The sequence below is a fragment of the Halichoerus grypus genome, chromosome 9 (assembly GCF_964656455.1).
Source record: "Halichoerus grypus chromosome 9, mHalGry1.hap1.1, whole genome shotgun sequence".
In the NCBI taxonomy this organism is placed as follows: Eukaryota; Metazoa; Chordata; class Mammalia; order Carnivora; family Phocidae; genus Halichoerus; species Halichoerus grypus.
Window position 1 is genome coordinate 1,181,372 of NC_135720.1, and position 72,089 is coordinate 1,253,460.

At 46.5% G+C, this 72,089-nt stretch overlaps 1 long non-coding RNA gene across 3 annotated transcripts; it reads right to left on the reverse strand.

Moving 5' to 3' along the window:
• Window positions 1-16,569: 16,569 nt before the first annotated feature.
• On the reverse strand, window positions 16,570-33,468 carry LOC118543372 (uncharacterized). 3 transcript variants are annotated; one of them, XR_013440873.1, is made up of 4 exons: window positions 33,275-33,468; window positions 33,067-33,149; window positions 17,965-18,087; window positions 16,570-16,847 (listed from the first exon to the last, which is right to left on the reverse strand). It is a non-coding gene; the product is annotated as an uncharacterized LOC118543372 (long non-coding RNA). The 3 variants fall into 3 exon arrangements; XR_013440871.1 differs by having other exon boundaries at window positions 16,570-16,882; XR_013440872.1 differs by lacking the exons at window positions 16,570-16,847; window positions 17,965-18,087 and adding an exon at window positions 32,595-32,743.
• Window positions 33,469-72,089: the final 38,621 nt, after the last annotated feature.

Sequence of the window (72,089 nt, forward strand, 5' to 3'; positions counted from 1 at the left end):
CACACTATAAATCTCCATTAATAATTTCTATGAGCAGTCCATTAGTAAAAAGATTTTATAGACTTTCTTCTTTTTAAGTTATGTCTTTTAAATTTTTCTATTTTTTAATGCTTTATCATTTTTTTTGCTATGTAAAACTTTTTATTAGTCAACTCTAAAAAGATAAATTGGTCAGCAAGCATTTAAGTGCCTATTTTATATCTTTTTTAAAATTTTTTCATTATGTTATGTTAGTCACCATACAGTACATCGTTAGTTTTTGATGTATTGTTTCATGATTCATTGTTTTCGTATAACACCCAGTGCTCCATGCAGTACATGCCCTCCTTAATACCCACCACCGGGCTAACCCATTCCCCCACCCACCCCCAAAACCCTCAGTTTGATTCCCGAGGTCCATAGTCTCTCATGGTTCTTCTCCCCCTCCGATTTCTCCCCCTTCATTTTCCCCTTCCTTCACCTAATGTTCTTCATACTATTCCTAATGTTCCACAAATAAGTGAAACCATATGATAATTGACTCTCTCTGCTTGACTTATTTCACTTAGCATAGTCTCCTCCAGTCCCATCCATATTGATGTAAAAGTTGGGTATTCATCCTTTCTGATGGCTGAGTAATAGCCCATTGTATACATGGACCACATCTTCTTTATCCATTCATCTGTTGAAGGGCATCTCAGCTCTTTCCACAGTTTGGCTATTGCGGACATTGCTGCTACGAACATTGGGGTGCATATGGCCCTTCTTTTCACCACATCTGTGTCTTTGGGGTAAATACCCAGTAGTGCAATTGCTGGGTCATAGGGTACCTCTATTTTTAATTTTTTGAGGCACCTCCACACTGTTTTCCAAAGTGGCTGTACCAACTTGCATTCCCACCACCAGTGTAAGAGGGTTCCCCTTTCTCCACAACCTCTCCAACATTTGTTGTTTCTTTCCCTGTCCATTTTGGCCATTCTAACTGGTGTAAGGTGGTATCTCAATGTGGTTTTGATTTGAATTTTCCTGATGGGTAATGATGATGAGCATTTTTTTCATGTGTCTGTTAGCCATTTGTTTGTCTTTTTCGGAGAAGTGTCTGTTCATGTCTTCTGTCCATTTGTTGACTGGATTTTTTGTTTTTTGGGTGTTGCGTTTGAGAAGTTCTTTATAGATCTCGGATACCAGCCCTTTGTAGTGTCATTTGCAAATATCCTCTCCCATTCTGTTGACTGTCCCATTTTGTTGACTGTTTCCTTTGCTGTGCAGAAGATTTTTATCTTGATGAAGTCCCAAAAGTTCATTTTCACTTTTGTTTCCTTTGCCTTTGGAGATGTGTCTTTTTTTTTTTTTTTTAAAGATTTTATTTATTTATTTGACAGACTGAGACACAGTGAGAGAGGGAACACAGCAGGGGGAGTGGGAGAGGAAGAAACAGGCTTCCCACTGAGCAGGGAGCCCAATGCGGGGCTCAATCCCAGGACCCTGAGACCGTGACCTGAGCCGAAGGCAGACGCTTAACGACTGAGCCACCCAGGCGCCCCAGGAGACGTGTCTTGAAAGAAGTTGCTGTGGCCAATGTTGAAGAGGTTACTGCCTATGGTCTCCTCTGGGATTTTGATGGATTCCTGTCTCACATTGAGGTCTTTCATCCATTTAGAGTTTATCTTTCTGTTTGGTGTTAGAGAATGGTCGAGTTTCATTCTTCTGTGTATAGCTGTCCAATTTTCCCAGCACCATTTATACTTACGTGGAAAGAAATTGGAAAAGACACAAAAAGATGGAAAAACATTCCATGCTCATGGATCAGAAGAATAAACATTGTTAAAATGTCTATGCTGCCCAGAGCAATCTATACCTTCAATGCCATCCTGATCAAAATACCAATGGCATTTTTCAAAGTGCTGGAACAAACAATCCTAAAATTTGTATGGAACCAGAAAAAACCCCGCATAGCCAGAGGAATGTTGAAAAAGAAAAGCAAAGCTGGCGGCATCACAATTCCGGACTTCCAGCTCTATTACAAAGCTGTCATCATCAAGACAGTATGGTGTTGGCACAAAAACAGACACACAGATCAATGGAACAGAACAGAGAGCCCAGAAATGGACCCTCAACTCTATGGTCAACTAATCCTTGACAAAGCAGGAAAGAATGTCCAATGGAAAAAAGGCAGTCTCTCCATTAATAATTTTTTTTGTGTGTCTTTTTCTAAAAGAGTAACATGGACGTCACAGAGAATGAGTGTATCTGAAAGTCGGTGTTAGTTGCCTGGAATAATTAATTGATAATTCAGAGAACTCTATCTTCTGGGATCAGTCCACGAACTCATATGTAATAAATACTTGAAAGGGATGAAGACCTTCATTTCAACAAAGTTTCACTTGGCGAGATCCTCCATGGAGACAGGAGACCGCCGCCTCACTCAGCTAGGAGAGCAGGGTGGGCAAGTGCAGGTTTCAGGGGTCACTCAGCTTGTACTAACTTTCTATTTTGTCCCTTTCTTGTGCTGGGAAAACTATTCCCATTTTCCCCCGGGGTGATTTTTTTCTTTTCTTTTTTTTTTTTTGTCCCAAGAAGTTGATGCAACCAAATATGAAGGCTGAGTTACAGCTAGCCGTGGTCTATTCTTGTCTTAATTTAACGGTGTGTCTATGTTAAAGCGCCTGCTAGATTACCGTGCACAGCCGAAGTTCCTCTTAAGTTTCATTAGCACTTTGGGGAGGGATTAGGGAAGAGACAATGTCAGGGCCTGAATGTCTGTCCCCCCAGATTCGTATGTTGAAGTTCTAATCCCCTGCACTGGGATATTTGGAGGTGGGGCCTTGGGGAAGTCATTCGGGTCAGATGAGGACATGAGGGGCAGCCTGCAGGGTCGAGCAGTGCCTTACAAGAAGAGAATGTGAGGGCGTGGGAGAAGGTGGTCATCTGCACCCAGGAAATAGCCTCGTCGGACGCTGGGTCTGCTCTGGCCTGGGGCTCTGACCCCAGCCTCCAGACCGTGGGAGACGGACGTCTGCTATCTCAGGCCCCGACTGTTACAGCAACGGACGGACCAAGACAGACAGCTAGACTCTAGATCAGCCTCATTTAAGATGACTCATCATCATTTCTAATGTGCAAAGTAATTTGCACTCATTTTAAAATTTGAAAAACTTACAGAAAAAAATCGAAATCACCAACATGTCATCACATTGATGTGTGTGTGTGTGTTACACTTACATCACACTGGATACATAGTTCTATATAGTTTTTAAGTAAAGTATGTCATGAATATTTACCATTTAATTAATTTTTATTCAAAACGTAATTTATAAGCCTTTATATGTGGACACATAATGATTCAATTACATCCTTCTTATTCTTGGACATTGTCTTACTTCTACCCATTCTAACCCCATTATTTACCTAACTATAAGCATCATTATATTTAAAATGTGAATATCTCTTGGACGTTTGTATTATTTATAATTTTAATATTTTTATTTTATAGTATTGCACATGCTCAATGCATATATGTGCAGTTTTAAAGTAAGAGTATCCATGTACACACTATACAACCTAAGATAGAGCCCATTCTCAGGACTCAGGAGACTCTGTCTTCATCTTCCCAAATGTGTCCTCTTTGCTCCAATCTCTTTGCCACCCAGGTTAAAGCTATGCTAAATTTCACACTCTTTCCTCTTTTTAAATGGTTTTGCTACATATATGCTTCCTAAATAACTCACCGGTTAGCTTGCTTGGATTTTGACCAACAAATGAATGAAGACACTGTACGTATTCTTCTAGAACTTTCTCACTCATTTGGCTTTTGAGAACCCACGAAGATGTTAAGTACACCTACCGTCTAGAAACTTGCACACATGTTTACTATCCCACTTTATGACTCCCCTTGTTGACATACCATCTGTTCTTGGGCATCTGGAATATTCCCTCTGTCTGCCCTTGTCGACCCCGCCGCCTAGCACAGTCTTGATAGCGACTTCCTGAGGACAAAACAAGAGCGCTTCTCAGGCCTTGGAAATTTTTTTTCAAGGTGAAGTTTGACCCATTGGTGGGTCATCAGATCAATGTAACTGATGGTGAAAATATCCTTTTATTGAAGAAATGGAATTCAACGGAAAAGAAGGGGAGGGAAGAAAGAAGGGGAGGGGACAGAGGGAAGGAGGAAAGAATACCAGACAGCACACAAAGGGAAAACACTGTTCTCGTGAACTTGGTGTGGGATCTCTGTGTTCTGATTTATGATATTAAATGGATTTCTGTGCCTTGTGATAACAAACGGCTGAAAGCTGCAGCCTGAGAGCGTGGGCTCTGGAGCGAGGTCGCAGCATCTCCAAAGGTCATGCAAGTGCTTGGCTTTGTCGAAACACACGTGGGGTCGCTGCCTGATTGTCAGATTTCATGGGTAAGGGTGGGGTGAGAGCTCGCTCTGTCTGAATCCTCAGCTGCTATTTCAAAACCATAACAACCGAGCACTCTACAGCAGTAACTATTTTTCACTGCCTTCCCGTAACCCGTATGGGCGGGCCCCCCTCTCCAGGTCTGTTTCCCCGCCTGCCGTAAGCAAAGCCTGCCACCTCAGGGTCCCTACAGCCTCTGTCTCAGTGTCGTGAATGTAAAGTACTTTCAGAAGACCTAAGGGATGGGTAGAATGTGAGCGACTGGAGGGAAGGCACTGTTGTCTCGTAGTGAATCCACAACTGTGGGGACAGCCCCGAGACACAGTAGGACTGCAGGTCACCTGAGTGCTTCTCACCCAGTAAATGTCTGCTGTGTAAATGTAAGGTTTTCCCCCGGCAGTGGGGATGAGCCAGGCAAGCCCATGCTTACCCTTGGTCTGACTTGCTGTTGAAGGCTTACAAAACGTGCCGGTTCTCGGTACCGAACACTTACTGAATGCAGCGTGCGTCGCCAAGCACAAGCACCTTGCAGTTTCTCATTACCATTTGAACTATTGGGGGACATATAAAATACAGGTTTTCCACCAACTGCCAGATTGTTTTGGATTTCACAGTGAACACTTGGCTCAGATGTAGAAGAGTGGGTAAATTTAGAAACACATTTACAAATGCGCTTTTCAGAAGAGTCTTTACTCGGGGAGCAGGGGAATGCTAGCCGACCCGCTCACGCATCTGCAGGATCGAACTGCTGCTCCTACATGGGAGTGCGCAGAGGTGTCCTCGCGTCAGTCACCCCTCCAGGGCCCTGGGCCTGCGATGACAAGTTTGCGGCTGGCTCTCAATGATGAGCAGTACCTTGTAACGCACACTCATCCCAAATGATCCCCTCAAGGACACTCGAAAAGTACAGAACCATCCAGCCCTTCTCACAGCAAGCTCAGGCAGCTTATTTGACAATGCGCAGTATTTGTCTCAAGCCCATGCTCGCTGCGCGCTCTCTTGTGTCATCGTGAAGGCATCACTGAGCTGACTCAAGAGAACATTCCACCCATGAGGGTCAGAGCCTTGTGGAGAGCTCAACCCTTCCGGAAGATATGAGGGTGGCGATATTCCATTCCCCAGGGCTAGTGTTCATCCAGATGGCAAGTTTTCCTCAAAGTAATCCAAAACGACACATCCAATTCCCTATCCCAACTCTCAAGTTTTTCCAGGGAAAAATGTGGTTTTGCCCTACTTTTAGCAAGTTAAAGTTTTAGTGCTCTTGCTTTGCTAGTACATCTGAAAACATATGGACATTTTTGGCAAAAAAGAAAAATAAGAGAAAAAGCCACTTCTGATTCATTTGGCTAAAGCACGAATTTTTCCGAATACAGTAAAAGCTCTTTTATGAAATACTTTCTTCTACCATAGATTCCATTCGACCACAAAGCAAGCCTTTTCTCTGGATGCACAAAGTTTCTGCTCACCTTGTCCTGGGATCTGTTCCTCTGACAGGAGGTGTCCATCTCCCATTGCCTAGAAGAAACCTCTGACCTTTCCCAAGAAGGGCCCTGCCCTCTCCTCCCCGGGGGGACAGATGCACAGGAGTGGGGGTGTTCAGGATGGATCAGGAAAGACGTCTGCCGCCCGAAGGGCTATTCAGGAGAGCCTGAGGGGCAGCAAGTGTGTCGGAAGGAGGTGTGAGCTTCCAACCCAAAGTGTCCTGTGTCGAATTGGACGGTGTTTATGGGGAACTGTAACTAGGGGACACCTATGAAAGAATAGGGTGACAGTTGGTGTGTGGCAAACAAGGCCGTTCCCGTTTTGTGTCTGCTGAAACTGGGCAGGCCCCCACGGGATCCAGGGAGAAGCGTGTGGTCTCTAGAAAAATCGTTTGAATCAAAATGCTAAAGCATATCAAAGGTGAAGCAAGTTAATCCTACAAGGACTGTGTGGAGACCCGGAGCTGCAAACACCAGCCTCTCGGCCGTGAAGACCTGCTGAGGTCTCCACACCCAACTGGTCCTGGTCTGTGGACACCTCTGTGTCTGGCTAAGTCAACCCATTTCTCCAGTCTCCCTGAGCCTCAGTTACAGAGACAGTCCCTCTGTGTTCTCACCGACGGAGCCGAGAAATAAAGAGCTCAAGTCACTTTGGGTTAAAAACGGGGAGACAGACAGACAGATGCTCCAAAGAGGAGTGGCTCCTTAGGACCAAGCATTGGCTGTAAACTGGAGACCTGTAGGCATTTCCTCTGGCGGGTCAGAAGCGGGGCGATTAGCGTCAGGATGTGTGGCTCCGGGCCAAGCTCACGGACCCACCCCACAGCACAGAGACTGTCCCCAGTGGGCACAAGAGGTGTCGTGGCTGCGCCTTAGGGACACGCGGAGCCAGAACAGTGCGGCCGGCCTCTCTGTGCACTCTGCCTCCTCAGGTGGCCTGTCCCCCCTCTGTCCCTCCTCAGGTGGCCTGTCCCCCCTCCGTCCCTCCTCAGGTGGCCTGTCCCCCCTCTGTCCCTCCTCAGGTGACCTGTCCTCCCTCCGTCCCTCCTCAGGTGGCCTGTCCTCCCTCCATCACTCCTCAGGTGGCCTGTCCCCCCTCTGTCCCTCCTCAGGTGGCCTGTCGCCCCTCCGTCCCTCCTCAGGTGGCCTGTCCTCCCTCCATCACTCCTCAGGTGGCCTGTCCCCCCTCCGTCCCTCCTCAGGTGGCCTGTCCCCGCTCCGTCCCTCCTCGGGTGGCCTTCTGGGGCAGGGGCCTGGCCAGCCACTACTCTGGGATCTTCTCCTCTCCTCCCGGTTCAGCCTGAGGAGTCTTCACTGCCCTCCCCTCTCCAGCCCAGGCCAGGCCGTGGAAGCCTGACCTTGGGGGAGAGGTGGCAGAGCAGGTGAGCTTCCTGGACAGACCTTCTGAGTCAGGCTCACCTCCCCCAGGGCTCCAGCAGTGACCCTCCAGGAATACACAGCAGGCCGTGGGGCTCAGACCTGCCCCGGAAGGTAGAGCTTCTCCACCTCAATTCCATCAGCTGACAAAGATGAATGCCAGAGCTCCAGTCCCTGGACGCCTCCCCCCTCACCACAGAGCCACCCTCCGGGCTGCAGGTGTCCTCACCTCCCGGGCATCACCGGCCACACTGCGTGCTGCAGCCATCACAGTGGCCGCCAGTCAGGGAGCAGGCCCTCAGCTCTGGGTCCCACTCGCAGCCGGCCTCCGTGGGGGACCAGCCAGCCAGCCGCCCGGGTCCTCTGACTTCCGCGCAGACCTGGGGTGGGACCCGCGGCATAGGGTCCTCTGGGTGCCCCGCAGACAGCCTCCAGCCAGAGCGCATATTGCAAGCAGCCACGGCAAGGTGAGGAGGACCAGGATGGACAGATGGAGCCCCAGGGGCGAGGGGACGTCAAGGTATCAGGTGTGGGGACAGCTCAGTGCTGGCCATTGGAACACAGCAGAGAGTGGGCCGTGGCCAAGGAGGGCCCAGCTAGCTCAGGGGGAAGGAGATCAGGCCAGGTGGTTTCACTGGCAAATTCTACAACACACTTAGGGAAGAACACCACCTTTCCACAAATCCTTCCAGAAACCTGAGAGGATGCAGGACTCCCCAGTTTATCCCGTGAGGCCAGTGTTGATCTGCCCCCAAAACCACTACAAGGAAAGAACTTACAGACCGACATTCCTCATCCAAACACACGCAAAAGATCTGAATTTCAACAAAGTATAAAAAAACACAATCATGATAAAGTAAGGGTTAGTCCAGGAATACAAGTTTGTTTTAACACCTATCAATACAATTCACCTTAGAAATAAAGAGAATAGAACAAATGGAATAAAATAAATAATCTCAATAGATGCAGAGAAAGCATTTGAAGGTATCTAACATTTATTCTAATGAACACTCTCAGCAAACTAAGGAGAAAAGCACGTCCTCCCCTTGTGGAGGGACACGTCCGTAGAACCCACAGCTGACATAATCCCTAATGACAAAAGGCTGAGCGCCATCCCCGAGGTTCAGAACAGCATCGAGGACAATTCCTTTCTTGACTGTACCAAACGTCCCAGCAGCTGCTCAGGTAGGAAGAGAGGTGAATGGCATCCAGACTGGAAAGGAAAAAGTAAAATTGTCTATTTACAAATAAGGTGATTATTTCTGCAGATATCCTATGGCATTCACAGAAATGCACTTATGATACATGAATATTAAAAAGGTGAAGGACATAAAATCAATACATAAAAAATTATGTGTTAGCGATGGACAGCCAGAAACTGAAATCAAACACACAGTGTACTTTATAACAACATTGCAGGGATAAAATACCCAGGGATACATCTGTGAACAGATGTGCAAGATCTGTATGCTTGCGGAGGGAATTAAAGTCAAATAAATGAAAAGCCCTGGCACATTAATGATACTGAAGATGCAATATTGTTAAATTCTTCCCAAATTAATCTATAGAGTCAAGTCAATGCAATTTCATTCAAAATCCTGGAAGGTTTTTTTTTTTTTTTTTTGATAGAAATTGAAAATTTATTTTAAACTTTATTTGGAAATGCAAAGTATCTAAATTAGCCACATAGCTTTAAAGAAGGCCAACATAAATGGAAGATTTACCCTGCTTAATTTCAAGGCTTGCTATAAAGATCTGGTAAACAAAACAGTGTGATGTTGTCACAGGGTAAATATAATACGCACATTCCAGGAATAGCTCCCATATATGCTGTCTACGGATTTTTTAAGAAAGATGCAAAGATAAGGTAGTGAAGGAAAAAAGAGCCTTGCAACTAATATGACTGGAACAATTCCTCTTCTGGAACAATTTCTCTTCTGCAAAAATTAAATTGTATCCATGTCTCACACTATGCCAAAAAAAAAAAAAAATACCTCAAAATAGATTGTAGCCATAATGTAAAATACAAAGTTATAAAAGTTCTAGTAAAAGTCATTGGAGAAAATCTTTGTGACCTTGAGTTAGGTAAAGCTATCTAAAATCTGAGAGAAAGCGCAGGATCCGTAAAAGACAAGAGTTCAGTTCGGTAAGTCGGACGTAATCAAAATGAAGGACGTGCTTGTCAAGACAGGACTCTGAGTGACAACAGACACCACAGACCGGGGCAGAACTTGCAGGTCCCACCTCTGAGCAAAGGCTTGTACGTTCAATAAATAAGGACTCCCAGTCATTAATAAGAAATCAAACAACCAAATACAAAATGGACAAAAGAATTGAACAGATGTGTCACCAGAGAAGATCAATGGGTGGGAAGCAAGCACGCGAGAGACGATCGAGGTGGTCAGCCTCAGGGGCGTGGGGCTCACAGCTGCCAGGAGGAGTCCTGCGGGTCTGCCGCCCGGCTGCCCCACAAAGACCGCCCGCGCCAGGTGTTGGGGAGGCCAGGTGGACGGACGCTGCCTCCAAGTCCGCCTGCCCCGGGAGAGGGTCTTCAGCACGACAAGCCGGCCCTGCCGGAACACCGAGAATGGGGCAAGAGACACCACTCTCCACGGAGCCACGATTTACAGAGAGGGGCACTCTGCGGTGTCCCTCCATTTGAGGAGCGGGACTGCTCCTGTTAAGTAAGGAAAGCGCCATCCCTCGTTTTCAAACTAACTGCTCAGCTACGTGCCCGAACGCATCGCATTGCAACAGTCGAGTGTGAGGAACTTCGCTAAGTCGTGGGCTTCAGAAGCCTTGGAACGGCTGGCTTCAGGGGGTGGAGAGACGAAAGAGCTTCTCCATTAAGCACTACACGAGAGGCTGGAGTTCGCATTAGCAGCTTGCTATGCCAACACGAGATTTAATTATGACTGTGGGTCCTCCGCATGAGATGGAAACCATATGTGCTTATGGTTTCTGGTCGAAGTTGCAGGTAAGAAATTTAAAATCTCCTTTTCTTAAGTTGCCTCTCTCTCCGAGAGAAGAAGCCCGGGGAGGGACTTCAAGTGTCCTACATGGAGGGTCCACAGCAAGCCAGGCCTAGCCTAGGAATTCACCATACTAATTAGTCATCATAACAAGCCTGCAAGTCCTCAACTGCTGCCTCTATTTCATAAATGAGGAATCTGAGGGTCAGAGACCTCAAGCCACTTGCCCAAGATTCAAGAGTGAATCTGAAGATTAAACCAATATTTTCTGATGTGCGTCAGAACATTCTCCACACTCCTGTGGTTCTATATTTAGACTGCGTGAAAGAGGTCTGGGAAATGCATTAACCCATTTGGAGGCGAATTTGGTGCCTTCTCATTTGTTCTAGAGGGTCAGGAAACAACCACAAGACGTGGAATTTCAGGGTGGGGGGAGCTCCAGGAAACACATAGCCTCAACTTAATCTCTTCATCCCCACTTTAATCTCCCTACTGGTATTTCTATAAACTTTGTGTCCCCAGTAAAACTGTAAATCTTATGACATGCATGGATTTAAACATTTTGTCTCCTAAAGTAAAATCTGGTTCCCATGTGTATACTTAATGAATATTATCCTGTATCCTCTTCAAGATGCTCTGCGGCCAGAATTTATGTCCTTTTATGTATGATCAGGAATTGATTGTCCTAATAAGTGTCTTCTTTTTTTCACCATGAAATGAAGGATAAATTAGTGGCTCTCCATCCCATGTTACTTCTCTGTTAGGCATTTTCACTTCCAGCACTTGGGCTTTTCAAAGAGATTTTATTTATGGACAGATTCTTTTCAAATGTTGTGTATTATTCTTTCTGATAATAGTAACTTGAAACTTTTCTTAAAAAAGTATTTCAAAGGTTTCATGATTTCAGTCAGAAACATGCTTAGGGCAAATACAAAGTTTGGGAAGATTTTTTAAAAAATCAGTCCAATAAAGACAAATGAACTATGTATAATACGGGGTATAAACGGGGGTGAACCTTGAGAACACGATGCTAAGTGAGAGAAGCCAAATACAAAGACCATGGATTATAAGATGACATTTGTATGAAATGTTCAGAGTAGACAGATCTGCAGAGACACAAAGTAGATTAGTGGTTGTAGGGGCTAAAGGGGAGAACTCTGGCGGGGAGTGGAGTGAGTGGTCATGAGCACTGGCTCGTTAAGAATAAAAATGTTCCAAAGTTACATTGCGGTTGTGGTTGTACAACACTGAGGGGATGCAAAAAACATTGACTTGGATGGCGTATGCATTATATCTCAATACCGCCATTAAAATATTGATGTGTGTGCTATATGTATTGTATTTCAATACTGCTATTAGATACTCAGTTACCAAAAAAGACATTACTCCATGTAATTTCAATATTTTTGGATCTACTGAAAGTTCCTGAATGAGATCTAACAAGCAAGGTCTATTCAATACATTTCCACTGAATTTGATTTTTACATAAATTTGAGTTAAATCTCTGAATTCTTTTCAATTTTTTCAGGTCTTCCAAAGGTATGAATTCTAGTTCTTCAAGTTATCGTGTGCCCTTGAGCAAGTTATATAAACTTTCAAGCCTTGTATTCTTCATTTGCAAAAGAAAGTTAGTACCTCTACCACCTCCCCCATCACACACATATGCTGACGCACACACACTCACAAGACCAACACATGGACCTTTCGGGGAAAGGCTTTTCAGAAAGACAGAAAAGAGAAATATACTGTTATTGCACATAACACACAGTGAATGTGAGACATGGACACACATGTATGCTATGAGAAGTAATCAATAAAAGAAAAGAATAAAAAATGTATAATGTAGCTTCTTAAGAATCTCTGGGTCTTCAGGTTTCTCCAGGGATGGTCAGAGCACCCAGAACTCCACATCCCTCACTCTCTATAGAGATGGGATCTTAGAAGAAGCAAAATAATAATGGAAGGAATAAAAATAAAAAGAGATCCAACCCATGCCATGAAGATCACCTGAATTAATGGTTTTGTGAGAATTAGGTGTTGATTATCAGCTCCACATAAGATGACAAGTTGTTGATCAAGCAAAGCTGAGTTTATCAGATTTACTGCAATAAGGAGAAATACCTCTTGGCAGAGTCTTAGTCTGCGGTGTCAGAAGTAGAAAGACAGTATGAATTTAAGTGATTGGGGTTGGACAGTTTGAGGTGTGATACTTTAGGGTTGGTGACACAGTGAAGCAAGACTTTTGAGGGGTCTTCATGTGAACACTGCTATTTGACAAATGAATGCCTTGTCACGCCAGCGATATATTGTCCTGACAAGGAGACTTTTGTTATGAGCAAATTGTTTCTCTTGATAAATTGGTTTACAGGGATTTCTGAAAACAATCACTAATGTTACATCTAAAATATCGCTGCATGGTTGAGCACAGTTACCTTGGAAACCTACAGATTCATTAGCAGACACCAAAAGAGTCTGGATAGCAACCAAAGGAAGTGAGAATAAACCTGAGTTGTTTAGATTGTATGAATCAACTAAACTATGAGAATGTTTAAACTGGAAAGTAGACTCCTAACAAGAAGTGACTGGGGATGAAAAAGGCATATTACCAGTAAGAACGTTGCAGGCATCATAGTTGAGAGGTAACTAGGGACTGTGAACAATACAGGACCTTACGGAAGCAAAAAGGAATGAAAACCCACACAAAAACAGAGATTAAAAGCATGCAGATTATAACTGGACAATCCCTAGATCTGCGTTTTGGAAAAATATTTGATGGGTCTTGGTTGGAAACTATTTACTTCTTGCAAATTTATTCTTTATCTGAAGGTCTTGGGGGTAAGTTGTCTTCTCCCAAAAATCATCTGATCCAACCTTTGTTGTAAAATTTCCTGTTGGGAGGGTGGCCCAGATGATTCAGGACCAAACCCTGTGGCTTTTCATCTGGGAGACAAACACCAGGGGTGTAGGCTCTGGAGTCTAATTGCTCTGCTCACGGTCGTTGGCAACTGACAGAGTTGTTTCCAGCTTGGGTTCAAGTCCTGTTCTTTTCTTTTCCCTTGTTCAAAAAGACAAGATCTCCAAGTTCTAGTTAGTAGAAGCTTCTTGGGAGCATATGGAGGAAAGGCAGACTGTGTCCACTGGCTAGGAGACTGAGTATAACACACAGGAACTGTTTGAAGGATCTTGCTTTGTCTGCCTGAAGGAAGGTCGAGTTGAAAATTGGGAGGAGAAACCCTACATAATAGGGAAACCTGGACAAGCTGCTACGGTGGGGGCTTATGGCTGCTGGAGGGTCATGGGCCTGAGCGCGCTCTGACAAGGAGACTGAAGAACACCAAACGCTCAGGTGGTGTGAACTCTGCAGTGCCAGTGGGCGTCTCTACCCCAGGAGGGTGGTCCGTCTGCGTGGAAGGTCACCTTCAGAGCTTTGTAAGGACAATCCAGCAACGGTGGGGAGACTGGTTTGCTCTGCACGTAGCGAACCAACATGATCACATTTGCTCATGCTTTTTCCTTCTCTACTGCTCAGTCCACAGATCTCTGACAAGCCAAAGTTCCAATCAGTTCCAAGAAAAATCAAACGCTGACCAGGACATGGTCAAAACTCGTAATCCAAATCTGCGCAACCCGGGAAGGAGCCCTGAGGCCCGGCCCCTGTGCGTTTCCCATTTTCTCAGTTTTGCTACTAATCTACTCTCGACCGATACCCAGCCTGCAGGACTGCACTCAGCAAGTTCAGTAAAACGTCGTCACCCGCGCTGCCTGAGTGGCCCATCGATCCAGGTCATAGGTAATTCCGAGATCCTCGGGCGCCCCCAAGCGGCCGACCTGGCAGCCCCTCAGGTTGTCCTGACCTAATTTGCCACCAGATTCTTCCCACCGTCTCTTCCAGAGTTCTGGAGCCAACGTTCTGAGCTGTGTTATCATTTGTAATACAGTTAGATCAGTCTGTCAGAGTCTGCTTTCCATCTTGGCTCCCTGCAAATCCTCACTGAGTTTTTTTAACTTCACATGCAATAAATTTTACTCTTGCATTTCTACGGCATTTGACAAATGGGTCATCATAGAGCCACCACCCAGCACCACAGGGACGGGTATGCTGCTGCTCCAAGCACTTCCCTGCTCGGCCGGTCTGTACTTAACTCCTTCCCAAGCCCCGAGAAACCACTGATCTCCTTTCCATCCCTGTATTCTTTGCCTCTTCCAGAATGGCATATAAATGGAAAAATACAATATGTAGTCCTGGGGTCTGGCTTCTTTCACTCACCGAAACGGAGTTGAGACTCAGCCAGGCTCCTTGTGAATCCTTTTCAGTGCGTTGTTCTACTGTGCGAATAGACCACAGTTTGTTTACCCACTCTCTGCTAGAGGACAGCTTGGCTGTTTCCAAGTTGATAGAAAGGTTTACAAACCGCTTTTGGTGGGAATGTAAGTTTTCCATGCACTTAGGTGAAGATGTAGCTCAGGGATTTCGGGGCCGTGTGGTAAGTGTATGTTTATCATCACAGGGAACAGCGAGCTGTCGTCCAAGGTGGCCCTTCTATTTCTGCGTCCCTCCAGCACAGAGCGAGAGCTCCTACAGCTCCACATGCCCACCAGCATTGGGCCTGTCGCTTTGAAAAAAAGTAATTTTAGCAATACTGATTGTTGAGAGAGCGAGAGGAGGGAGGGGGGAGAGAGAGAGGGAGGGAGAGAGGGAGAGAGGGGGAGAGAGAGAGGGAGGGAGAGAGGGAGGGAGGGGGAGAGAGAGAGGAAGGTAGGAAGGGAGAGACAGGGAGGGAGAGAGAGAAGGAGGGAGAGAGGGAGAGAGTTCTGGATACAAGTCCTTTATTAGATATCTAATTGGCAAATAGTTTTTCCAAGTCTGAGGCTTATCCTTTCATGATATTTGCAGTGTCTTTTGCAGAGCAAAAGTTTTTTACATTTCTGATTAAGTCAAATTTAGCAAAATTTTCTTCTATGGATCATACTTTTGGTATGACATCTACAAACTCACCAGAACCAAGGCCACGCAGATTTCCTTTGGTGCTTTGTTTTGGAAATTTTGTAATTTTTATTTTACATTTAGGTCTATCATTCATTAGGAATTATTGTTTGTATTTTGGACAAAATATGGGTCAAATTTTTTTTTTTTTTTTTTTTTTGCATATGAATGTTTAAGTGCTCCAACAGCATTAATCGAAAGACCACCCTTCTCAGCGGAGAATGCTTTGTGTCTGTGCTGGAAGTCACTCCCGCTGTGGGGGTGCACCCCTGCCTGGGCTCTCCCGCTGCAGGCCCCCGCCCGGCACTGCGACGATGCTGCGTTCATCACTGCGGCTGGCCTATAGCGAGTCCCCACGCTGGGTCCTACAGCGCCGCTCCTTCGCCTGCTGTCGTTCAGAATTCTTCGGTTCCTGTGGTTCCTTCGCCTTGCTGATTGAGCCTTAGATTCCGTTTGTTGTCTCCAGAACAGATCTGCTGAAATTTGAGTGAGATTGTACTGACACAGCTGGGGGGAACCGGGAAAATTGACATCTTTGAAATACTTGAGTCTTCTAATCCGTGATACAAGGCATTTCTCCATTTACTGAGATCCTTTTTATTTCTTTCATCAATGTTCTGTGGTTTCCAGCATAGAGGCCTATTTTGTTGTATTCATATCCACGTACTCCGTTTGTTTTGGTGCTATTGTAAATGGTATTTTTAAAATTCAATTTCTAAATGTTCATTGTTGTCCATGGAAATATGCTTAATTGTCCTATAACTTTTAACATTACTGATTTTAGATGGTTCCTATATTCCAACACACACACTTAATAATCTAAATTTCCCTCCAAGCACTGTGTTGGCTGCATCCTGCAAGTTTTCAAATGTATTTTTATTTAGCTTAAAATATTTTTAATTTATTGTGAGATTTCTCTTTTGACCCATGGGTTATTTAGAAGTGTGCTCTTGCGTTTCCATATCTTCAGGGATTTTCCGAATATAATTTTGTTTTTTATTTCCAGTCAGTTTTGTTATATTTGAGAATATATTTGTGTGTTTTCTATTATTTTACCAGCTTTAGGATTGGATTCATGGCCCAGAATATCACTTACCTTGGTGAATTTTTCAACTTGAGAAAAATGTATTTTCTTGCTATCAGGTGGAGTCATCTATAAACATCAATATGGTCAAGCTGGTTAACAGTATTTATAGAAAAACCATAGGAGAAAAGATTAATGAGCTTCTGTTTGGTAAAATTTTCCTAAAGAGGACATAAAAACATAAATCATGGATGAAACCATCAAAATTATGAACTTTTACCCTTCAAGACATCATTTAAAATTATAGCACAGATGGAGAAAAAAATATTTGCAAAACAAATATCTGACAAAAAGCTTTTATTCTGAATATATAAATAGCTTACAACGAAATGGTGACAAACAATCCAGTGCAAATATGGGCCAGGGTTTTAAAGGACATCTCGGTAACAGGGAGACCACAACTGGCGGAGGGCGGGGGAGGCAAACGTCCGCAGAGGTCGTCCCTGGAAACGCAGGTTAAAGCCACTGAGCCAGGCCTCTGCTCGGCCGCTGGAGGGCCTGGGATTCCACCATGAGGCCACATGGAACGCGGGCGAGGATGGAGACCCCCCGGGCGCCTCTGCGCTCCTGGTGGGAGCAGAAAGCCACTTTGGAAAGCGGTTCTGCAAATTCATAAAATACGAAACTTAACACCTACCGTATGACCCCGTCATTGCACTCCTGGAATACTTACATCTGAAACACAAGCTTTGGGTACGTTTGTGTGCAGCTTGCCAGGCCGGAAATGACCCCACGGTCCCGGAGCAGGTGCTGAGGGCGGAGCTCTGGCTGAGAGCCCCCCCCCCCGCGCCCAGGGGCCCCAGGACCCAACGCTCCCTGTGGACAGAGGAAGCCAGGCCGTGGGGAAGAGTGTGCGCGCCCCGTCCCCATCTGCATGACATTCTAGAACATGCAGACTCGTCCACAGCAGCAGAGATGCGGCAGATGGCTGCCCGGAGCAGGGGTGCTGGGGGCGGGGGGGGGGGGGCGGACTCCAGGAACACAGGAGACTTCGGGTGGACGGGTCGGACCGCTCAGCTCCCAAGCAGTGACCAAATTCAACGAGGAGACGCAGAGAAGAATTCGGTTATGGGGGCTACCTAAGTGCTCGGAGGTAAACCACACTGTTTGGTCTGGCAATGCCAGTGCCCCGTCCAGCTCCTGGGCGCCGGGGCTTGGGGAGTGGGCAGGAGCATGCCCACCAGCACCAACACTGAGAGTCCCTGAAAGGAAGGCCCCCAGCAAGGGGTCATGGAGCGCTGCGTCCTGCAACAGCTGCGATTGCCCAGCCGCAGAGGGGCCGCCCCCCCTTGCTGACCCATGCCCAGGTCAGCCTGGCCTCGCTGCCCAGGGACCGCCCTGAGCTGAACGAGCAATGGCTTTACGTTCAAAACCTCCCTGTGGCTTGGCTTGAGTTTTGACATGACTTCAGGAGTGCAAAGTCTAGCTGATAGTTTTTGCACAACTTAAACATTTCATCATCGGGGAGATGTGTTTTTCAGGAGCAACATTTCTTCCAGGAGCCAAAGAAGTCCCTGGAATAAAATGACACTGGTCTCCCCCGCCAGGCCTCTAATCCCCCCTGCACCTGGGCCACCTCGCCCTAGCAGCAGGGTCGACCTAGCAGGGGGACGGGGCAGGCACCCCCGCCTCCTGTGGGCCTGACACAGTGCCCGTCCCCAGAGCCGTCCCTCACCTACTGTACCTCAGAGCCCGCGTCAAGCCTGTGTGAGGTCCTCATGCACGGGAACAGAGGTCCTTAACTGCGCTCCAGTTGCTGTGCGTCCGAGCTGTAAAGACGTATGTTCTCCTACACAGTGCAGTTCCCCTAGAATCGGCAACAGAAGGCAACTAACATAATTGCACCTCACCCTTCTAGACCATTACTGAGTAACAGAAGTACAGTGGAAATTAGAAAATATTTGTAATTGAAAAATGATCAAAACACGGCCCATCACAGCTTGTGGATGCAGCTGAGCAGTGCTTGGAGGAATCGGAACACCAGGAAGTGCATATATCACAGAAGCAGAGCGGTTGCTAAGAGAAGACCTCAGCTTCCAGTCCCAGAAGTTAGAAAAAGAACAGCAAGTGAACGCACAGATACGAGGAGGGGAATTATGAACTAAGACGAGGAATAAAACTTTCCTTATGAGCAGATAGGAGTTTCCAATGTCAACTTTTATCTAATTAAAGAGCAACCGAGCTGTGTTGACTCCAGTAGGTCAGTGTTCCTGGCACTGGTCAAGCTCTGAACACCAGGTGCACGGGCTACCTGGGGAGTTAGACCGACGTAGTAATAATTCCGCATGAGCACAGGAGAGTAACACTTTCAGGGATACGACAGTTTTCAGAAGGCTGACAATAAAACAAGTCACGTGTGAGCCACCCCACATTCCAAGGAGGTTTGTGACGAAGGGTCGGGGAGCAGGTGCAGGGCCTGGCTCTACCTGCGAGCCGGGCACCCAGCTGCACGCACGTGTGATGCCTCCACTCCAGAACTTCAGACTCCTTCCTACCTTCAAAAGCCAATGCACGGTCATGTGATCTCCCTGTTAGCACCCGCTCGCCCCACCCCCACGCTGCCCCTGGCCCAGGAAGGGAAAGGTAAAAACTGATGGGAAGATGTAGACGCGCAGAGGCAGACAGGTGAGGTGCGTAGCAGTCCGCGGTCAGTGGTTAGGGCCCAGGGTGCAGTGCAGGCTTGCTCCTGCAGCCACGGCCCTATGTACCGGGTTCAGAAGAGGTCGGGAAGCCACGGGCTCCTGAGCACCTCTGGGCCGCTGGGAGACCCTGGGCTTGGGCCCTACCGCAGAGCTGCTCGGTGTTTGGGGAGGGGCGCACCCACATGGGGAGCAGCTTATACAAATGCACGCGGAACAGAAGTACGAGGCACAGGGGCTCATTCTTCACACCTGACATCCTAAGACGCGCACATCCATTGTTTTTCTTTGGACACCATTACTCATTAGGTAACAGTCTCAGATTCACCTGCCATACACTTTCGGGACCACTGTGTCCTTAGCAGGTGCTCTGGCAGGTGCCAGGCCTGGCGCGGCGGTGTGGGGCTGGGGCAGCCCCTGCCCCCTCCCGGGATCCGGGGCCTGCAGGCCGGTGGCAGGTGTGAGGCTCCCCTCGCACTTGGAGCCCACCGCAGGGCCGACCAGCGCGGCGCAGGAGCGTCCAGCCTGCTTCCCGGGGGGCCGAGGCCGTCCTCCCCCAGCTCTGGGGCCGGCCACGGCAGGAAGCCAGGCTAACCCAGCTCCGCGGCGGTTGTGAAAGGCAAAGCCTCGGTTTTAGAATGTTTTTCAACATAAAGTCATGGGAATGGAAGTTCATGCACCAAAACAAAGTTATGTAAGAGGAATAATAAATTAAAGATGTCCAGTGGCAGCTGCAGGAGGAAAACAGGCCCACGCAGACACCCCGGCCCCTCCCCCGGCGCGGGGGCCACAGGCGGCTGAGGACCTGGGAGCGCGCCTGCCGCCTGGACCTCGCAATCACCACTGGAGCGTTTGGACAAGAGTTTAGAGAAGCAGAGAGAATGAACTGTTTTAGCTCATTTTCTTCATAATTGGCTCAGCAAACAAAAGAAAAACACTGCAAGCGTCCGCGGCCCAGGCCGTGGTGATGACTTGGCCGTGGTGATGAGGACAATGGTAACACTCACATTGCTCGGCTCTCGTGACTCGGGGAGGTCGCAGCAGCAGAGCGCGCAGGGACCAACTCCAAAGAATGTGTGTTCAACTTCATCCCCTCCCGCGCTCCGGTAGATGAAACTTAGAGCTGCTTTGAAGGGATGACACACTTTAGTTGTATGTTTCATGAAATTTTAAAGGAGTAAGTTTTTCCAGTCCCTGCACCTTCCCCTCCCCCCCTAAGCTGGGGGCTACTTGACTCTGGGCAATTTGCTCTCAAGCCTCTGTTTACTCATTTCTAAAGGGAAATAAAAATAGTGCCTACCTCACAGGAATGGTATGCATATTTATAGAAATGATGCATTAAAACCATCTGGGTCTGGTGCTTTCTAGTCAGAAGGTCTTATAGACTTAGCTTTCTTGCAGGTTACTGAAGTGCCGAGCATGGTTGGCTTCTTCAGTCACTCACTTTTGAGTTGTAGTTTTAGTGGAATAAGCCAGGATACAGGGAGTCAAGAGTGTTGTGGTGGGAAGTCGATATTGCAATTTTAAATACAATGATTAAAACTTGGGCGTGAAGGGGTCCTTGATGGTTGTGCTTGGAAAGCCCAGGGTGGTCCATGCAGATGCTGTCTGGTCCAGGCAGAGAGGGAGCAGATGCGAGGTATTGAGGTAAGAGCATGCTGGAGTTAAGTAGGAAAGAGGACTACCTGGCCAGAGCAGAGAGAACAATGGACAAAGTAGGGAACAAGGGGCCCCAGCAAACTAACTAAATAACTAACTAACAATGATGGCATATTCAAAGCAGGAATATGAAGATGTGGTCAGATTCGGGGTAAATCACTCTGTGCCAAGGTTTGAAGGGGAAGGCACAGTTACTGAGCCCAACGAGACCCACAGCTCCTGGTGAGTCACTGGGCATCAGTAGGAACAGGTCCTGCCAATCCCTGATCGAGAGAAAGAGAGAAAGGACAGTATCCCACCTTTGCTCTTCTCCCCATCCCAATTTCCTGCTGGTATCACCCATTTTAATGAAGCCAGAGGGAAAGGGACCCTGTAGATACAGGTCATAAATGTCAGCCTGCTGGGCACAAAATAGGGGGGCAAGGAGTGGGGAGTTGAAAGAGATGGACAAGCAGAAAATATCCAGCATTAGGGACAAGAGAGGTTATGAGCGGGTGAGAGTACTCAAAGTCTCGAAGACACAGTGGATTGACCTCCAGAGAAGGGGAAGTCAGAGGAACCCACGTCAGGGGGAGTGAGTATGTCTGACTTAACAGCAAGGTCATTCTGGCTATTGTGTCAACAAGGTCAGAGGATGAAGCAGGGAGAATATGCAGGGCCATCACACTAATTAAATGGGAGACAATTATGAGATGTTCAGGATAGCTTCTAGTAGGTTGTCAGCACTGAAAATTCAGAGACGTGGTCAGATTCTTAAAATGCTCCAATGGCAGCACAGCTGGATTTGCTGATGGCCTGGGTCTGTGTGATGAGGGAGAGAGGGGCCAGACGATGGCTCTGTGAGTATGACCTGAGCACCTGGAAGGCAGACGTGCTCACTCACAAATGCGAGATGTCCACAGGAGGGGTTGGCTTGGTTTTCAGAGAAAATCACAGTTTAGGTTTGGACATGTTAAGTTGGAACTATTTCTATGCCCAAGCAGAGGTTTCAGTGAGGAATTTCCACACAATCCTGGAGTTCAAGGAAAAGGTTGGGCCTTGAGATATGAATTCTGGAATAATCAGTGAGTTGGAAACTATCTCATGGGACCTCTCCCCCCTCACCAAGAGACAGAGCTGGGAGTGCAGGTGGATTTGTATGTAAGAGTGTATGCCTAGTGTACAGTTAGCATCATATAAGTGGTTGATTTTGTTCTTATTCTTAATTCTTTCCCTTCATTCTTCTGATTTAGGATTTGTTCACTCTATTCCTTTACTGACTTTTACCTTGACTTTGTATAAGACCATAGCTTCAACTATAGCTTAGACAGAACTTCTGATCTGGACAAGATGGTATAGACTTGTTTCTTCCTGCTCTTGCCATGAAGTACAATTGGAAACCCTGGAAGTCATGCAGGAAGTGGCCAGAGGACTTTGAGATATGACTAGAGAAAGGGGGGTGGCTTGTTACCCCAGGACTGGAGGAAGAGCACAGCAGAGGGCATCTTATATACCCACACTGATCTGAAGAATTTCCAGACCCCAAGCCTAACACCAGAACAAAGCCAAGTTAGGCTGATTCTTCCCCTGATTCTGACAGCATCCACTCCTCTGACATGCCAGTGAGCATGGCTCTGCCAATGGCAAGGGGGGATAGACTCAGAACCTACCAACAGCCAGAGGCACCCTTCCTCCTCACTGCCTGAAGTTCCCCTTTTCTACCAAGAATACAGGGCAGTCTTGTGACACTGGCAAGAGAGGCCCACCATACCAAGTGGCTCAGTCTTGGCTGAGCCTCCAGGGCCTAAGGCTCTCCCCCCTCACCAAGAGACAGAGGGGATCCAAGGGACACCAGGACAGGGGTCCTGCCACAACAAGCACTCAGCTAGAAAAGTACCTTTGTCCCAATGGGTCTGAGAATTCTCACCCTCTCTGACATGCAAGTGGCAAACATCATCATTCCAGGAGCCAGGACAACTCAGCATGAATATGAAGGCAATCAATGGATGCTGAGACCAAGATGAGTCAGATTTTGGAGTCATCTGACAAAGATTTTAAAGCATCTGTCATTTTAAAAAAATGCTTCAGCAAACTATTACAAATTCTCTTAAAACAAATGAAAAAAGAGAAAATGTCAGCAATGGGGGTTTTTAGGCCTTCAGTCTTGATGTCTGTTACTAAGCTGCATCTATAAACTTCATATGTATCAAGGTCTATAATTCTCTGAACTCTTTGGCAGCAGGATCCTCCCCTTTCTATTTTTAATATAAAATGTTGCATAGAATTTTAGGACATAAGAAAGATAAGGCTGGTGTTCTTTTTGGTTGAAGAGGATGAACAGACCCCCTTTGGTCCATCTTTCTTGAACTCTACCTGGACACCTGCATAGTCGCTTCTCTGGTACACAAAATTCTGCATATAATGAGACATGATCTCAACTTGTTTTTATATTACATAGTGCCAAATTAGTAAAAATTCCAAAAAGATATTTTAAAGTGAGGTAGTCAGAAGCAGCAGGGTTGGTTCTATGATTTAATATTGAGTTAGTGACTGGCTTATTGTAAAAGGAACTCATATATGATAGACATTCTGCATAAATAAATAATTGTAGCTGGACATAAAGAAAAGACAAGACAAAGTTGTCTCAGCAAAGCATAGAAGTTATACAACAGATCCAGATGGAAATTATAGACTGACAAAACATGACAGAAATCTAAAAATCGCTGGATGGGCAATAGTTGAGTGGGAATGACAGAGGATCGATTCAGGGATCTCAGGACAGAGAAATAGGATTCACCGAGTCTGAACGAGAAAAAAAGAGACTGAACAAAAAGTGAATATATGAGTAGTCTAGGGACCTAGGGGACATTAACGGAAGATCCAGTGCTTGCATCATTAGCGTCCCAGAGGAGGAAGAAAGCAGGGCTGAAGGAGTACCCAAGAAATACTGACATCCCAAATTTGGCAAAACAAAACAAAACAAAAAACCCCCCACAAACTTACAGATTCAAGAGACTGAAAAACTCTAAACAGGATAAACCCAAAGAAATCCACACCAAAACAAATAATTAAAATTCTGAAAACTAAAGAAAATATCTTAAAAGCAGCCAGAGAGAAACAACACATTGCTTATAGGAAAACACCAATTCAAATGACTGGATTTCTCCTCTGAAACAGTGGAGGGCAGAGGGAAATAGTATAATATCCTCTCCTTTCCTCTCCTTTTCTTTTTCTTTCTTTCTTTCTTTCTTTCTTTCTTTCTTTCTTTCTTTCTTTCTTTCTTTCTTTCTTTCTTTCTTTCTTTCTTTCTTTCTCTTTCTTTCTTTCTTTCTTTCTTTCTTTCTTTCTTTCTTTCTTTCTTTCTTTTCTTTCTTTCTTTCTTCTCTTTCTTTCTTTCTCTTTCTTTCTTCTTTTCTTTCTTATTTTTAGCACACTTTTAAGTGATGAAGGAAAAGAACTGTTAACTGCAAATTCTATATCTGAAAAAAAAATAACTGAGAAATTACATGGAAATAACATTTAGAGGAAGGAAAAGTGAAAAGAATTTATCACTAGCAAGTCTATGCATCTGTGCTTAAATTCTGGCTACAGGAAAGTATTACATTATAAAGAAAATAATAGAAGAAAACAGGATGGAAGAAGGAGCAACAGAAAGATCAGGGATATAGGCATAGACATCTATATTAAACTCATTTTCTCATGAATTCTTTAAGTTATATTTGATAATTATAACACAAATTATAACTCCATCTGATAAACAAGACAATGATATTTAAAAGCAGGGAAGGGAAAGTCACATAAGTAAAAGTGAAGTTTTGACATTTACTCAAAGTGGTAGAGTATTGGTACCAGTGGAGTGTGATAAGCCATCTGCACATATTGTAACGTCCAGAGCAGCCACTATGAAAAGTGTACAAAGAGATTCACTCAAAAATACTATAAATAAATTAAAATGGAATGCAAAATAATGTTCAGGTAACACAAAGAAGGAAGAAAAACATTAATAGGAATAAGAAACAATAAAAAAAAAAACAATAGAAAGAAGCCAAAGCATAAAATGACAGCGATGAGTTGAAATAATTACATTAAATACAAATGGTCTAAATACACCAATAAAGACAAAGACTGGCAGAGTGGATAAAGAAATCACCCAACTATATGCACTTTATAAGAAATTCACTTCAATTTCAACATAGCTTGATAGTAGAAAGATAGAAAAAGATATCCATGGAACCATCAATTTAAAAAAGCAGAGTGGCTATATTAATCATCTGAAAAAGGAGGCTTTAGAGCAAAGAAAATTACTATAAAGAAAGAGGAATATTACATAAATGATCAAGAAATCAACTCACAGGAAGTCATAATGATCCAAAATATGTATGCATCAAACAACAGAGTCTCAAAATACACAAATCCACAATTATAAGACAAATAAGTACAGCATGATGATCTAATGTACAGCATGGTGACTATAGTTAATAACTGTACACTTGAAATTTGCTAAAAGAACAGATTTTAAGCATTCTCACCACAAAAAGAAAAAGGTAACTATGTGAGGTGGTGGATGTGTTAATTAACCTGATTGTGGAAATCATTTCACAGGGTAGATGTATATCAAATCATCACATTTTACACTTCAAATATATAAAATTTTATTTGTCAATTATACTTCATTAAAGCTAGAAAAACAGATTAAAGAAAACAAAAACAACAACTGATAGAGCTGAAAGGAGAAACGTGCAGGTCCATAATTACAGTTGGGGATTCCAACATCCCCTCTATGCAACACAACTAATAGAAAAATGGCTAGGATATATAGATCTGAACAATATAATTAATCAACAATATCTGACTGACATGTATAGAACACACCACCCAACAACTATATAATTTTTTTTATAAATACCATGAAATATTCATCAGGATAGACTATATTCTGGGCCATCAAAGAAGCTTCAAGAAATTGAAAATAATTGAAATCAAGTAGAGCATGTTCTCTGGTATAATGGAAGCAAGCTAGAAACAATAACTAAAAGTTGACAGGAAAATCTCTAAATACAAGAAAATTAAACAACAGCCTTCTAAATATCCCATGGGTCTAAAAGGAAGTCTCAAAAAAAAAAACCTTAAAAATAATTAAAAAAAATAAAATAAAAAGTTAAGTCAATCAATCAATCTGAATGGAAATGAATATGCAACATGTAAAAGTATGTGGCATACAGCTGAAGTAATGCTGAGAGGAAAATGTATACCACAAATTGTTTCTATTAGAAAATAGTAAAAAGTGGGATGCCTGGTGGCTCAGTCATTAAGCGTCTACCTTTGGCTCAGGTCATGATCCCGGGGTCCTGGGATCGAACCCCACATCGGGCTCCCTGCTCTGAGGGAAGCCTGCTTCTCCCTCTCCCGCTCCCCCTGCTTGTGTTCCCTCTCTCGCTGTGTTTCTCTCTGTCAAATAAATAAATAACAAATCTTTAAAAAAAAGAAGGTCTCAAATCAATAATCTAAGTTCCTACTTAAATAAACTAGGGGGAAAAAACAAAATAAATCAAAAGCAAGTGGGTGAAAGGAAATAAGAAGGAACAGAGATCAATGAAGTTGAAAAGAGAAATTCAATAGAAAATCAGTGAAACCAAAAGCTGGTTCTTTGAAAAATCGATGAAATTTATTGTGTAGTATGACTTATGAAAAGAGAGAAGACACCAATTAGCAACATGAGGAATAAAATAAAATCCATCATTGCAGATCTTATAGCTATTAAAAGGAAAATAAGGGAATGTAACAAATAATTTATGCTCATAAATTCTACAACCTGGAAGACATGAACCAATTCCTTGAAAATCACAAAATACAAAATCTCAACAAAGATGAAATACATCATTTGAATAGTACTATAACCATTAAAGCCTTTTAATTTGTAACTAAGAAGCTCTCCAAAAAGAAAAATCTCCAGGTTGATTTCACTGGAGTTCTACCAAACAATAGAGAAGAGTTAACACCAATTGTACACAACCTCTTTCAGAAAATAAAAGAGGGAGGGATACTTCCCCACATGTTTAAAAGGCCAGACTTATCTTAATACCAAAACCAGAAGACAGTACAAAAAAGAATACTGGAGCTGAAGGCTTCACAAGAGGAATCCTGAAGCTTAACAGCAGAATGTTTTAACATCTCTTAGTCTTCCCAATTTATATGCAGTTGTTTCTGTGTACTTTAGTTTTTTATTTATTTTATTTTATTGTCTCTAACCCCAAGGAACATTATTATTATTATTATTATTATTATTATTATGTTTACCATATGTTTGCTAACATTTCCCCCCATAAATTATCATTCTTTTTTCTCTTTATTCCTTTTTTTCATTCACTGATTATTTTTCCTTCTTGAAGTATGTCATTTAGCACTATCTTTAACAGTATTCTACTCAGAGGTGACTTTGTATTGATCTTTATATTGCCCTTGTTCTTGAATCTAATTTTGGCAGGCACACCATTCTCAGTTGACATTTCTTTTCTTTTGGAACTTTGAAAATTTTATTCTTCTGTCTTCTAATTTTCCTTGTTTCTACTTAGAAGTTTTCTGATAGTCTAGTTATTATTTCATTTAAGATGCCCTCTTGTCTCTCTAGCCACATTTAAGATCTTCTCTTTGTGTTTGGTGCTCTGAAAATTCACTGGAATAGAGGTAATGGGCTTTTTTGTTGTTGTCACGCTTGGTATATATTCAGCTATTAACTCTACCAAAATATTGTTTCTTTTTTAAAGATTTATTTATTTGTTTATTTATTTGAGAGAGAGAGACAGACAGACAGACAGAGATAGCAACAGAGATCAAGAGTGAGTGGGGAGGAAAGGGAGAAGTAGGCTCCCTGCTGAGCAGGAAGCCCAACTCGGGGCTCAATCCCAGGACCGTGGGATCATGACCTGAGCCGAAGGCAGAGGCTTAACCGACTGACCTACCCAGGCGCCCCCAAAATATTGTTTCTATTCCAATTTTTTAATTCTTTTTCCTTGCCTTCAGTTTAGACATACATTAGAATTCTTCAGTCAATTTTTCATATCTTTTAAACTTTCTTTCACACTTATCATCTCACTCTAGCTCCAGCTACTTCTTGTGTGATTTCTTCAGAACAGTCTTCCATTTTACTAATCTCTCATCATTCTTTTTAACTAATCAGGGAGTTTTTAATTATAGTGATTATATTTTTCATGTCTGAAAGTTTTATATTTTAAATTATGTCTCCTTATTTTTTATAGTCTTTTCTCCTTGGTCTCAGTGTTGTTCTGGTTTCTGTGACTCTCTTTCATGGTGGTAATTTTTTCTAGTAGTTTTGGTAAGTTTTAATTGTGAGCTCATACGTGTAGTTCAACTTAATAATACATAAGGACACCAAATGCTCTCCTTTAAGATTTTATTTATTTATCCGAGAGAGAGAGATCACAAGCAAGGGGCAGGGGTAGAGGGAGAAGCAGACTCCTCACTGAGCAGGGAGCCCAATGTGGGACTCGATCCCAGAACCCTGGGATCATGACCTGAGCCAAAGGAAGACGTTTAACTGACTAAGCCACCCAGGTGCCCTGAAATGCTCTCCTTTAAAGAAGATTTGCATTTACTCTTGTTAGGATCCAGGGAGCACTGTTGGTTTAGGAACACTCTTGGAGGTTTAAATTTTAATGTAGAATTTATCCTTTAGAGCCAACCCATGAGATCACGGTGGACAAACCCCAGCTTCATATATGTGGCTGCTGGTAACTGATACTTCAGGACCAACTTTACATACTTAACATTTTTCTTAGTACTGATGTTTAGTTTCCAAGAACTAAGTACCATGACTATGACAGCATGCTTTAAAAAATGGCAGCCATTCTTCCTTGAAAAAGCCAGGAGACTAGAAGACTAGTGAAGTGAGCTCTGTTCTATCTTCTGTGTTCTGGGGTTCTGGGGCACCATGGTGACAGCTTTAGGGTCTTGAGGGGAGAACTGGGTGTTTGTTCTACATGGAGTCAATTATAAATTTGTATGTGATCGATATTGTCTTATCTCTTTTGTTAGTGAGAAATAGTTAATAAGTGGCCTTTGTTAAAACATAACACATTTTCTGGGAATAAAAATTCATTTTTGGAATCCCCGACAAGTTCTGAAGAGCATTATAAAGAGCACATGAAGCATGCCATTTCAAGTCTTCATGCTAATGATGTTTGCACGCCTGGATTCTAAGTAATGACACATGTCGTCTGTGTCCACTTGCAGTTTGAAAAAACTTACTGTAAGCTAAGAAGATTATTAAAAGATGTAGAAAACCAGATGGTTTCATTTATACAATTTTACATGAAAATAAACCAAGAATAGATTATTTTTTGTCATTTGGATATTTGCTTGTGCCTCTCCCCTATTTTTCCTAATAATAATTTTATGATTCATGAGTCAGTGTTAATGGCAGGTTTTGTGCCTGGGTCTTGCCAAAGCAAAAGAACCTTGCGTACCTAACAGCAAGGAATCTGGTTCACCAGTCTCCCTTTCACATAAGCATGAACCTCTGTACTTACTTCCTATCCCCCTCCTCTTTGGCAGGGACGAATGTGGATATTGATTACAGATTGGGCTACATTCCCACTGACCCAGGAACTCTGGAACAAGCCTCTGGTGCTTGCATATGCAGTGTAACGGTAGTTCTAATTGGGCATCATTTGGGATTCAGACACAACTGACCACATCTAGAAAAGCAATGGGGTGAGCCTCTTGAAGAGAGTGTGAGTACCTCCTGGGAGAGAAATGAACCAAAGGAAGTGAAACCAGGCATGATAACTGAGTCCCAGTGAGCAGGTCTAGGTAGCGGGGCAGGTGATCCCCAGGTGCGAAAGCTCTGTCCTGATGTGTTTCCCTTTGTCCAGCCCACTTGCACTCACACTGGCCTTTGTGAGGGCTATATGAGTGAAGACGGAGACAGCTGGGACAGAGATTGCTTGCAAATATTAGAGCTGTGCCTTGAACATACCTCTTAAATCTAGCCCCTTGGCCTTCTACCTAGAAACCCAATCACTGCAACAGTTATCAACCCAAAGCAAAAGGGGCACCTGCATCCTTTTTAGCAAGACAGCATGCTGTGCAGAGAAGACCCCAGATGCCTTCCTGTAGTGTAAAGAAAGCCATTTCTGCTCCCAGTCAAGGCTTAGTGTGTGGTGGGAGAAGTGTGATCTGGTGGCTTAGACAGGGGTCAGCAAACTTTCTGTAAAGGGCCAAGAATTTGTATTGTAGGCTTTGCAAGCCATATGGTTTTGGTTGCAACTACTCAACTCTGCTGCTGTAGCTGGAAAGCAGCCATAGACAGACCGTAAGGAAAGGGGTGTGGTCGTAGCACAACAAAACCCAGACCGCAGTGAGCCAACCCCTAGCCTCCAGGACGGGTTGTGGAGCTACCCATCCCCGCACTGTCACTGGTGGGCAGGCTTCTGTCTGTGAAGTGTGCTCCGTCACTGACCATGTCTCAGGGTCCTCGTGAGGTTTGAATGCGGGGCAGGATGGGGTGGTGGTTAATGTCACTCCCTAGGTCTGAGATCGTAAGCAGGCACTGTAACTTCTCACTATCCCTTTTCCTTGACTGTATAATTGAGATCATGAAGATAACAGCTCTCACTATCTCAGGATTTGTTGTGGGGAAAATGAGCTGAAGTGTCTAATGCCATGCCTGGTACAGAGGTATTATGATTCCTGTCATGAAAGACGGTGCTGGAGAGGACACATGTGAGTGTTAGTTTAGGGAAACAAGCAGAGTGGGGTGGGGAGGTGGATGGTTTAGGACCCGTCAGGGGCTTTGAGAGCCCTGCCAGCCCAGGTGAAAGGCAGTGTGTCCTGCTCCACAGGAGGCTGCTTCGCTCGGCACTCGCAAGTCTCTCTGACGCCACGTGCCTGTGAGACTTCAGTCAAGAGAGACAACCTCTCCTGCCAGCAGCCATGTGCCCCCACAGCAAGACGAGCTGGCCCCATGGCATAGCTGGTGGGTTCTTGCTGAGCCGAGGTGCCGGGTGGAGACCACAGGCAGAAAGTCAGGGATATACGGCCAGTAGGAGCCGAAGCAGGATGGAGTCGGCAAAAACCACTATGTGCCTTGAGCAGTACTTGGGCCAACAGAAGGCACCCACCGCTTTCACACCAAATGCCAGCAGAATATGAGGCAAATGAGAGGAAAAGGCTACTGCTTGAGAAGCAGAGGGCACAAGTGGGGGTGCGTCCACCTGCCTCCATCACAGGGGGTGCATACCTTGGAGCATCTGCGGGAGCCACTCATGGTGGCAGGAGGAAGGAGGGAAGGCAAGTGTCTAGGTGGTTCCCCGGAGAGACTAACCTATTGGATTATACTTTAAGCTGGACAGAAGGACAAGACTGTTATCCTTTGCTAATCCCAACTTTCTAACCCAAGGCTTATGAGGAAGATGGAATCAGTCTTGAGCCTAGTAAAGGGGATACATATCCTCAGTTTATTCAATCTGATTAAACTTTGTGTTTCTTCTTCACCACTTACACTAACACTTACACTAACATAAGTTTAGGGTACAAATGGCAAGGCTTTGGGACTTTCCTGAGAGTAACTAACACAGAACAGAGAAGAAGGTGTTTCCATTAGGACTTGGCAACAAAGCTGCCTTAGGCTGTAGATCTCCAGGGCTTCTGAGCTCCAGCATGTAGGGGTAAACCTGTAGTGTAGACACAATCTTGCCCTGAAACATGGTCAGAAGTTATGGTGGCATTGTGTGGTTTTATGATGGTTGGTCCAAACTGTTTCTAACCTCCTATGAAACAGGCATCTTTGCAAGATTCCTTAACTCCAGTAAAATTTGTGTTTTGATTGTTAACATGACCCTATCTCCATTCACAGGTTAGCAAGGCATTGTATGTTATTCTGATGCTATAATTTCATAATTATACACTTGGTGTGTGACACGGTCCCTCTCCTTCCCTCTTCAGTGGTTCCTGAAGGGACTATGTGTGATGTAGAGGGTTCCTTGACCATTGGTGGAAACCATGATTAGTGTGTATTATCCATTGTTGGTCAGAGGGACTGATGGTGTTCTATAGGAAACCTCACAGCATTCATGCCACCACCCAAGCGGGATATGCTCAGAGCCTCAACTCTAAACATAAAGTGAATCTTCTCCTCAGAGGGGGTTTAAATTGCCATCTCCATAACCACAAATACATGAGAAATCTGCAAAGAGAACTCAAAAGTCAAAAGGACCCAGCTACTAAGCCAAAGAAAAGAAAACTGAAACAAGACAGAGCCACCATCTTGAAGAGCAAACTATAAAGAAGGACAGACTGCCACTCAAGTAATCTGATTAACAAGCTAGTATATAAACACCATACTTGGAATAAATATGTGAACAGTAGCCAAGAACTTTCTGTAATTTCTACTAAGAACCCAGGCTGAAATGATCAAAACCATGAGTGCCCCGTAGCTGCCGTTATAGTTACTGAAGAACCCACGTTCACCAGACACATTAATGCCTCACTTAAATATGCACAGTATAGATGGTCATACAGTACGTTCACAGTGCTGGATGCAGTTCTCATTAAATAATCTAGAATCAGTCAAATCCTGAGTTACAGAAACCTTCTACAGATTTTTCTTGAGAAACTGGACTGAGCGGATTATACCTGGATATGAGAAATACATGTTTAATGGGAAATGTTTAAATGCAATAATACAAAGGTAAGTAGGACTCCCTCCATTGTTTATTTTACTGGGGTCGATCTATGTCAGGGAATGCATCCAAGATCACCAGTGTGAGTAATGGAAGAATAGACAACACATGTGTGCTTAGCAGGCTGTCTCTTGATGGCGTGAATGTTTATTTTCAAAGGAAATTTCTCATGGCTTTCCTTATGCTCCAGGAGGAGCAGAGCCATGTCTCCCTTCCTCACAGAACTCCATACCCTGCTCCTGCTGGAGAGGACGTAGCAGGTTCTCAGTAAATGTTTGCTGATCAAACAACAGGAAAGACGAGCTGCTTCATAAAAATGGGTCACAAGTTAGGCTTTGTAATTTTAAATCTGTACAAGTTAACTTTTAATGGAAATTTTGGGGCCTCCCTGAAAGAAATTGGCAAACCTTGAATCCACAAAGATTTTGGTCCAAGTCAGTAACACCATGAGCCCCGAGCTTGGGTGTCCATGAAGGGCAGTGCTCCTCTGGGGGGAAGGGCAGACACAGAGGAGACAATGATGGACACATGCTGAGGGTCCTTCAACAGACTTCACACCCGCAGCACTGAGCACGCAGTCCTCAGATCGTCGCTCGTGCAGGTCCCTGCTCCAGACGAGGGGGAGTCCCCAGCCCGGCGCCCTTGTCCTCGGCCCTCGGGCCCCAGACCCTGGAGCCCGCGGAGTGACCGGCTCCCTGCTGATGGCTGGGCCTCTACCTCTTCTGTTCTAACCGTCACATTTATGGGAATTCAGATTAAAAGGAAAATTGCAAGCAGAAAAAGAGGTTAGAAAACCTTCACAGGGTTTACCGATTTTACTCTGGGCTTTATCACAGGCGGGCTCCGTGCCAGATCATGTCAGCTCTTGGAAGACCATCCGAACTCTTTACAAACTGCAAACAGAAGAGGGGAACAACGCACACTTTGTTCAGGTCATTTTGAATTTGCTTCAAGTGAACGCAGCATCCTGCTTCTTGGTACGGAACACACGCCAAACTTGTAACTTGCCAGAGCTCACCAGAGAAAAATGGGACTCTTGTCTCTCGGCCCCCTGGCATCTGGGCGTAGATTTATGATGATCTCCGGGTTTCTCCTTGCTCCTTCTGCTGGTGTTGAGAGCGTGAGTGATGAGCGCTGGTGATGTGGGGGTGATGAACACATCAGGGAGGAGGGTCCCTGCCAGCGCCCCAGCACGCATGTGCTACCCGGCATGGCCCGGGGCCGTGGAAGTGACCTCCAGGACACTCACCAGAATTGGCACAAAGCCCAGCTCGGTTCTCAGCAGCCTGGCAACCAGTTGTGGACTCGCCCTTCCCCCCAACCAACGAGATAGTACTGAGTCATAGGATTACAAGATACGCTGAAAGTTCCAAGCAATTATATCAGAACTCCATAACAGAATGGATTATAAAATAATCCAACTCAAAACACAGAAGATTTCTTTTTTTAATACAGAAGATTGAAATTCTATTTTACTTAGTGGTTGTAAAGGATCTCCCTGATTGGCTTTCTTTTATGAAACATTTATTTCATGGTAGAAAGAATACTAGCTCACAAATCAGATGAACCTGATTCAGTGTATTGGGAACTTAGTTTAATACTTGTGAGATAATAGGAAAAAATATATATATATATACATAGGTCTCTGACCATCAGTTCCTGGCACAGAGCTCCTAAAATCCTTGTGAGTTCCTAAGGGATAAGAGAACTGGGAACACCTCCTGTTCTGACGAGGTGACTCTTGGGGGGCAGGGGCTCCTGGATGAGGCATGGTCACCAGAAAGAGCCACCTCAGTTAGAAGCTTGGAGTTTTGAGCCCCACCCCCAACCTCCAGAGAGGGGAGGGGCTGGAAATGGAGTTAAGGATTGATCACCTGTGTAAAGAAGCCTCCATAAAATCCCAAAAATACAGGATTCAGGAGCTTCAAGGTTGGTGAACACATCCACCGTCCACACCGGGAGGGCGACCCTCCCAAACCTCACCGTATGTGCCTTTCCATCTGGTGCTCGTCTGTGTCCTTTATCACATCCTTTAACAGACTCGTCAACGGGGGCACCTGGGTGGCTCAGTCGGTGAAGTGTCCGACTCTTGGTTTCGGCTCAGGTCGTGATCTCAGGGTCCTGAGGCCAAGCCCCACACTGGGCTCCCAGCTCAGCACGTTCGGCGGGAGTCTGCTTGGGATTCTCTCTCCCTCTGCCTCTGCCCCTCCCGCTCGTGCTTGCTTTCTCATTCTCTCAAATAAATAAATAGATCTTCATAAAAACAGACTGGTAAACTGGTGAATAAGCGTTTCCCTGAGGTCTGCAGGTCGCTCTAGCAAATCCGTCAAACCCGAACGGGGGGTGTGGGTCCCTCCGGTCTGCGGCCGGGTTGCACAGAACCTGGGGGACCCGCAGACCCACTGCTGTGGTCGGCGTGTGAAGGGGACGCCGTCTCCTGGGCCTCGGCCCCTCGCCTGTGGGGGCTCCAGGCAGACAGCGTCAGAACTGGGTGCAACCGTAGGGCACCCGGCTGGCGTGCCGCAGGCTGCCCGGTGTGGGGGGGACACCGCACGCATGGGGTGACCCGAAGGGCCAGAGGCGAGGTGTTCCGTGTGAAGGCAAAGGACACTCACACAGGAGCGAGAATGGATGTTGTTTTCCTGACACAGGTGGGAAGATTAAGATTTTTTCAATATAGGACCCAATTCCAGTTTCCCCATGTGTGCAAGGAAATAAGAAAGCTTACACACTTCTCATGTTCTGAACAGAAATTCCATTTAACGAGAACACAGAATCCAGAAAAAACTTAAATCAGAGCCCCAAATGGCATCAGAATTACCTGGGTTGCTTGAGAAAATGCAGATTCCCGAGTTTCCTTACAAGTCTTAGTTTTTAAAGAGGAAACTAATGTAAGTAATTTTTTCAAATAAATACATTTATAAAGAAATGTTGATTCTCCTTACCCTTCAATAAAAGTCTCAACGATGTTAGGGTACCGTTGTTTCTTAAATAAGTCACTGAACTGTAGCCTACACTGTTGAGATTTGGTGGACTAAGTCCCTTCAGTGATTTTAGCAAACCCGAGGAAGGCAAAGTTCTCCTTGATCGCCTCCGGCATTTAACTTGGCGCCGTGTCTGTCCAGAGCCCGGAGAGCATGCCCACGGGCTGACGGGGAGCTGGCATTCTGCATGCCCGCCTGGCCCGAGGGGAACGCGCTGGACCCCACAGGCAGGAGGCAGGTAGCTGTGGTCCCATAATCCAGCTGGGTTAACGCCGAAGCCCCTGTCCCTCCGGAGAACCCAGGCCCGCTCTCCCAGCCACGACTGAGACTCACCTCTTCCTGAGGATGAGAAGGTGAGAAATGGAAGTGACCCCCACCTGCAACTTAGAAGTTTGCTTCTAAATTTACACAGCAGTTCTCAGGATTCTGGAGATGAGATTTCCAGGTAGAAATCATGTCTTTTTCCAAACTTCTGAGTCCCAGGAAAATCACTCTATTTCTTATTTCTCTTACAGGACCATCCTGATTGCAATCTTTTCACATCTTTTAAGATGTCTGGAACACTATGTCATTGTTAGTATTAGTTACATCAAATAGAGGAAGTTTTCAATCAGTGTGTCAAAGCATGGATCAAGATTTACATATGTAAATGTAAACTTCATAAATACTCTGAGAAAAATGGAAGAACACAGATCTAGAAAAATAAAGGTAGATAATTTGAGAAATATGCACTTCAAGTGCAGGGATCTGGGCATGTGACTCCTGTGTGAGCCTTTGCACACACATGGGGCCAGGCGTCACACGGACACGGTGCACAAAGGGCTGGCCCGGACCACTGACCGCTGAAAGTAAAGAAAATAAAATTGGGCACTGGCCCTGTTTCCTTTACCTGTTAATTACAATTTATAATTTGCTTTGGTTTTGAAATGTTTTCCTGTGCCTTTGAGTTTCTACCAGCATGTTTGTCATGCAGGATCTCACACTCCTCATGAATCTGGCTTCATCTGGATCATTTCTTTCCTTCTATATTCCGTAGACTTTGCATTTGATAAATATTCATTGAACACTTACTATGTTTGGTTATTGCTTTAGGTATTAAACACAAAAATAAACTAGACATAAACCCTGCCCTCAAGAAATTTCCAGCTGAGACATATAAAAAAAAGTGCTATATGAGGGTTTTAGAGGGGAGGAGGTAACAGGGTGATGGGTACTAAGGAGGGCATGTGTGGTGATGAGCACTGGGTGTTATACGCAACTAATGAATCACTGAGCACTACATCAAAAACTAATGATGTACGATATGTTGGCTAACTGAACATAATAAAAAAATTGCAAAACGCAATTAAAAAAAAGTGCTATATGATGGAAGAGCAAAACAGAACAGCAGTTACTCCAGATGTTACTCCAGAAGGTGCGGGAGGGGGCATTGCTGTAGAGATGGGTCCTGATGAGGGTTGACATTGATGTGGAAAGAACAGCATGAACTCGTGGGGACAGACAGGGCGAGGGAATGCACGCGGTTGGCAGTGTGGGATGGTGTTGTGGGTCACAGGTAAGGACTGGGGGGCCAGCCTAAGGGGTTAAATATCACTCTGCATTTGGCGAGCCAGCCGTGATGGACCCCAGGCAAGCACATAGCAGATTTTATTTGTATTTTTAAAAAGTCAATTAAGCATGTAGGGGAATAGGTCTGCAGTGGTTAATTTTATGTGTCCACTTATCTGGGCAAAACCAGAGAATATGTGAATAATGGTGTACTCGTTCATGCAATGATATACAAAAATAAAAATAAATAAGTAATCTCTGTACACTCGATGTGAATTAATCTCACAAGTGTTTAATATAAAAGCAAGTTATAAAAGCATATACTGTAAGATTCTGCTTATATGTATATTTTTAAAGCATGTAAGTCAATACCAAATACTGCGTAAGACTCCGTACATGTGTAGTGAAATAGGAATGAATGTTTGGGAAGGATTGTCGGTTCGTGCGATGCTCACTTCTGCGGCGGGGAAGGAGGCCTTGCTCTGATGGTGTTGCTGATATTTTATTTCTTCCACTGGCAGCGAAGTACATGAGTATCCATTATCTTATTATTTATACATTCTTCAGGATATTCCATCACACCTGTGAAATAAATACTGTTAGTCACGGGGGCAGGAGGCGCCGCTATGGCGGACACACTAATAAACGAGGAATACATAGAAACGGGTGATATTGGGGCGCCTGGGTGGCTCAGATGGTTAAGTGTCTGCCTTCAGCTCAGGTCATGATCCCAGGGTCCTGGGATCGAGTCCCGCATCGGGCTCCCCGCTCCGCGGGAAGCCTGCTTCTCCCTCTCCCACTCCCTCTGCTTGTGTTCTCTCTTTCGCTGTGTCTCTCTCTGTCAAATAAATAAATAAAATCTTTAAAAAAAAAAAAAAAAAAGAAACGGGTGATATGATCTTAAAGGAAAAAAAATGGGCTACTGTTTTTAATGTATGCATGAATGTAACACTATTTCAAAGTATGTATTGGAAACATTTTCAAAAGAAATACCACAAAACTAAAAGAATATTGAGGGTTTTTTTTGTTTGTTTTGAATTTTAAAGACAGGCAGACGGCTACATGCAGCGCCTCGTTTGGACGTGTCTGGAGTCTTGGAAGCCTGACCTCCTCCTACAGATGGAGCTTGAGGGCTCGTTCGGAGGTTCTAGCAGCTGAGCGCAGTCACTCATTACCCTTGACTGAAGAACAGTCCTCCTCTATGGAGAAGGTCGTCCACGTTGACCGCGTGCACAGCTTCCGGAGGGACCCACAGAGATCGGGGAGGGAGGAGGGGGGACGCCAGCCTAGCGTCAGATCAGCCAAGTGAACCCTGTGACTTGTGACAGACCTCGCAGCCAGATCGCCCTCATATCCAACAGTCTTTATTCTTTTTTATTCTTTTTAAAGATTTATTTATTTATTTTAGAGCAGGGGAGGGGCAGAGGGAAAAGGAGAGAGAGTCTCAAGCAGACGCCAGACTCAGTGCGGAGCCGGACCCAGGGCTCGATCTCACGACCCTGAAATCAGGACCTGAGATGAAACCAAGAGTCGAATGCTTAACTGACTGCGCCACCAGGCGCCCCAACAGTGTTTTTAATATAGCACAATAATGGTCCTTTGTATTTTCATTTTGTTACCTTTTTATAACTGCATTTCTTAAATATAGTATGCTACTAGGTTTTCACAATTTGTTTACTGGCACAAGATGAGAAATAGCCAATAAAATAGTTGAACTAAGTAACTTTAAAAACATCAATTACGTGTGAAACATAGGCAGCCCCTTTTCCTGGGAGATACCAAGGAGAACTCAGCCCTAAGGAGATTTCACCCTGTCATCTCGTCCTGAAGAAGCCGGGAACGTGCTGTTCTCTTGGGCCCTTATTTCTTTGCTCCATAAAACCCACTGCCTGGGTTTGTCTGTGCCTCGTATTCGTTTGTCCGCTCTCTTTCTTGGGTGCCGGCCGCGGGGCTTGGCACACGGTAGGTGCTCACAGTTCTCTAACTGAACAAGTATCACCCGCTATAGCACTGATCCGAAGGAGAGAGGGCTGGGACTTGCGCAACTGAGCAGAAAAGGCCAGAATGCACTCTGCGGGGGACCCCGTGGCTCCCCCCTTGCACACTCTATAAGCACAGAACCATGTCGGCCCCCCCAGCAGGGATTCGTGACCCCCCCTGCAGCCTCCAAAGAGGGGTGCTTGCTTCCTTGCAACCCATGAAAAGCCCAGCAGATCCCAAGTTCCTAAAGAAATATTAATTATGTTTGTAAACAAATACAATTTAAAAATTGCATTTGGTCTTGCAGAACGTCCTCAGCAGCACAAAGCGAGGCTCACAAGCAGCACGTCTTGTGCCTCATGGAGCTTAGGAACCCACGGAACAGTTGGTTAACTCGGATCCACAAGACAAACAGAGCAGCTTCTACTCGAGCGAGTGTGTGGGTTAGCGCTCACCGACCCCACGTAAGAGCCACGTTCGGCTGCCTGCATCTCAGCCGAGCTGTGGTGGGGTCCCACGCGTGGCACGTCCACGGGAGGCAGGTCCAGGGACAGAGAGGAGAGGGCACGGCCCAGGGTGGGGGTGGCGCCGCGGAAATGGCTACAGGGCCCCTTTTCCGGTGGCAAAACCACCCTAACTTGGACTCTGGTGACAGTTTCCCACTGCTGTGGATATAGTAAAAGCTAATTGCATACACGTTTGGTTAGCCGCCGTATGGTACATAATTCGTCCCTGATGCCGCGCTCAGTGGTTCATTACTTAAGTACAACACCCAGTGCTGGATTTTATGGAGTTTAAATTATATCTCATTAAAACTGTGACAAAAATTGAAAACACAGAATTGCCATGATTTTGACTAATACTGATATGTGTCCTTATTATAGATGCTTAAAAAAGAAGAACCCACTTTGGAAGGTGTTTCAGTCTGAATGAGAACTAAGACCTCCGGACCCTGTAACATAAAATGGTTAACCAGGCAGGGGCGCCCAGAAAGTGACAGAAACATGAAACTTCTTTGCCTAAATAAACATTTTCTCCTTTAAATAGTGAAAATCTGTACCTGTCCTCCTTGTGCATTGTTCATTGGGAAAATGTAGTATTACTTACGGCGGAAGAGATTCACAAGTATTCGTATGTATTCATATATATATATATATATACACACACACATAAATATAAAATAGCTGAATACACATGTGTGCATATACACATATACACACAGTATATGTGTGTATAAGTACATTTTGAATTGTTTAAATAAATTTAAAAATCACATCTCTGGTTTATTTAAATGCTGAGTCTCTGCTAAATAGCTTCTTTAGAAATTTCAAAGTATTCTTTTAACATTATTTTTTACAGATTCCTTATTAATATCTGTCAATTCACTTAGCATCTGCAGGTATCGTGGCTTCTGCGGCTGAAGCCTTCTGCATTCTTCGGGCACTAAGTCGAAGTACTTCTCTCTACCTGCACGTAATGGAGAACAGAAACGCTCTGGTGGCTGGAACTCCACCCAGGTCACTAAAGCAGAAACGCCTGGGATAAGAAGAGGCAGAATGCTGGATCTGGCGATTCTGTCTGCATCTGCATGGTACCGTGGGGCCCGAGGCCTTGGTGTTTATGACATTCTGTGTGCCTTGGGTAGTGGGGTATTCCCACCACTGGACTCTAGTGTATGGAAGACACGCCGACAATGTATCAATACCACCAGAACGCTGAGCTGTCTCTCGAGGTTTCAGGAAAATTTCAGGCCTGGACTTGCAGAATCCTTACCTCCTGTAGGAAAATGTGCACCGATGAGGGAAGGCATGATGGGACTGCTAGAGGTCACACGCTCACCTCGGCTCTCCCTGAGGACCCTTGTCTGGGAAATCATTCAGGGTGAAACATATTTTTCAGCCAAAAGGCATCAGTGCTCTGCTGTGCTAAGATGGTGTTCCTTTCCAAGCTATCCCACTGGCTCTCTAAGCAAGAAAGGGCTTAGTAGTCAAAAGCTCGGTTTGGAACAGTTTTTGCTGTTTCCAATCTTGGCAGAACCCACGAGTCTGTCTCGACAGATGCATGGTAAGCATCTAAGAATCTGGCCGACAAAAAGAAGGAAAGAAACATACAATGTGAAGAAAGATACTACAGGGCAAACTCATCTGTGGCTGGCGGGGTGATGCCCACATGCCAAGCAGTTTCCCTCCTCCAGGATCCTCTCTCTCCTCCCTTTCCCGTGGAAGTGGCCTGCAAGCTTCCCAAGGCTGTCTTCCCAAAGTTGAAGGCTTTAGGAAAACTTGGAAGTTTTGGATGAGGTTTAAAGGAAGGGAAATGGAGTTTGAAAATTAGGTATTTGAAAAGAGTCTTGGAAATGCATGGGGTAGGAAGGGTCCCTGGTCCATAATGCTCCCCTGTGAGGGCGAGGGGGGGTCTAGGGACTGGACAGCAGACAGACCGTCCTTGGCTTCCTGGCATGAAGTGAAGGGACATGAAGCAGGAATATGAGGTGTGTTTGGGAAAACAGTAGCAACAGTCACCTTCCCCAAAGAATTCTGGGTCCCAGCCTGCTGTTGCCGTAAGCAGCAGGCAGAGGGTGATCTCGGCAGAGGTCTGCTTGGGAGGACAGCACTGGCCCCGCTGAGGAGTTCAGACTCTCTTCCACCAACTTGCAGCTCTGTGGCCTCAGGCAAGTTAGGAAACGCTCTGTTCCCAAGCATCCTCATTCATAAAACCGTACTTCTCACTGAATTTACCATGAGGATGAATGAGTTAATATTGACAAAGCACTTGAAACAGTGCCCAAAACATGTATAGGTTATATAAATATTTGTTAAATAACCTACTGGCACATGCAAGACTCCTAAATGAGATAATGCCTGGGGGTGTGGATCGCAAGAATAATTGGTTTGATTTGCCAGTTTTTTGGAACTGGAGCTTAGACGCAAAGTGGCATTTTAGATAATAAGGGCAGTGATATTTCCTGCATGCCTCAACACGCAGACTGAGATTTACATACATGCAATACCACTGTATATGAGACTGGCTTTCAAAATTTTTGATCTTTAAATTATGCCCAGTTTTTCAATCATGGGGTGTGTGTCTGTGTATGAATGTTACTTGTGTGCATTGTATGTGTGTGCATGCAATCTCTGTGTGTTGGTATGTGTGCATGTGCATGCATGTGCATGTGTGTGAGTGCACATGGTACGTGTATGCATGCAATCTCTGTGTGTTGGTGTGTATGCATGTGTATACATGTTCATGTGTGTGTGAGTGCAGGTTTGGTACATGTGTGCCTGTAACCCGTGTGTGTGCTTGGTGTGTGTGTGAGTACGCATGGTATGTGTGTGCATGCTATCCACGTGTACGATCGGTGTGTGTGTGTGTGGAAGAGAGTGTGTGCACGTGAGATGTGCTCCAACCCCCCAGGGACAGGGACGTTGTGCTCTCTGATAAACTAAAATGCCCACTTACACTAATCCGGTCAGAATGAATTCGCGGGTGAACGTGTGGGTAATTACCCTTACCCCAGCACGTGAAGAGTTTCGTTACTTTCCATGTCTGCGTGCGCTGAGAGCAGTGAGCTGGCTGGCCTGTCGCGGCTCCCTCCCCGCCGGCGGGCCACCTGGCGGGTCCTGCCCTCGCTGCAGTGCCGCAGAGGGACGTCGGCCGCGGCAGGTGGGGGGCCCGAGGGAGGGCCCCCAGGCCGAGCTCCTGGACGCAGGGCTGGCTGTGCAGTCACGGCTGTCCGGTGGTCATTGCGGGCAACAGCAGCTCCCGCCGTGGTCTCGCCCTCGTGTGGCGCAGGTGCGTCCGTGCAGCTATAGTTACGGCACCCTTTGCACACAGGTGTGAAGTCTGATCCCATCAGTGGAGTTAACCGGCGATCTTCACCCACAAACCGCGGAAGACCCTCCTTTGAGCCCATCACCCGGTCTGGAAACTTGGAAAGTGGTGGACGAGGGACACGAGGGACACATGCCGGCAGGACGACACCGGGCGCGAGTCTCAGCCCCAGTGGAGGGCGGGCCGGCCGCAGGTAGGCGCACAGGTGCGGACACGGGTGTGGACAGGGGTGCGGGCACCGCGGAGCCGACCCCGACGGCCGGCAGGTGCAGGGCTGCGCGCTCCGCTCTCAGAAGCAGGCGCGCCTTCGAGGCCGGCTTCTCAGGCCCAGCAGCCCCTCGCTCGGGCCGCCGGGTCTCCGAGGCCCTCCCACACCGCAGCTAGGCCGGGCAGCCACAGCACGGCAGCCAAGGTGGCGGCACACAGCTCACCGAGCCTTGGGCACCACTCGGACTCTGGGTGTGTGGCAACCAAAGGGAAGTGAGGCACGTGATGGCCAGTCCGCGGGAAGGGGGTGGGGTCCTGTGAACCGGGTGAGCTGCAGGCAGACTAGCCAGGAGGACGCACCCCGGAGCAAGGACAGAGTGGCGAGGGGAGGACCTCCCTGTCCGTCCACTAGCCCGTTGACACCCTGCGGGAGGCGCAGGGCCCACTGAACCCGGGGAGGCTCAGAGATGAGGAGGCGCGGGCACCGCGTCCCCAGGGCCCCATCGCAGACACAGGAAGGCCAAGTGGCATGGAACACACGTCACCCTGTGGTTATCTGCACTGTGAGACAGAGCTGCGTCAATAAACACGTGTTTTCCAAGCGTGGGAAGTGGCGGTGAGGCTGAAGCTGGGCTCCCTGACAGGCGCACGCATGTGTCGACGGCAATGGGGTGGTGCCTGCTCCCTGCGTGTCCGTGGCCGGGGGTGCAGCTGCCGGGGAGGGAGGACGGGCAGGGGGCTGGGAGGACTGGGAGGGCCGAGGCCTGGGAGTCAGGTGGCCGGCTGCTGAAGGACCGAGCCAACAGGGTGAGCCCCAGGCAGGGCTTTCTAGTTGCTAGAGGCCATGTTAGTAAAGCAAGAAGAAACAGACCACATCCACTCTAACACTATGTCTTATTTAACCTAATACATCCCAAAGCCCATTATCCCAGCAGGTAATGAATATGGAAATAATGAAACATCGTACATTCTCTAGTTTTTCATACTAAATCTTCACAGTCAGTGTGTATTCTACACTTTTAGCCCGTGTCCATTTGGACTAACCTCGCCTGGAGTGCTCATGGCTTCCGTGGGGACATTGATGACCTCGGTTTCCAGTGACTCAAATTCCAAAGCTGTCCTTAACCAATTTAGTGCCTGGAGTCAATAATAAGAGAAGAGTAAGAAATCACATGAACTGAAGTGATAACAATGATAATTTACCTTAAACTATATTTCAATTTTCAAATGTTTTCACAAGTATGATCTCATTTAATTTCTTCATCTATAAATGTAAATGGTAGTTCTAATAATTTAGCTTTTTATAAACCTTAATCTGCGGCTTTTGTTGTCTTACAAGCACAAAGGAAACCCTTCCTAAGTTTTCCCCTACTCAGAGTCCCACCAGACTCCAAAGTACTGAATTCATACAGAGCAGATTCTCTGACCACAGTGAAACAAGCCAGAAATCACTACCAAAAGGATGGCTAGAAACATTCATATATTTGGAAATTAAACATTTTAGTTCCAAATAACACATATGTTTAAGAAAAAAAACCCCATCAAATCACCATGAAATTTGAAGCTAGTATAAAATGAGTGACAGAGGGATGTCTGGGTGCCTCAGTTGGTTAAGCGACTGCCTTCGGCTCAGGTCACGATCCTGGAGTCCCAGGATCGAGTCCCACATCGGGCTCCCTGCTCAGCAAGGAGTCTGCTTCTCCCTCTGACCCTCCTCCCTCTCAGGCTCTCTCTCTCTCAAATAAATAAATAAAATCTTTTTAAAAAAATGAGTGACAGAAAATAATCCACATGAAAAATAAAATCCCACTAAAGGCATACTTAAAGTCTCATTTACAGCCTTGAATGTATATATTAGAAAAAAGAAAATCAAGAAAAAAATCAAGAATTAAAATAACTCTTTCAAGAAGTTAGCACCAGCCAAAAAAGAAAAACAAACAAAAAAAAAATGCCAGACTAGATATATGTAAGAACTTCTATTCATCAAGACACCCATTAAAAGAGAGAAAAGGTAAAACAGAGAAAGGAAGGATATTCATTGAATAAACAAAGAACTCTTATCCAGACTAGATTAAGATCATCTACATATCCACACAACAAAAGCAATCAATGCTAAGGAAAATCATGTAAGAGACCTAAGTTTCCAAATATGGATATCCAAGTGGCCAGTGAACATATGACAAGATGCTCCATCTCAGTCATGGCCAAGGGATGCAAACCGATGAAGCGGCCGATGCAATCCTGCGGCCGCTAGAATGGCTGAATCTGAGACTGTCCCTCCTGGGCGTTTACAAGAAAGCACACGGGTAGAGCCGCCCTCACACATTGTTGGGGGATGTAAATCAGCGCAGCCACCTTGGAAATAGTTTGAGATCCTCTCTGCAGGTGACAACATGCAGACTGCTGCCCCGGCAGGCCCACCCCCAGGGTGAGATTCATGTCGTGAGCACTGAGGCTGACAAAAGGGGATTCGCAGCAGAGTTGCTGATATTGACCCCATGCAGTGAGCAGCCCCCATTTTCTCCACAAGAGATTCTGGGGAACAGAATAATACCCAGCAACAAAGCTAAAGGGACCCAGGTCCAAGGACTAACAGGTGCATCTCACAGAGAGAACACAGAGAATACGCTGCATGATCGTGTTTCAAAAAGGTCAACAGCAGGCAACACTATCATATTTAGGGACATAAGCTTATGTGTTGAACTTTTTCAGAAAAGCAAATAAGTGATTAGCATTACAGACAGGAAAGTAGTGAACCCTGTGAGCAAGGAAAGATCATGATTTGGAGCAGACAAGAGGGTCTTCCGATACCCTCGTCACTCCGGGTATTGACCTGATAGTTGTTACATAGACGATAAGTAACTGAATAGCATATTTTTGCTTTATGTCTTTTTTTTTTTTGATATTTCAACTATACTAAGAATGTTTTTTTAAAATAAAGTGAGCCATATTAATAATCACAGCTAAATTAAAAGATGAGAGGGACACTCACATGACCCTGGGCTAGAGGGGCTCTCAGAGCAGGGCATTGAAGCCCCGTTGGCTGCCCCCTCAGAGCTCAGGCTGGATTCCTAAGTAGGCTGAGAATTGCACACGTGTGAAGGACTGAGGCCAGACTCATTGCTCATGGCTACGGGAAAGCTTTCTGCCATATATATTTTTTTTAATATTGTGGGAAGGAGATCTGTTTTCCGCTGGGCCCTTCTGCCTGGAGCTAACGGCGAGAGGACTTGGTGCCTCTGGTCTGGCCGCCGTTTCCAGCCGTTGGGGTGAGGCCACGGAAACACAGTTCTGCCGGCCAGAACTGTGCCGCCACTGGGCGGCTGAAAGGACCCGGATCACCAGCCTTCAGTCTTCAGGAGTAAATTTAAAGAATGCCTCTTGATTTAAAAAAGATCGTTTTCATGAAGTCTCTAAAAATTTTACTTTTTAATTTTTAAAAACTTTTTCCAGAAAATTTTCACACTTGAGAGTTTCCTTAGTGTGACAGCGAAAATTGGTCTGTACTTGTGTAACTTTTTTCAAATAAGCCAGTAGTCAAAAGAGGTTAATAAAACTTCTTACACCCATGTTAACTGTGTTCGACCAAAAACCTAGATGGCTCTGCTGGAAACAGAACCACTGGATCATTAAAGTTAACACTTCACAAAAGTGCTGGGATCGATGTAATTTAAACTCAGATAGAAGGCGATAGAGTCACAGGGTCAAGTTCAAGATGCCTGATCCTGAAGTTGGGGTTTCAGCTTCCACTCCAAGCTTCCCCGCCCACGGGTTCGAGTCACATCTGAACCGCACTTCAACACATTTCTGTGGTTTAATTTCCTTTGGTTTTCTTTATAATCCTGTTTTGAAAAAGCGGATGAACTGATCTGAACTTGCTTTTTTTGAACAGTTTAAAGAGGGGACCTAAAATTTTCCAGCTACATTCGAAAGTTAAAAAAAATATGCTTCCAAGTTAGAAAAAATATGCTTTATAACTTCTTTTTTTTAACGTCAGCATTTTGGAGTCTCATTTGTCTTGGTTTAAATTTAGGCTAGAAAGAAAATAGTCCTGCTAATTTGGGAATGACTTCCTGAAGAAGCTTTTGGAAATACAGGTCACCAGGTTAGTTCACCCCGTACCACAGAACAAAGGGGGACCTACCTGCCCCAGCAAACAGCATAGACCCCACCCTGTGCTTGAAGTGAGCCTGCCTGTCCCTTCCGGTTCTGCTGTGGGGCAGCACAGAGGGTGAGGGAAAGAAGTGGGCATGCCAGGTGAGTCTGTTGAATTTTCCTTCTCTCCCCTCAACCAACACCATCAAACTCAGTGATGCGTGAAGAAACCAGACAGGACCCTGACTGATGGGCACCCTGCCTCCGGCTGCCGGAACGAATGTCTCCAGCTTGGTAGTTTGGCCTAAGAGAACATTGTGCCGGCAACTAGACAAATCAACCAGCAAAAAAAGAAAAGCAGGAGAAGGTCATGTGTCGTTTCAGCCATAGTTCTTATAATTAGGTAAAATGTAGAGTCTCCAAAAAGAAAAAAAATAAATCTCGTATACCCGCAATATTGTGATAAATGATTCTTATCATAATGTTACATAAGATATGCCAATAGATAGTTAGATATAAAATCGTTATTCTTTTAATTCTTTTAAAAACTACCAATTAAAATTGATAGTATTAATTCAATGTGACAAGTGATGTTTAGATAAAACCAGCTGGTTGAACTGGGCCTGTGGCACTGACCTGTCCCGTGCAGGTTTTTTGGGGTGGCATGCATGGGCTCCTCCTATTCAGCCACTCTTCCCAGTTGGAACCTTAGGTCCACCTGCATTTGCACCGTGCGCATGACATCACGTAGCTGTCACAGTACGGAACGCATCTGCACTTCACAGAAGATCTCCATCTTCGTCTCATTTGCTGAGTTACTACTCAAGTAATATTGCTGACAATTTGTTCACAAATACAAGAAACGATGCAAACTGAGCAATGATGCCGTGGCATTAAGTGGATATGAGTGGTCATATAAGTGTTTTAGAATTTTTTAGACTAATTTTAGTAAATAATCTTGGAAGTAAACTTAAAAATTCTTGTAGAATATGTGATCATCCCTGACCCAATATTCTTGGATCTCGGCTTGACAAATGTTGACTTTATCGAGGAATCAGCATGTAGATGGCATGGCTCCACCTTCAGCCTTTAGGATGAGCTGAGCTGTGCTCCATGAACCAGCAGACCATGGCGGGCTACTTGGGATGCAGATAGATTTGCCAGACAAAATACAGGACACCCAGTTATATGTTACTTGTAGGTGAATAATACACCTTTTGTTACTCTAAGCATGTCCCAAATCTTGCATGAGACATACTTCTACTAAAAAGTTATCCATTGTTTATCGATATTCAAGTTGAACTGGATACCCAGTTTTGTATGTTTGTGTTTGCCTATCTGCTTGCTAAATCTGGCAGACCTAGATGCAGAGTATCTCCAGGTTCAAAGTGGGAAACATCCGGTGGGTCATGTGACCAACAGTTTAACTTAAATGGAAAAATCCCCTAAGCCTTGGACATCAGTGTACCTCTTCCCCTGTCTCGTGCCAAAGCAGTTTTGAAGAGTAAATTCTTCAACACTACATGGGTCTCGTTTAATGTATGCTGAAGCACACAGAAAAATAAGGGGCCATTGCTGGGCGTTGCCTAGTTGGTCCACAATTAATGTTTCCCACTCCTATGGGCGTAAAATAAATGCCCCAACTGGGAAGTCCTTTGGAAGAGGTGGGAGTCGGGTGGTGGTTTTCTGAGAAGACCCATGACCACGCCTCTGCCACCCTGTCCACGGCAAGTGGCTGATGCATACCAACGGTGGGCCCTGCAGCGGAGAAAAGCCTTTGCAGAAGCTGTGCAAAGACAGGACTCCTCGTGTGAGCAACCTCACGTTTAGTCGTGCGAAATTGTCACCACAGAGCCAGGGAGAACTACCCCGCCATTCTTGCCGATTAAGTAACAGAGAGCAGCCTGCGTGAAGAGCAACAGGTAAGGAGCCTGGAGCTGCTTGCAGACCCACATGCCCCTGAGCCCAGCCTCACGATCCTTCCTGGCAGGGGGCTGCACCTGTCCAATATGTAAATTTAAAAATCTGCTTTATCACATTAGATTTTTTTTAATAATTATGATTTTCTCATTCCATTGTCACATTTATTTCTTAATATACTCAACAGTAAAAGTTTCTGCATTAAATAAATTTATCTGTAAGAGTGAGGCATCATTTTAACAGCACACAATCCCTGCTGCTGATCCGTGGTGAGCACAAGGGGTCATTAACGTTGGGCCTGATTTTGGAATGAAGCACACATGTGTGTCTGGAAACACTATATAACTGTTCCAAACTGGTGTCTTTATTTTTGAGGTTGAGAAATGATCCTTGGCTCTTTAGTAACTGAAAGCAAAGGCCTGCTTTGTCATGAAACGATAGAATAGGCAAGAGGCTTTTTCCAGCTGCCGGCCTGACAGGCAGGGTTCGCCGGGAGGAAGCATGGCAGATTAGGCCGTCCCCAGGACTGGGTCTGCCCAGGGCGGCCACAGCCTTCCCTGAGCTGATGAAGTCTAAGCCACAGGACGTGAAGAAATCCCTCCGTTCTGAAAAATAATGTCAAAGATGATTTATAAGGATAAAAATGTATTCAAACAGTGACTTAGAAAAAATAGGCAAATAGGCATCTGTTTGTCTATTCAGAACCATCTACTGAATACCTGTTGGGACCTGGCTTTTGGGGGACTGTGAACATTTTCTCATGGATTTGACACCTCTGCTGTTGATGTGGGGTATGTCCCGAATGAACTAGAAGGGCAATGAGATTTCTTATAACCATAAGCTCCATGAAGAGGAGCAAAATCGGGTGAGGGGATCTTGAATGACTCAGTAGCCACTGTCTGTGCGGTCAGAGAAGACCCTCCTGCAAAGCTGACATGGGGTGGGCAAGCAGGCAGAGAGGAGCCCCAGGTGAGGTGCCGGAAGGGTCTCGGAGTGTCTGAGAAACAGCAAGGGGCCCCATAAGAAAGAAAGTGGTAAAGGACACAAGCGCTCCGGGGTGTTGGTTTCGACACTGGGGCCCTAGTGAGCTGAAGGACAGGCAGAGGCCCACAGGGAGGGGAGAAAGTCCCCGAAAGGCATTCCTAAGCCAGAATGGGAGGAAAGGGGTGCAAACACCTATCTACTGACTGGGTGAGGCCGGCCACGCCTCTGTCAGGTAACTAAGGGGAGAACGTGGCTCCTGTGTGGCCCTCGCAGCCCGTTTGCCAACGTCCCTGTCCTGCGTAGTCTGAGCGCCGACACAGCTGAGTGCTCGTGTGTGGCAGGCCCACCGTGCTTCTCCATCTCCTCGGGGGCCCGCTCTCTGTCCACCACCCTCAGCGTCTCCCTTGGCATGTCCCGCTCTTGGAGGGTGGGCATCGTGCAGGGAGGCTCAGTGCACGTGCCCTGGAAGCAGACCACCAGTTCCAGTCGTGACTCCCAACCTCGCCAGCCATGTGATCCTGGACAAGGCCCATCCCTTCTGTAAGAGAGGAGCCAAGAGCCAGGAACTCTGGATTTCTGAGCTGTCCTGAGGGTAAGTGAGATGTTGAACTTCCTCGTGCTTATTGGTGGTTGTCCAGACATTGGCCAGTGAAGAAGGCGAGGGCTGTGGCTCACAGAGGTCAAGCAGAATATCCTGTGCTCCAGGGTCCCCAGTCACCGTGGTTACTGTTGGCTGGACCGACCGCACAGGGATGAAGGGGCACTGAGCTCCGGTGCGTCCCAGCCTCCTCCCTACAGCACACCAACTCCAGTGTGAGCGACTCCAGGTTTAAAAGTCAGCCGATGGAGTAAACTGCTCTAAAACGTAAGCACAGTGGAAACAGAATGTGGATCCGAGTCTCCTGCTAACTCTCTGCTCTTCCTCCGTGTGTGAGACTCTTTCTTAGACCCTTAACTAGAGAATCACAGCTCTGTAACAGTTACAATCTGTGCCCTCCGCTATCAAGACCAAGCTGATAGCTTTCTGGTTTTTGGAGAAAGATTGTTTCCCTGTGTGAGGTCATTTTGGTTTCCTCAAGAAAAGACTTTGTGTGAAGCTGTTTCTTTGCCTAACTTGAGCCTGCTCTGAAAGCCCTTCCTGCGCCCGCCTTCTCCCCAGTGTGGTCCTTAGACCCTCCTGGAGGCCAGTCCCTGGACTCCCACAGGAGCCACGCTGCAGGCTGTCCCCAGCTCACTGCCTTCAGATCTCCGTATTCAGTGTTCTTTCATTTCTGCTAATGATTGCACATAAATATTAACCCTGCAAAGCACGTGTATGTTTGTGTGTGTGTATATATATACACATATATATATGAATATATAATGAATATATATGCATATATATTTTATGCACATATACCTCTGTAAGTTGGTGAGGGACAATACAATTAGTCACATTTCTCACCAGCCCAGGAAAGGACTTACTCATGGTCCAGGCTCATGACATGCTTTCTGAAGCATGATTTCACCGTATTTTAAGCGGTAGACTGTGCTAGATAATCCTTATTGACAAGTTGCATTTTTTGAACCTCTAAGTTCTTGAGGAGCCTTTCTCAACCAGGGTTCCACAAGAGAAGCAAGCCCTGCTGAAAATGATTTGTGACTGTGTTCTTCATTCTCCTGAGTCCGGCACTATTCCAGAGACAGAGAAGTTACTTCATTAAATACAAGTGAAGCTTCAGGGCCTCAGGGCCTCACCCTCGGGCAGGACTGGTGGAGAAGGGCTGCTTTACCTCGTACCACCAGGCTGGGAACCTGGGGATATTGACTGAAGTTCCTCGGCAGCAGGGTGGACCCCGGGGGGATCTGCTGCTGAGGGGCACCTATGTGGCGTTTCAAAGGCTGACCAGACGACACCTGTCTTCCTTCCTCCCAAGCTCCTGACCGGTGGACACGAACATCAATGTCAGCCCCACTTCCTGCTGCCACAGGCCTTCCAGTGGTTTTGCAGAGTCTTGTTCTTGTTTGAAGCCCCGTCTGTTGGAAATGTAATCTGTAGTGAACCTTGAGTAAGACCTGCCCCAGAAGCACGTCTAGGCCAGCCCGTCCGGGGACTTCATTCCAGCTGTGCATGGAAATGACACGCTCAGCCATTCGTCCCACAGAGCAGATTTATAGCTTCTTATGAAAAAAGAATAAAATATTTCTTATTTCTCCAAAGAGCTTCCAGAATTGGACCTCAATTGAAAGAAAGTAGTTTTGTTTCACTTATTTTCACTCCCGACAAGTTCTGTGTCTCAGGGCAGGTAGCCTGTGGCCCCTCTTTTCTCTTTCGTGTTCAGGCAGGTGCTCAGGCCTGGAGGGCAAACCAGCCCAGCCCATCCTTGCCCTGAAGACAGATGCTCTTTGCTGCTTCCCTAGGAGCAGAGATTGGGCTTTGCACCTGGAGAGAGCGGCCGTCCTACTGGTCGCCCTGGAAATCACGGGCACCAGTCCCCGAGAGCACGTGGCCTCCTCTCCCGTCTGTGCCCACGATGTCTGGGGACACACTGTGCGGAGCCACTTCTCTGGTGCCCGCTTTCCCCTCCGGGGGTGTGGAGGGGCCAAAGGCCCTGTATTCCCATTTCTCGCTGTCTCTGATTTCTTGCCCTTGATCTCGGGGTGAGACCTTGCAGACGGGAGTGCCAGGGTGGAAATCTGCTTTCCCACGTAGAGAAGAAGTGTGAGCACTCCGGACCCCAACGCCGTGGACTATGAGAACGGTGAGGGGGAGGTCTCATGCCGGCAGGACTGGGGTTCCCGCGAGGCCCTGGCCACCGTGGTGTTTCATCTAGCGGCACAACACCCGTCCATCCTTCTCACTTCGTGTCCTGCCTGCCTTGGGCCCCTGGCACCCTGCGTGGGGCTTCTGGCTTAGAGCACAGCAAGAGCACGTGACGACTGCCCGCCTGAATGTCGGGCCCCCTTCTACGTTGGCAGGTTTTGTGTCTTATCCACTTGGGCACGGAGGAGATGCCCAGGGAATGCTTGTGATGGCGCCGCTGAGTAAATTATCACCCTTGCTTGCGCACCACAGAGCAAACAATGAGCATCTTCACGCACCTGGAGCGTCTCTTCATAACCACAAATCCCCCTGGAATAGACGTTCTCCACATTTGACCCTTTTGAGAGGCAGGTCTGAGGGAAAGCCACTGAGCCTGGAGAGCAAAACAATTTTGATTCCATAGACAGGGAATTTGCAGAAGATACGTGATCGATGTCAACTGGTGAGGTGCAGTTGAGGAGGCTTTCGACTCAGGAAAAGCTGCGGTCCCAGGAGATGTTCTGGGATGCCTCGCCGTGTTCCACCGTGCAGGGAGGCTGGGGGCTGACCTCCCTGCGCATGGGCCAGACCGAGAGCAGCCCCCATTCTACACCCCGGACACCAGACAGTACCGTGCATGGAGCTGTGCTCAGCGGGAATGTCTCCAATATTCGAACCGTCCCTGAGAGCTCTGCCCTGATGCCATCAGACATGTGGAAACGGGAGCAGTCTCAGCGGGAAGGACGTTAGTTAGCGCGCAAGCCTCCAGTTCTGGGCGGATCCTCTCCCAGTGAAGGTGGGGGGACGCTCCGTGGCGTGCCCTCTGTCCCAAGTCGGAAGAAGCAGAATTATTGTCAGGCCCAGGTTTGTCTTCCAGCAGGTGCTAGAAGGCGAGGAAGAGGTTGGATGACCAGAAGTGGGGGAGGAGGACGAAGAGCTGATTTTCAACCCAGCTGGTGAGTGAGTGTCTGGGGTCTTCCGCTGTGCAGCCCAGTCTAGGGTTCTTAGGATCCCGCTGGCTTTAGGAAGAAACGAGACAGAGACATCCGTGTAGAAGAGGGAGATCTCAGCAGAAGGAGGCCCAAGGATGTCCAAGAAGCAGACTGGAGAGATGAGCTGCCCAGGAATCCGTCGATGATGGAAAGGACAGACGTGGGAGAACCCAGCTTGTGCTGATCACCGTGGAGAAACCGAGGCAAGCCAGGGGCTTCCTGGACAGGCCGTGCTGTGCCCTGAGGGGCCCTGGGTGGTCCACAGAAAGCCTCAGCCTCACATCGAAGACTGCAGACAGGAGGCCAGAAGTGAGCTCACATATAGAGCCGCGCGTACAAGGAGCCGAGCTCATCCTCACGCCGAGGAATCGGTGGCGTTGTTGGCGGCTCGAAGCCTTTGCCCAGCGGAGAGAGAAACAGGACACTGTGTGAGTGTGGTCACCTGTGCACCAGAGGCGGAGGCTGCTCCCCGCAGCTCTGACCGGGCGGACCTGAGCCACTGCTCGCCTCCCGGGGCCGGCGCTACGGTCGGCTGGGCTCCTGACGCCAGGAAGCTAGACTCACGGGATGTGAAGACTTAGGCCACAGCCACTCTGCGTCAGAGAACATCCATCCATAAAGACAGAGTGAGGGTGGGCATTTCTGAGACGTGAGCAAACTAGCAAGGGGGAGACGAGAGGGACCAGGACAAGGGGTGTGGTGTCTGTGTGTCTGTCTGTGTGTGTCTGTGTGTCTGTCTATATGTCTGTGTGTCTGTGTGTCTGTGTGTCTGTGTCCATGTGTCCGTGTGTCTGTGTGTCTGTGTCTCTGTGTCCATCTGTCTGTGTGTCCATGTGTCTGTGTGTCTGTGTCTGTGTGTCCGTGTGTCCATGTGTCCGTGTGTCTGTGTCCGTCTGTCTGTCTGTGTGTCCGTGTGTCTGTGTGTCTGTGTCTGTGTGTCCGTGTGTCCATGTGTCCGTGTGTCTGTGTCCGTCTGTCTGTCTGTGTGTCTGTGTGTCTGTGTGTCTGTGTCCGTGTGTCCGTGTGTCCATGTGTCCGTGTGTCCGTGTGTCCGTGTGTCTGTGTGTCTGTGTGTCTGTGTGTCCGTCTGTCTGTGTCCGTCTGTCTGTGTCTGTGTGTCTGTGTGTCCGTCTGTGTGAGGGTCTGCACCTCTGTGAGGGACAGGAAGAGCAGGTGCGACGCACCGCGACGCAGAGAGCTCAGCAGAGAGCCCTCTCCTGTCCTCGAGGAGCACGCACCACCCTGTGAGTCACACGGTCGGAACAGGGATTATCCACGTCTTTATTTGACAACAAAACAAAGGCAGGGGTCTTTTGAGTTATGTTTTATGTGGAAATTCAGAATTCCACTTTCAGGATCAGGCTTAGAGAATAGTTGATTTGCAGCCTTGTGACCACCAACTGCTGTGGGATCCTGGACGGGACCCTGGGATGGACAGCGGACATCGGGGGAAACCGAGGCCGTCTGCATAGTAACATCAGTGTTGGTTCACTAACTGTCGCCAAGGCTCTGCTCTGAGGAGAGATGGCAACAGGAGAAACGAGTGCGGGGGCGTCTGGGGCTCCCTGCTGGTTTTCTCAGTTTCTCTGTAAATCTAAAAGGAAATAAAGTTCTACAACTTAGAGCTGCGGAAACGGCCCGGCTTGCAGGCATTTCAGACATGCTGAAGGTCCCAGGGCAGCTGTCGGGGGTCCGAGGCGGGAAGGGCGCAGGCCCATCCTGCTGGCGGCTGGAGGTTCGGGCTCAGAACTGCCCCGACGCCAAGGAAACCACACTGGGCATTTCCTCATATTGTAAATGCATTGATGTGTAATGACAGAGCTTTGTAAATACCAGAGCATGACCCACTTGCCCCGTAAGAAAACCATCTTTACAATTAGGCCGCAGCGGAGCGAGATGGACGTGTGGAGGCTGTGTGCGTGCTGGGAGGTGACGCCGGGGCTCGCGGACCCAGTGCTGCCCCGAGGCCCCAGGGCTGACGGGCCGCAGCTCCCAGCCTGATTCAGACAACCGTGCGCAAGTGTGGCTGACCAGGTGCACGTAGGGGAAAGACAACAGACGCTAGTGAGGGCCCAAAGCAGTGTCACGTCACTTACGACCCTCTCTTTCTGGCGGTCGCACCGGTGCGGGGGGACGCGAGCCAGTGATGGCTGTGGGAGCAGGGGCAGCGGCCACCGTGCTCCCTCCGGATGTTTCTCTCGGAGGTGCAGTGGCTTCTTCTGCCACAAGCACTGTCCCCACCGAGTGCCTGGGAGGGAACGGGTTCCGCGAAGCAGGTCGGTGCCCCGCGCCCCCGCCAGGAGCCTCTCTGCGGTGCCCGCACACGGCTCGGGGCCGCTCCACCCCGCCCCACCGGAGCCCAGCACGGAGCTCTGGACACCTGACGTGCCAGGGACTGTGGAGGGCATACAACGCCATGTGATATGTAAACCACGTCTATAATATACAGTATGTCTGTTTTTGTTATGATGGGGTCTATGTAAAATCTCTTCTTACTGAGGATTTTCTCGGCACATTTCCTAAGCATTATGGAGCAGTAGGTGGGAAGAAACATGACGGTTTGTTTGTTTGTTTTTTGTCCCTTCTGAACATCAGAAAAAAATAGTTGCAAAGCCCATTTACAGTCATGTAAGAAGGGTCCTAATTCGTCTAAGGAGGCATTGTGCAAATGGCCTCTGGGTCACAGAGTCTCGTCACTTGGAGCTCGCTCAGCCCAAGAAGCCCCAGCTTGTCCACGAGCCCGGTGCTTCCCGCTCTCCAGCTCGTCACAGCCCACAGAGGCAAGCCGATAAATAAGTCCTGTGACACAGACATTTGCCCCAGAAATGTGGAGCATATGCTGTTAGTTAGCTGCAGCTCGGATAAACACGTCCAACACCGTCAGGCCTTTCCCCTTCCAAATAAAAGTCCCCCCATTTCCCCTGTGCGTGTGCGCATGCCCTACAATCCATTCCTTTCTGTTGCATAAATACTTATGCATTTTTCTATTAAGTCCTTTTCAAAGAAAAGCCCATTTTTTTATGGGACTTTGATGCCCATCTGCATGGGGGGGGTTCAATATCAAATAACAAACTATAAAAATGCTGAAGTGGGAACTCAAGTGGAATATATCCCCGGAGGCCTTCTGTTCAAGGCACAGGACCCACATGGCTCAAGGTGGCTCTGTTACCATGTGTTGGTACAGGAGACACTCCGGAAATGGAGATCACAGAGCCTGGAGCATCCCCACTCCTGCCTATATAGCCAAAACATAATTTCCGACAGGATGGATTCAATGATCTTAGGTGTGACACAGATGCGAATAAATTCAGAAACTTTGCCAGTCTTCACTTTCTTCAATATTCTTTCTGTGTCGTCAACCGCAACAAAAGTGACTATTCATCAAAATGTAAAGATCGGAGCCGGTGGCCCTCATGATTCACAGGGTCCCTCCTAGCTGAGTGTCACATGTACTAATTAGAATGCATATGGGTTTTGTTTTTGTTGGCAATGAAAAATGTCTTCTAAAGAAAAGGTAATTTCTGGGTATACAGACTGAAGGAAATGTGGAAAAAGCAAACAATTGTATATGAGACAGATATTCACAACAATTTGTATATTGTGTTATTTTGAGGGTTCCATAGTGAGGTAAGTATTGCAAAAAAGAAGCAATCCAAAGCAGTCAAAACTTCACTTAAAAATGTGGTTGTTTTTCTCATAATACTTACAAGATTCCTTATTCCTCTCATTGCTGCATCCCTTCACTTTCATGTATGTAGAACCATTTTAAAATAAAATCCAAACCCTTAGCATGGTGTCAAATCCCTGGGGGCCCATCCGTTGCTCCACATGGCGGCCCTTATCCTCACCAACTGCCCTCCACCCCGCTGGCTCTTCCAACCAGGCTCGCACCAGGGTCCCCTGCAATCCGTTTCGTCCTGTTCTTCCCAAGACAGCTCGTTCTTGTCTCAATAAATGGCACTTCCTCAGAGTAGCCAACCTGCTCCCACCCCAGGGCCCGTACCTATTTCCTTCTCCCACAGACCGTGACCAGTAACTGTCCTAGTGCTTATTTACTTGCTTATTTGTGAACTGCACTTTTTCACTAGGAAGTTAAAAAAAGTCTATGAGCATTTCAGTCTTCTTCACAACTGATTTCCCAGAACTGAGCATACGGCTCATTGGAACAATTACTACTTTGTGAATAAACAACTCAATGTTCTTAGCACCTTCAAACATCAGGCAAAGTTTGGTGTTGGGAATCCTAATTTTTTAAAAATATTTTATTTATTTATTTGAGAGAGAGCGTGCACGAGGGAGAAAGAGAGAGAGAACGAGTGGGGGGAGGGGGAGGAGGGAGAGAGAGAATCAGACTCCCCACTGAGCAGGGAGCCCGATGCGGGGCTCGATCCCGGGACCCTGAGATCATGACCTGAGCTGAAGGCAGACGCTTAACCAGCTGAGCCACCCAAGTGCCCCAGGAATCCCAAATTCTAAAGAAGACTCTTAGGAAGAATATCAAGAGAAAAAGAAGGAAATTGACTATCAAAAAATATGCACCCAGATATCATTACTTCCCAGGCCCCATCACAAGAGCAAACCCACACCCGTCGCTGGGCTCTCCCCACACACAGCCCAGATATCATTACTTCCCAGGCCCCATCACAAGGCAAACCCACACCCGTCGCTGGGTCTCCCCACACATAGCCCAGATATCATTACTTCCCAGGCCCCATCACAAGGCAAACCCACACCGGTCGCTGGCTCTCCCCACACGTAGCCCGGAGACGTGGCAGAGGTGGACGTGCAGCAGGGAAGAGGCAGGTGTGAGAGCTGCGAGAAGCCCCGGGGGACTGGAGGGACTGGAAGATGAGGAGGAGCGCCCCCGGCAGGACAGCAGGTGCCAGGAATGGGGTTTGCATAAACAGCAGCTGGGTTTCAGTTGTTTTTCTACTTCTCCACCAAATTTACGACATGAGGCAGAAGCTACTTTTTCCAAAGAAGGCCTCATGACTAGTGAGAAAAGAGGGATAGTTAGTGGATGGTGTTAGGAAAACTGGTTCACTTTATTAAGAAAAAAAGTTTGAATTCCTACCTCATGCCATGTTCGACGAATGTCACAGGGATGAAAGCCGTAACTGTGAAAGCTCAGAATTGTAAAGGAAATAAAGAAGAACCCTAAGAATATCCTTGTGGATTTGAAGTAGACTTCTTAAATAAGATGCCAACAACAAAACAGAAGTTAGAATAACTGATGAATCAAAATTGAGGATTTCTTTCCAATGGAAGAAGACATTAAGAAAGTGGAGAGGTAATCCATGGCGGGGAGATTTTGTATAAAATCAGGAAGTTATTAGTCTCTCTCATAACTGACGGCAACACCCCCAACACCAAGACTGCTCATCTGTCCAAGACGGATCTGAATACGTAATTCATGGAAAGTGAAAACTGAGCGGCCACCAGGCTCCTGGGTGCACAGGCACGTGGAAAATGCACAATCTTACTGGTAAGTTGAGGTTGAGACTTCTTTTTCCCACCAGAATGGCGACATTAGAGAGACGGGTAAAAGCAAGTGTTGGTGAGCATGTGAGGAAGCGAGGACCCCCAGCAGGGCTCACAGGGTGCTCCAGCTCTGGTGGGCAACATTTCAGCAGGACTCAATGAGCCTGAGGGAGTCAGGGATCTAGCCATGCGGCTGCAGACACAGGGGACTCGCTGCCACCTTGCTCAGGCCCCCAAGACGTTCAGGGCGGCCCAGGTGAGGGAGGCAGCAATCCCAAGTGGACTTTGCATGTTGTAGAGTAACTTTTAAATACTAGAAAGGCATTAAATTCTGTGTGCGTGACGTACACACTGCTGTGAAGTAGACATACATAGGACTATGCTGATTTTGTAAAAGGTGGTGCTGAATGACAGAGACGGGAGAACAGCGTGAAGTCTACAGGACAGTGTGAGCTATGTGAGCTGAAACCACACAGACACAAAGGAACGCGGCCATACTCAACACACCGAAGTCATGCATGGGAGAGCTGGACGGCAGAAGTGGTGTTGGGGAATACAGAGTGTTACTCTGAGGTCCGATACACCATGCTAACCTGGCAGAAGCTTGCTGACGATGCCAGGGAGCCCTTCTCGGGGACTGTCTGATGCCATCCTCTGTGCTTGAGTTTGAAAGTGGGAAATAAAAAAGCACTGTCTAAGTATAGTCAGAATAGAGGGCAACACATAATCATGGGAAACTGAAAAAGAGTGACTACCACCTGGAGGAGCCAATCCGCAGGGAAAGGAGTGTGGAAATAGAAGGTGAGCTTTTGAGGAGCATGAGGGCCTGGGGTCTTCACTACTGTGACTACCAGGCAGAGAGTCCATTAGCCCATTAGGTACACACAGGAGTCAATATACAGGCAAACCAGAGGCTCCAAAGTCACCCAAATAGCCCCTGGGAACAGCCTACGGGGAGAAGTGTAGGGGACAGGTGCATGTGGCCTGTGGACAGAGGACACACATGCTGATGCACGCGCCGGGTTGACAGTAAGAGCTGCTGGGGACCCCTGCAGACAGAACCTTTCTGTTTCACCTCACTCGGTGAAACCTTCTTGTGCTAGGCGCACACCTCTGATACACGGGACACCGGTTATGCTTGGAAGGACTGTCACATGCCACCCTTCCCAAAGTTAGTGGATCAAAAGGCAATCATTGCCAAAATGTGTGGGTTTGCAGAAAGTTGAGCTGCAGAGATAGTGAGTTTCCTGTCCTCTGGGAAGGAGAATCTCCCAGGAGTGAATAAAACAGTTTCACACAAGACCCGGACAAGAAAGGAAGGGTGCCCCCGGACACTGACCACCACACAAGTAGCCAAAAATCATGGTCCTTGGGGCTGCTTACCAGGCCATTTCCTCCAAAGACAGAAAGTGAGTGAGATCCTGGGCACTTAGAGTTCTGCTAAAGCCAGTGATGGAGGGTTGGTTTGCTTGTTTCATTAATTTTTGTATGCACTGGCTTTTAGATATTTGAGGGGGATTCAGTTGAAATTTTCAAGGAAGCAGGTGAGATCTCCTGCAAGTACCTCTGAAAAACATTCAGTTCATACAACCACATAGCTATGAGCATCTTAAAAGCCTCCTGGCCCACAGTCCACTGCACGGATGCACCACAACTCCCTTTTCCATTCATCCCTGGGTGACATTAAGGTTGTTTCCATGTCTTGGTTATTGTGAATGTTGCAATGAACACGGGGGTGCAGATACTTCTTTGAGACTCTGATTTCAATTCTTTTAGATATATACTCAGAAGTAGGATTGCTGGATCATGTGGTAGTTCTATTTTTAACTTTTTGAGGAGCCTCTGTATTGTTTTCCATAGGGGCTGTGCCATTTTACATTCCTACTAGTGAAATAAACCAATCACAAAAGGACAAATACAGTACCACTGAGAAATCCAGAATAGTCAAACTCGGAAGCAGAGAATAGAATGGAGGTTGGGAGGGGTTAAAGGGAAGAGACAGTAGCTTTTCTGGGCATAACGTTTCTGTTATGCAAGATGAATAAGTTCTAGAGATCTGCCTTACAACATGGTGCTTATGGTTCATACCATATTGTGCACTTTTAAATAGGTTAAGAGTCTATACCTCATATTAAGTGTTCCTAACACACACACACACACACACACACACACACACACACACAAGGAAACAAAAATACCACAAGAGAACACAAGGACGTTTATGGAGGTGATGGAGATGCTCAGTACCGTGATTGTGGTGACAGTATTATGGACGTGTGCATATGTCCAAACTCATCTAAATGCATTCATTAAATATCTGCAATGTTTGTGTATCAGTTATGCTCCCAATAAAGCTTTTTTTAAAAACTAGCTTTAGGGCGCCTGGGTGGCTCAGTCGTTAAAGCGTCTGCCTTTGGCTCAGGTCATGATCCTGGAGTCCCAGGATCGAGGATCGAGTCCCGCATTGGGCTTCCTGCTCAGTGGGGAGCCTGCTTCTCCCTCTGCCTCTGCTGTCCCCTACTTGTGCTCGCTCTCTGTCAAATAAATAAATTATAAAAAAAAAGTCTTAAAAAAAAAACCTAGCTTTAAACACAGTGGAAACTCAGCAAAATCCATTCACTCTCTTCTTTCTTTTCCTGGGGCTATTCCCCAAGAAGGACCTTTATTAAAACCATGGATTTTAAGGTATGAGTTTTTCCAGTGGAAACTGGAACACTGCATTTTTCCAAACCAATGATGACGTATTTCAAGAAGCAATGGGAAGGCAAATTCCAACGCAGTCTAGTTTAGGTCAAGGGAAAATTCTAGAATAGAACATTGCAGTCTCCAGCAGTGTCAATATAGACACATCAAATCCAAGAGCCTTAACATTTTGTGTTTGTCGTAAACCTGGGGTCATGTTTTCATTAGCAGCACTCTGGTTTGCTTTGGAACATTACCCAAGGTTGCAGCATATATGTTTTGGACAAATCTTATTTGCAGGTCCGTATATGTGGAAGGTGAGAAGATGAGATTGTGGTAGATATTTTATGAAGCAGAATTTCAGGTTGGTGGTTGGAATGCCAGAAAATCCTTTGAAGAAAAGAAAGGAATGCACCCAGCTGAGATAAAGAGCATGTTCCAGGCTTAAAAGAGCGTGGAGTCATAATGGGCGGTGAGGGACCAAGGGACAAAGTGGCCTGAACTTCTGCTTCTGCAGCTTTTCCTTCTTCCTTTGCCAGCACAAGAAAGAACCACGTTAGCCTTTTGAAGATCATTTGGGTTTCTTTCAGTGTGACCACTTCCACCTGCTGGGAATGTTTAGTTACAAACTGGGATAGAGACATAAAGCTTGAAGAGCTGAAAAACATTATGCAAATCTAATCACTTCTGGACCATTTTCTGAGGTGCAATTATGTGGTGCAGCCAGACAAAAACAACTTAGAAGCCAAATACTGCTTTTATCCCATTTCATCTTGTGCCTCCCCCAGCACCCAGCCACTCTCCCTCTTCTAAATTTGTAATTCCGATGCTCCTCAAGCTCCCATCACACAGCATCTCCCTGGGTCCTCATATCCCAGAATGGGATCCACGAACCAGGACCACCTCGGATTTTGGTTTAAAAGGAAGATTTCCAGATCCTACTCAGCACCCACCATGTTAGTCTCCAAGGGCTATCTTGGCAAACTGCACAGCCTGGGGCCTGAACAGAGGGAGTTTATTGTCTCCTTGTCTGGAGACTCCAAGATCAAGGTGTTGGCAGGCCAGTCTCCTGCTGGGGTTTGGGAGAGGGTTCTTTCCTGCCCCACCTCCTAGGACCTGCCAGCATCCCTTGGCTTTTCTTGGCTGTAGTCTAGGTCTTACCACCCCCTTCACTTCTGTTGAGTCTCCCTCACCTCTCTCTTATAAAGACACCTGGGATGGCATTTAGGGCCCAGGGGATAATCCAGGATGATCTCATCTCAAGATCCTGAATTTAATCACATCTGCAAAGACATTTGATCCAAATAAGATCCCATCCATGGGTCCCAACGATTAAGACTGGACATATCTTCGGGGCCACCATTCAGTCTACTATACCTGGTGAATTACAAAATGGGGTAAGAAGGAAGAAATGCCCAGAAATACGCATTAAATCAACAGAACCATTGCAGGGGGTTGGGGGGAGGATTTCATGCATTCTCATGGCTGTCAATCTGGCCTGCAGGCTGCTGACTCTAAGCTTCTCCCCCAGCCTAGAGCATGTTGCACAGCTCCGAAGCCATGTATATTCAGTCACCTCTTTGACTTTTCCCATTAAGATGTCTCACCAGCACATCTCTGTGCTGTTCTTCTGCAGCCACATCCTCTCACAGGTCTTGCTTCCAGGTCACCATGCTGTGTCATTCCCCCCTCCCCCCAGCCCACTGCCACCCATCAAACCCTTCATCAGACCTTGTTATTCTGGAGGGAATCATGAGGTTGTCCTGGAACAGAGAACAACTCCAGAGCCGAACACCTCCTTCTCTTACCTGTTTGTTCCTTCTCTGTATTCACAACAAGCAGTTCGTCTTCTACCTGAGCTTTATGCCAGGTGATTTTAGGGATTCAGTTCCCATGTTGTCCTGGAGCACTCTTCCTTGTGATGCAGTCCATCTCCACTGCCCCACTCTGGGAGCCACCAAAACCTCTCCCCTCACACAACCGCCGCCTCTTGATGAGCCCTTGATTACACTACTGTCCTAAGGGTCCTCTTTAATCCATGGGAAATTCAAGGGAAAGGGCTATTTTTTAATCTCATGAATTATATCAGATTACTCCTGATTATAACCTTTCAATGTCCTTCCATCACAGTATCTATAAAACCCAGACCTCCTAGTTTGGTCTACCATGCTCTCCACAACCCACACTCTGCTTCTGCATCTGTCCCCCTCAGTATCACCCTCACACTGGAGTATTAAACTCCATCCACATGGACTTCTTTCCCTTATTTCAAGATGCTTAAAAACTCTTTCCTATCCTAGGGAATTAAAGCATAGGATTCTTTATGTCAGAATATTTATTTCTTAATTCTTCAGCTCTTTTGTAGTTATTTTCATCCTTCAAATATCAGCTCTAACATTGCTTACATGGCTGTACTTTTCCTAAATATAGTCCCTAGTGACTTTGTCTCTCATGGTCGTTACATCACGTTATTCCTTCACTTCAGAACATAAAAGTTCTTGTAATAGGTATAGATACGCTATTTCACTTGATTATTGCCTATCCAAGTAATTAATGTTTTATGAATGAATGAAAGATAAATGTTCACCACTAGGTATTAAGCTCAGTCTTCATGACCAAAACATAAGAGTTTGATGGACAACCTCTGGGACTGGAGAACTGTAAGTGTTTCTGTTAATCAGTGAGCTATTTATGTAGAGAACATGTGAGGAACGTCCCTATCTTTCTATGGACATAAATGTAGTTCAGTTTTCTAAATGATTAAATATATTATTTTTTTAAACCCTCACAAGTTGATGTTGGAAAGCCCTCTGTGAGCACTGCGATGGATCAGACCAAAAATTAACATCTCCAGAGTGGGTAGAGCTGTTGGTAGAATGAGAACAGACATTTAGAGAAATGGGGATCACAATCTGAACTCAGAAAGAAGTAACAAGGAAGCTTTTCATTCAAAACCAAGTGAAAGGGCTTTTACTCACAGCAATAGTTTAGCAAGTTCTTACTGACCCACCTTCCCTCAAGTAACAACAACAAGCTCTCTTTGTAGAACTGCTGCTACCTCACACACACACACACACACACACACACACACATGTGCACACACGTACACACACCGATACACACTTGGGTACAAACACATGCACACAGAGCAACTATGTGGGGAAGTGGAGAGTGATCAAAACCAGGCATATTCTGGAGAGGAGTCAACATTTGAAGGAATAAGATGGCAAATGTTGTTGAGCAATAGTGTAGTTGTAAATTGGTCTCTCCACCACTCTCCCCCCAAAAGAGAGAGAGGTTCCTGATTTGCAGTTTGTCAGTTATCATGGTTTTAATATTCCCACCATGTCTGATTTCAAACTATAAGTGACTTTACAGTCAGTTGGAAAATTGTAGAATATTTGGCAATTGGTTCTTGTGAGCCAATGGGAGATGGCCCCGGCACACCGTAGGCATGGGATGGGTTTCCCATTTTTATGGTTTATTGTGTGGCCAAAAGTGGGTAGGTTTTGGAGAGGAATCATCACCTGGAGAAAGGTAATTTGCACAGAACTGATTTTCTGTCTTCACAGCTTCTAGTTTGAGGCCAGGCTTCAGAGAGCATGTGAGACAGCTAGAAGTCCAGTCGATAGTCTGCAGTCTTTGTCACCTGCAGAGCCAGAAGTGAAAATGTAGGGTATCCGTAGACATGGAAAAATTGGGTGGAAATCGGAGGAAGGAGATACAGAGAGGGGCATTCATAAATTCTGTGCTAATAAGTCTGACCCTGGACCATGCATATGCCAGACAGACTCAGGAAGGCCAGCTAAGGATAAAAGATGTGACTTGAGATCTGAGCTGTCATCCAGAGACAGACTTTGCACTTTGATTCCAACCAAGTTATTACTATGCTGTAACAACAACAGAACACTTTTCAGGGGGAATATAACAAAATCCTGAGTCTGAACAAAAAAATATTCACAATGTCAAAAAAGAATCCAAACTTACACAACCTTCAAGGAAACAGGATAATATGACTCAATCTAAAGAGAAAAGACAGTCAGTGGGAATTGACCCAGATATTACACTTAGTAGACTAAGACTTTAAAGCAAGCATTAATACTGTGCTCAGTGACATAGAGGAAAATATATCCATAAAGAATTGAAATGTGGGATCGGGTGTTGCAAGAGATGCATTGGAAGGTAGGATGGGGAGTCTTCAGACCCAATACACGTCTGGCTCCTGTGGGAGGAGGAAGAAGAGGGAAAGAGGGTAGGAAAGGGCCAGCCTGGGTCTCCCAGGAGGGGCCTGCCTCACTGCCCTCACCCAGCTCAGCTGCTTTGAATCGCAGACGGAGAGAAGGGTGGCCGCCTGCAAATGCAGGGCTGGTGGTCCACAACAGCAGCAGCAGGAGGGGCTTCAGTCCACTGTGCTTCCCACGGAGGGAGATCTGAGCATCCCATTTTCACGACTGCCTCGGTGCTGACTTCCAGGTCAATTCTTTGGATTATCTCTAACTTACCTATTCTGCTTCTTACACATTCACTAAATGGAATCAGTGACTCCATTTTTATTTATAGAAGTTTGGGTTTGTTTGTTTTTTTTCAAATCTGCCCATTTATTTTTCTTAGAGTTGATTATTTTGTCATAGTTTCTTTATTACCTCTTATGTCTCTAATTTTAAATAAACTTGTTTTAAGTCTTTATTCAATTTTTTTGTATGTTCTGTGAAGTGGAATCCTTATTGAATCAACTGGTTTTTTACTATGATGTATTGTTTCCTTGTGTGTCTAACAATTTTTATTGTGAGTTATTTTCTTTTTTCAGATTTCTTTTTCCCTTCTTTTGTTTAAAGTGTAATAAACCATCAGGGTTCTCAAACAGTTTCCCAGAACATAACCACATGTGTTTTGTGGTTATGACATTACTACCTTCGGACCAGTTTTTGTGTTAATTTCTTTACCTGGGATACCAACAAGCAGGGGGGATAAATCAGATTCTGTGCCCATTCAGGCACAGGCTTATCCTTTGGTTCCTCCCGCTCACAGGCAGTGTGCCAGGGTTCGCGTGTCCGCCTGGGCATTAGTGCCACGTTCAGGTCAGAGACCTCGGCTCCCTGCCTGCTCTGGGCTCCGTCCCACCTCACGTAGGCCTGCAGAGCAGGCACCTTCCCAGTCTTGCAAGCTAAACACAAGGCTCTAGTTGTTACTTGTCCAATAAACTGGGGATTCCGCATTTACTCAGTTGAGCCAGTAGTTTAAAATGAAAAGGAGTACATAACATTTAGCTTTGTTTGGTGCTTGCTGGGGGAGGTTTTCCAAACTATGTACCCACCATACGGCTGGAACCAGGGGACAGAGATCGCCAGATCTGCATTTTAGAAAGACTGCTCTTACGGCAGCGAGAAGGATCGTGTGGATGGTGTGAATGTGTCCAAGCTGAAAGTAGGACACCAGTTACGTAGCAGGACCAGCAGTCGAAGCACTGGGTGGTGAGGACTGAGTCTAACACAGCAGCTGGGGCACACATCGAGGAACAGGAACATAGAATTGATAGGACTTTCTCCTTGGATGTGAGAATGAAGATGAACAGGGAAAGTGCAAACAAGCAAGAAGAGAAAATCTTGGGGGAATGTTTGCAGATATTGGATCCTGGTTGCAGAAGACAGGTTTGAATTGCCCCCGTCCTCCTGAGGGTGTGGAAGGAGAAACAGAGGGAGGTGCTGCCGTGGCAGGTGAAGGGCCAGAAGGGGTGACTGAGGTGTCAGATGCCCGCCTTCTCGACACAGGGAGAGGCGAGACCCATGCGGAGGCAGGACGACAGGGAAAGGACTGCTTTCTTGGATTTACGGATACATACTGCCAACGGAGGCGGACAGCAAGTCACGGCGGCAGGTGCCTCCAACACTTACTTGGGGCGTGGTACAGACAGAAAGGGAGGGAAGGAGAAAAGAAGGAAGGAAGTGGGGGGGGCGGTAGGACGGGCCTGGAATTGCAGAGCATCTAATTGAAATTCCCTCCTTGCCCACCAGAGAAGGAAGTGCACACTTGCATAGGTAACTTCACCAGAACATACGTTGTGGACAAGTAGGGATGTCATGGTTCTGCTCTGACAGCCCAGTGTGTCCTGGCCTGTCGGGCCCCGTTATGGAGAAGGCGGGAACTGGGGGGAAGGGCCATGGGCTTTGGAGGCCAGCAGACCAGGCTAAGTCGGGCCCTGCGCAGTGCCAGCCTGCTTCCTTTCCCGTTGGGGTGTCGGTATGTAGGCACGCACGTGCAGCCGTGCTCCAGAACACACACGGCGCGCACACTCACCCAGGCGCACGAGCCCACACACCACCCAGGCACCCGTGCGCACGCTGCCGTTTGGGGACCATGAGCTTCATCAGATCGCTTCTGGACTGTAAATAATTTTTCGCACACGTAAAGGAGATTATCATGGTATCCTGTTAGCCTTTTATCGGTTTGTATGTGTCTTGAATGTATCCGTGAAAGTGCACAGCTGGAGAGGCAAACACACGCAACCTGAAACACCTGGGAAACAGCTTGTGCTCTGAGCCGCGGCTGAGCGCCGCACGCGCCGAAACGCGGGTCTGTGGTGCCCTCGCGTGGACTGCTGTGGCCATTGCACCAGGCAGACGGCGGCCCGGCCACAGAACCAGGGCAAACACCTGATTTGGTGGGGGCGCTAAAATTCGTTAGACTGTCTGGTTTTCATTTTTTTCATTTTATTATTTTTTATTATTATGTTATGTTAGTCACCATACATTACATCATTAGTTTTTGATGTAGTGTTCCATGATTCATTGTGTATAACACCCAGTGCTCCATGCAGTACGTGCCCTCCTTAATACCCATCACCAGGCTAACCCATCCCCCCACCCCTCTCCCCTCTAGAACCCTCCGTTTGTTTCTCAGAGTCCATAGTCTCTCATGGTCCATGACTATCTGGTATTCAAATAATGAATATTATTTTCTTTGGCAAATGGCAAGGATGATTTCAATATGTTCCAACGAGACTGAATGAGGAGAAAGAATGTAACACTTTACAATATGCTGATAGGGCTGACATAAGGAGGCAGAATTTTGATTCAGATTTACCTCTTTAACTCCCAACTTTGTACAGATAAAGTTACTCTGTTTCACATAAAATTAAGTTCAATCGTCTAGGGAGAGAAAAAAAAAATCACCACACCATTGTCAGACTTACAAAGATGAAAACCCATCATTTCATGAAACCAAGACAGAATGCCATCAATTGGTCAAGGAGGTACAGAGACAAGAACATTAAACATAATCAAAGTGGGGACAAGTTGAACCAAAATACTTTGTGTTCAAATGCAATTGAACGTGACAAGAATAATGCCATAAATAGGAGGAAGGAGCCAGTAAAGGGGAAAAAGCAACGTTTTTAAAACAATGGGAAAAATATCATATATGTCCCATGCATATAGAAAATAGAAAACAGGGGCGCCTGGGTAGCTCAGTCGTTAAGCGTCTGCCTTCGGCTCAGGTCATGATCCCAGCGTCCTGGGATCGAGCCCCACATCGGGCTCTCTGCTCCGCGGGAAGCCTGCTTCTCCCTCTCCCATTCCCCCTGCTTGTGTTCCCTCTCTCACTGTGTCTCTCTCTGTCAAATAAATAAATAAATTCTTAAAAAAAAAAAAAAAGAAAATAGAAAACATGGATAGAAAACTGAAAATAGAAACAGGGATACCCAGGTTGGTGCAGAGAAGAAGGAAACAGAACATCCTGTGGCTGACAGCCCTGAAAACCGTCATCATAAAAAAGCCCGATGGGGGCTCCATGGACCTGCATTGGGATAATGGCAAGGAAGAATGAAATTAATTAGGAAAACAGCACTGCCCGTTCACAACCCACCCCAGGAGCAGTGCCGATCCCTAAGGGCTTTTTCTCAGCCCACCAACAAAGTGGAAGCTCAGACGTGCAAGGCCGCTGGGTGTCCTCAGGGTGGCCCGTCCCTGAGAGGGTCTCTTACACACGCCGGGAAGACACAGACTGCCCAGTTCTCCCAAATGAGGCCAACGCGTGAGATCAAGGACCAGGTAAGCCCACATAACTTGTTGGGGGATATGAATTTGATGTCTGTGAGGGGAACTAAGGACATGTAGTTACCTAGAATCCTCTCCATTGGTTAGAGTTTCCTTGAGGGAGAGAGGGGGGCGTCAGTAACTGTGCAGAAAAGGAGAGCAGTGGGGATAACCTTTCCAGCACTTTCAGGAGCCTTCACAACAAAATGTGGGGTTTGAAGAGTAAACAGCTGCAGCTCCCAGGAATTAATGCATTAGGATCATAATAAAAATGCACAATTATAAAAAAAAAAGGAGTAAAAACAAAAACATAATAAAGTCAAAATAGAAATGTGTAAAATTAGAAAAATTAAAAACAAGAAAACCAAATCTAAAATATTACAATGGGGTGTAAATAATCAACTGGAAGAAATTCCCTTTATGCACTTGATGTTAAACTCATGGATTCATTCATTATGAATACATTCGACATGTATTCATACGCACGTGATCCACACGCTAGCATTGCAGGTTGTGATTTGGGGAGTGAACTCCACCGTTCGGGCCCAACGGCCTCAGTGTCCTCTTGTGAGAACTTCGATACTGACCCGAAGCGTGAAACAAGGTACAGTTGGATTCCTGACCATGTGCTAAGCCCTGTCCTGTCTCAGCTCTCTAATCTGCACAAGAGCCCAGGGGTTGTTTCGGCTCCGTTCGCACGGGAAGACTCCAAAGCATGGACGCGTTTGGGAAGCCACGGCATGATAAAGCTCAGATTTTATGTATTTTCAGTGGCAAGTGTACACAAATTTGGTGGGCAAGTAACCATGTCATTTCTGATCTGATATTTTTTTCAAGATGTCCTTTTTCTAGAAAAGTTAGAGTTTTAGTAATGATGACATTTCTTTCCCAAGGTCCTTTGGTCCCTCCTGGACCAGCAGGGGCAGAGCAGGGGTCCCAGCCTGGCCGGTGTGTGGGCAGCATGTCCCGAAAGACCCCCAGCTCCCTGCTGCCCACACAGGGGTCCCAGGCTGTGGCCCTCGGCTGCCGACATCCACACCTGAGCAACACTGGCTGTTGGCTGTCCCATTTTATGGGAGCCCCTTGGCCCGTCACTGTCGGTAAAACTTGGTTTTCAATCCCAAGCCCTGAGCCAACCATGTGTTCCTAGCCTGAGGAGTCATGACACGCACTAATTCTTCAAAGAAGCAAAACCATGTTCTTTGCTTCCTTAGGTGGAAAATGTCTTGTCCACGCGCTAACCAGGCCAGACGCCACCTTGAAGCACCCAAGTCTGAGGAAGACAGACTCTCAGCAGGGCCTTGAGGCAGGCGTGGATGAGGAGGGTTTGGGTTTGGACCAGCCCCCTGCCTAAAATTCCTCTTCCCCAGAGGGGTCTTTGCCCCAAAGCCCCCTCGCTCTGAGCTGGAACTCTCCGCCCCCCGGAGCCTCAGTAGACCTGCTCTGAGCCCACCAGCCTTCCCTCCAGTCTCTCTGAGCCCTGAGCGCAACTGAGTCACAACGAGGACTCCAGTGAAAATCCACTGTCTCCGTGGAAACGAGCTCAGTCTCGGGCTGCTTCTCAGGACGCTGATCAGCCCAGGCGATCGAGGCCGCTGGATCTTTGCCCTCGAAGTCCATCCCCTAACTTTTCATACCAAGTATCAGCGGCTGAGCGAGCAGGCGGCCGGCAGGGGGCAGTGCCGCTCCCCCAGGTGGGCCACGGAGCTGGGTCGGAGCCAAGCGTGTGCGGTGCTGAGAATCGGGCTTGATGCAAATCCGTCTGCAGCTGGGACAGCAGCCAGCTGGGCTTCTCCTGAAGGTGCTCCTGAAGGTGCCCTCTGCAGGAGCTCCGGGCCCTGAGAATCCAGGGAAGGGGGCGAGCAACTCGTCAGTAGAACTACGTCGGGGTACCTCCTGCTGGCCTGGGCCTCGTTTCTTTTCTTTTCTTTTTTTTAAATTTTATTTTATTGTGTTATGTTAGTCACCATAAAGTACATCATTAGTTTTTGATGTAGTGTTCCATGATTCATTGTTTATGCATAACACCCAGTGCTCCATGCAGTACGTGCCCTCCTTAATACCCATCACCGGGCTAACCCATCCCCCCCACCCTCTAGAACCCTGTTTGTTTCTCAGAGTCCATAGTCTCTCATGGTTCGTTTCCCCCTCCAATTCCTCCCCCATTTTTCCCTTCCTTCTCCTAATGTCCTCCATGCTATTCCTTATGTTCCACAAATAGGCGAAACCATATAATTGACTTTCTCTGCTTGACTTATTTCACTTAGCATCATCTCCTCCAGCCCCATCCATGTTGATGTAAAAGTTGGGTATTCATCCT